General features: G+C 43.8%; 1 protein-coding gene across 2 annotated transcripts; it reads right to left on the bottom strand.

Annotated features, from left to right (window-relative positions):
• Window positions 1-30,366: 30,366 nt before the first annotated feature.
• Window positions 30,367-62,408, bottom strand: LOC119850022 (potassium voltage-gated channel subfamily A member 5-like). Of its 2 annotated transcripts, XR_006281459.1 has the most exons (4): window positions 60,256-62,408; window positions 58,774-59,065; window positions 34,194-34,325; window positions 30,367-31,935 (listed from the first exon to the last, which is right to left on the bottom strand). XR_006281459.1 is itself a non-coding variant. In XM_043514754.1 (2 exons), exons 1-2 carry the CDS (start codon window positions 62,142-62,144, stop codon window positions 59,020-59,022), a joined length of 1,935 nt encoding a protein of 644 aa, XP_043370689.1. In that variant the 5' UTR covers window positions 62,145-62,408; the 3' UTR covers window positions 57,528-59,019. The 2 variants fall into 2 exon arrangements, 1 of the variants encoding a protein (XP_043370689.1); XM_043514754.1 differs by lacking the exons at window positions 30,367-31,935; window positions 34,194-34,325 and having other exon boundaries at window positions 57,528-59,065.
• Window positions 62,409-72,089: the final 9,681 nt, after the last annotated feature.

Here is a 72,089-nt window from a genome sequence, read left to right as displayed (position 1 = left end):
GCCCTCGAAGGCTAACAACTAATTCTCAAAATTTGAAAAAAAGGAACTCTTAATCAGCAATAGACGGGCACCTACGGGATCTCTATCATGCATTCCTACAACTACAATACCCACCTGCTGAAGTGAAGAAACAGATTGACAGAGCCAGAAGAGTACCCAGAAGTCACCTACTACAGGACAGGCCCAACAGAGAGGACGGCAGGGCGCCACTGGCCATCACCTTCAGCCCCCAACTGGAGCCTCTCCGGCGCATCATCGGGGATCTACGGCCTATCCTGAGGGACGAGCCATCGCTCTCTCAGATCTTGGGAGATAGACCAGTCCTTGCTTGCAGACAGCCCCCCAGTCTGAAGCGGGTGCTCACCGGCAACCACGCGCCACACGGCGGAGCCACTGGCCCAGGAACCTATCCTTGCAACGGAGCCCGTTGCCAACTCTGTCCACATGTCTATTCAGGGGATACCATCATAGGGCCTAGTCACGTCAGCCACACTATCAGAGGCTCGTTCACCTGCGCATCTACCAATGTGATATATGCCATCATGTGCCAGCAATGCCCCTCTGCCATGTGCATTGGCCAGGCTGGACAGTCTCTACGTAGAGGAATGAATGGACACAAGTCAGACGTCAAGAATTATAGCATTCGAAGACCAGTTGGAGAACACTTCAATCTCTCTGGTCACTCGATCACAGACCTAGGAGTGGCTATACTTCAACAAAAAAGCTTCAAAAGCAGACTCCAACGAGAGACTGCTGAATTGGAATTAATTTGCAAACTGGATACAATTAACTTAGGCTTGAATAGAGACTGGGAATGGATGAGTCATTACACAAAGTAAAATTATTTCCCCATGGTATTTCTCCCCCCCACCCCCCCCATTGTTCCTCTGATATTTTTGTTAACTGCTGGAATTAGCCTACCTGCTTGTCACCATGGAAGGTTTTCCTCCTTTCCCCCCCCTGCTGTGGGTGATGGCTTATCTTAAGTGATCACTCTCCTTACAGTGTGTATGATAAACCCATTGTTTCATGTTCTCTGTGTGTGTGTATATAAATCTCTCCTCTGTTTTTTCCACCAAATGCATCCGGTGAAGTGAGCTGTAGCTCACGAAAGCTTATGCTCTAATAAATTTGTTAGTCTCTAAGGTGCCACAAGTACTCCTTTTCTTTTTGCGAATACAGACTAACACGGCTGCTACTCTGAAACCAGACAAAAGTCTCTATCCTTTACTCCTTCCACAGCCAACCTTCCTACTGAAATCAATGGGATCAGGCTGTGGTAGTCTGTTTCTGCATAAATCAGATCCAGTATTATATAGATTTATATTATAAATCAGATACAGTATTATATGGGGAGAACAAATATTCAATCACATTAGTAGACAATTGACTGATTTTCAGAAATTGTATATCTGGAGAAATGATTCCAGAGGGCTAAAATGCATGTAATACTAAATTGGGCAGTGGGGAAAGAAAAGGCATAAGAGTAAGTCCCAGACATTAGATAAGAATCTGTCTCCCTCACCCCAAAATGAAGAAAGTTTGGCAGCAAAACACAATAGATCTTGCACATTATTTGGAAGCCAAGAGAAGTTGCTTTGACACATTGTGTCCCATATGAAATCAGCAAAAAGAAAAGGAGTACTTGTGGCACCTTAGAGACTAACAAAGATAGCTTAGTGTCCTTTTTCTTTTGTAGAGAATCAAAGTGTGTTTTGTAAATGGCTTGTCTAGTTTTTGTAAAGTCCAGCCACGAGGAAGTTTGTGTGGAAGGTTGGTTCTTTATGAAAGTATCCAGTTTTGAGAGCTCATTCTTAATCTTTCCCTGTTTGCTGTATAGGATGTTGATCAGGTGGTTCCGCAGTTTCCTTGAGAGTGTGTGGCACAAGCTGTCAGCATAGTCTGTGTGGTATGTAGATTGTAATGGATTTTTTACCTTCAGTCCTTTCGGTATGATGTCCATCTGTTTGCATTTGGAGAGGAAGATGATGTCTGTCTGTATCTGTGCGAGTTTTTTCATGAAGTTGACAGATTTCCACTCTATACGGCTAAATTCAGTGCCTTGCATAATCACAGGTTTCAGAGTAGCAGCCGTGTTAGTCTGTATTCGCAAAAAGAAAAGGAGTGCCACAAGTACTCCTTTTCTTTTTGCGAATACAGACTAACACGGCTGCTACTCTGAAACATATGAAATCAGGAAAAGCATGAGAGGGGAAGGAAGTAAAGGAGCTGCGTTGTGGAGAGCTGTTGAAACAAGCTGTTAATTTTCTGGAAAATTGGGCAACATGCCTGTGGCTTCTAACACATAAAAAGCCAAATCAGTTTTGCTTTACATTGTTTTATGTGATTTTCTTTTGCCTTTGCTCTGTTGAGAGAGAAAAAAAACAAAACAAGAACACATGGACCTTAATTTTCTGGAGCATACAGGAAGATTAGTACATAAGGGAGAGAACATCTGTTTCCCTTCATCACTATACTAAAGATGGTTTTCATTGCAGAGAAGATTGCAACCTTTATGATCTTGAGCTTGAAAATGCTTATTATTTGAATGAAGGCAGGAGTCTAGCAAGAGATTATTTCCCTTTAAAAGCAATGGACATGGACGATCAGCCTTTGAACTTTCTTCCTCCAGAACACATTTTTGCAATGTCTATTGTAAGCCTTGACCAATTTCAAGCTGGGGTTTGCTCTGGACAGAGAGCAGAAATCTCTCTTATATTTTGTCAACCACTTTCAGATTTGGTATTAATGGTTTCTTCTCCTGGAACACACTGAATCTTGGTACACACCACTACCATGATACTTTTCTAGTACATGTCCATAGCAATGCAGGCATCTCTAGGATCGTCCTATTTGCGAGCAGGTGGCACTCCCACCTGCTCCAATAAAAAAGTCTACACACACTGTATATTGTCAGATCGCTCCATTCTTGGAGTTTAGCTTTATTAACAAGGTAATTCATAATACCTGGCTCTTACAAGTAGATGTCAAAGCACTTTACAATCTATAATGTGTTTATCCTCAACATCAGTGGGAGGTAAGGAAGTAGTATTCCTGTTTTACAGATGAGGAACTGAGGCACAGAGAGGCTAAGTGACTTGCTCATGGTCACCAAGGAAGTTTGTGGTAGAGATTGAAATTGAACCTTTGCCCTGGTCTACACTGGGGAGGAGGGCTAGCGAATAGCGTAGTGAATAGCGTAGCTGAAGTCGGCATATCTTAGGTCGACTTACCTTGCCATGAGGACAGTGGCGAGTTGACCGCTGCCACTCCCACGTCGACTATGATTCCGCCTCTCACGAGCTGGAGTTCCGGAGTCGACGGGGAGCATGTTCAGGGTTTGATTTATCATGTCTAGATGAGATATGATAAATCCATCCCTGATAGATCTATCACTACCCCGGTAGTGAAGACCTGCTCTTTGTCTCCCAAGGCCTAGGCTAGTGCCCTAGCTCCTGCCTTCCTTCGATATAAATTCAAGACCAGCTCTGGCCTGCTTTATCTCGCTTTGTTTTTTGGTTCTTGTGTATTTGGGTTCCAGATTCTAAGAAATAAAATAGTGTTACATCACTGCCTTCCAGGAAAAACATTTTATGGCATCTAACTTCTGTGTATGTGCCATAAACATAATTTCCTTCAGGCCTGAATGTTCCTAGGGTTCATAGTATTCAAGCATTCAAAAACCATGACATTAGCTTAAAAATAATACATTTGAGGGTGGGAGGTTACCTTATGTTTGAGGTTTTAGGGTGTACTCTGGTCATATTTTCAAGCTTTCCTCTACAACAATATGGGCTAGAAACCTGCCAGTCCTGACAGATTTCTGACACACTGGCCGCATTGTATCTAGGGTAGCAATCTAGAGCAAAATAGGACTCATGGAAAGGTTCCCTACTCCTCTTGGTAGACTTTCTAGCTATTTGGACAGAGCTCTTTCCTCTCAATTGAGCTTTGTTACCAGACTCATGTGCACTAGCCACAGAGTCAGGGTGATCCACTCTCTGTAACTTTATCACTACTACCTTTTTGCTAGAGGACGTTGGTAACTGAAACTGGGAGATGGCAGCCATGTTTACAGGCTCCAGGGATTGCTCTGAGGTGAGCCCAGGAGTGCTACCTATGCTTTGGACGAGGGGTAGCACAACTGAGGGGCTTGGGGAAGAAGGGACCTTCTGGAAAGGGAGACTTGTGGGAAGAGGAGCAAAGCTGTGGAATTAGAATGAAGTGGGGTAGAGGAAGAGAAAAAAAAGGAATGGAGACAAAATAACTGTTAGCAAAAGAGCTTCAAATAAGGATATACCTATTAGGGCTTGTAGCACTAATAAGGGCTGTCTAGAGGTTCTGTCCCCCACCTCTCAAGTGAGTGTTCTTTTCCTGGGGCTATGGGATATTCTGATGGGTGTTTCTCCATTTCTCTTGTTGAAGCAGTTCCACTCCAATTAATTATTCATTGGGCCAGAAAGAATTACTCTCTAGTTCAGCAGTTAGGGAAATTACATGAGAGGTGAAAGAATTTGAATTTTTCTCATCAGGCAGTGTGTGTGGGGGGCAGGGGAGAAAGAGAGAATTGAACGTTGGTCTCTCAACCCCAGGTGAGTACCCTAACCACTGGGCTAAGGGAGACTAGCACCTCCTCTTGCTGCTTGCCATTGTATGGGGGGTTAAAGAGGCTCAGAGAACACCTACCAGATTGGGCCAAGCAGGCAAGATAGGTGGGGGAACACCTCATTTGAGGATCTCACTAGGGCTTAGGCATGAGATAAGGTGCCCAGACTGAGGTGGCGGTACACATGTTCACTGGCAGAAACTTGACAGAAATTCCTAGGCACCTCCAGCATTAGATGGCAGCTGAGTAAGGGTTTTGAGGATCTCAGTGGTGCCACAATGTTAGGAACCTAAGGCTAAGTTCTTGTCAAGAGTCCCTGCTCTTTCCAACAAAGCTATTCTCTCACATACAGCCCCTCACTCCACTTGTTGGTCTTGTACTCCCTACCCACCAGAGTCCACCAGCGGTCAAGTCAGGGTGATTCACTGGCTAAAGGGTCTACCTTGTGTTGATGAAAGGGCATAGAATTGTACAATTATATTAACAAGCTATTATCATTCATAAAACCAGAGCAATTTTGAAACAACCATCTGGAACTGTGGGTAAGCAAAAATCATAAATTATTATAAGCAAATCTTATCTGAGCTGGGTTTTTCCTCGTAGAGGGGAAAGGAGAGAGTCTCTTTTCCCTTTCAACTTCCGGTAAGCTCCAGAGCTAGAAGGGTATATGCCAATACATTGCAATTAAATGCACATAAATGTTAGCACATGCATCCAGCACCTAGCACATCTGCTACTTCAGCACTGAATATTGTCCAGCTAGAGCCTCCTCAACCCCCCATATCAGACTCAGCAGCACAAAAGAGGGATGAGAAGAACCCATCATTTATTCAAAATAAATATATTTGAAGGAGGGTTCATGACTGTAGGAAAGAAATGGAAGGGGAACAGCTGTGCTAGAGAGTATGAAAACCACTGCTTTATTGACCCCCATCCTGTCTTCCAGGCCTTCCCAATCTTCCCATCTTGATTAAACCCAACTTATGACTTACTCATAACTTCCTTTGCTAAATATTAACAAGAGGCTGAAGTGCTTTTTCCAACCAAGAAGCATCTTCAAACTAAGCTACAACTCTGGTCTTTCTCCTTGACTCAGGCCTACAAGCCCGTGTGAGAGGGAATTACTTTCTCTTGGCCCTTGAAAGTAGTGGGACCAGGATCTAATATTAAGAGCAGGATTTCCTGATTGCCTTCTCTGATGAGATAATGGGCTCTGTGGATATGGGGAAGGCAATGGGCATGATAGATCTTGACTTTAGCAAAGCTTTTGATACTGTCTCCCACCATATTCTTACTAACAAGTTAAAGAAGTATGGATTGGCTGAATGGACTATAAGGTGGATAGAAAGCTGGCTAGATTGTCGGGCTCAGCAAGTAGTGATCAATGGCTCAATGTCTAGTTGGCAGCCGGTATCAAGCGGAGTACCCCAGGAGTCAGTCCTGGGGCCAGTTTTTTGTTCAACATCTTTATTAAAGATCTGGATGATGGAATAGATTGCACACTCTGCAAGTTCACAGATGACACTAAGCTATGGGGAGAGGAAGATATACTGGAGGGTAGGGATAGGGTCCAGAGGGACCTAGACAAATTGGAGGATTGGGCCAAAAGAAATCTGATGAGGTTCAACAAGGACAAGTGCAGAGTCCTGCACTTAGGATGGAAAAATCCCATGCACCGCTACAGGCTGGGGACCAACTGGTTAAGCAGCAGTTCTTCAGAAAAGGAACTGGGGATTACAGTGGATGAGAAGCTGGATATGAGTCAGCAGTGTGCCCTTGTTGCCAAGAAGGCTAACGACATATTGGGCTGCATTTGTAGAGCATTGCCAGCAGATCGAGGGAAGTGATTATTCCCCTCTATTCGACACTGGTGAGGCCACATCTGGAGTACTGCATCGAGTTTTTGGCCCCCCACTACAGAAAGGATGAGGACAAATTGGAGGGAGCTCAGCGGAGGGCAACAAAAATTATCAGGGGGGTGGGGCACGTGATTTATGAGGAGAGGCTGAAGAAACGGATTGTTTAGTCTGCAGAAGAGAAGAGTGAGGGGGGATTTGATAGCAGCCTTCAACTACCTGAAGGGGGGTTCCAAAGGGGATGGAGCTTGGCTTTTCTCAGTAGTAGCAGATGACAGAACAAGGAGCAATGGTCTCAAGTTGCAGTGTGGGAGGTCTAGGTTGGATATTAGGAAATACTATTTCACTAGAAGGGTGGCGAAGCACTAGAATGGGTTGCCTAGGGAGGTGGTGGAATCTCCTTCCTTAGAAGTTTTTAAGGCCTGGCTTGATAAAGCTCTGGCTGATGATTTAGCTGGTGTTGGTCCTGCCTTGAGCAGGGGATTGGACTAGATGACCTCCTGGGGTCTCTACCACGCCTAATCTTCTATGATTCGGTCCTCAAACAGTCACATTTATTCTGCCCTCTTCATATTGGTTTAAAATTGGTTCTCCTTATGTAATAGGTGCTATTGTGCCAGATAAACTTACATGTGCACTGAAGCGGATGATTTTTGATGCTGAAGCTAAGCCTTAACACCGATGCCATGTAGCTGTGAGACTATTTTTGCCCACTTTGTATTTGTTGTACTTTGATACACTCATTTACGTTACAGTTCTTACAACAATGGATATTCAAGAGCATGATCAACAATTCCAAGATGCCTTCAGCTGTGAAATGAAAAAGACAAGATTTCACAACACAAGAATACTTCTGAAAAGAAACCTAGCCTTATCCTAGAACCTACAGGATATTCATAAGATTTTCATCTGAAATGAACCTCCCCACCCTCCTTTTTGTTTATCTCTTTCACACACACCCTTGCTCCCACCATTAGAATTAGTGGTATTGTTCTTTCAATAAAACATATATGTTTAAAAAATAGAAATCTGTGATTAAAGTTCAGGTTTACTAGCTTTTTACAATGACTTTAGCTGCTGCATGCAATTGAGACCCTAATCCACCAGCTGGATCCATTCAGGCAGAACTTTTCCCTAGTGGGCAGAGAGTCTGCTCAAGGAGCTCCCATTCCAGGATCAGCTCCTTGGTCATAACATTAAAAAAAAATTAAAGTGGTTAATGCACTATGTGATGGGGCATGACTCACCACTGCAGTGCCCCCTGCTGAATGTCCTGAGGATCAGTTCTGCTAGCTAGCTATTGCAGCCTCTTCTGGTGGCATCTCGTCACCATAACTTCTTCTTCAGATACCCACGTCACTCCCAGGACTGTGGCTTGCTCTTCAGTGACGCAGCCCTCCAGCTATGCTGCACTCTGTGCTCCCCTCTTCTGGGTGACAGTATCACAGTCTGCTGTCCAGGCACTTTCCTCAGTGGTGACTGCAGTCTACTGTTTAGATACTTCCCCAATGGCAAGTGGGGGCGATCGGGGCTGATACTCCAGGACCCGGCCCAAGGACCCTGTAGAAGGCTGCTGCTTGCAGCATCCCCTCCAACTCCTCTGTAGATCTCCCTGGGCCACTTCCCATGGCTCCAGCACCCTCTTTGCCCTTGCCTTAGGGTCTCAGTCTGAAGATCCCTGCAGCTTACCAAGAGCTGCCTTCAGCTCCCCAGGTCTCTGCCTGCAGCACTGGTTTGTTCAGGGTGCTTGCTGCCTTCAGTCTGCAAGGCAGCCAGTCCCCCATCCCACCTTAAGCTTCAGGAAATGACTGAAGCTTCTCTGCTCTGCAGCCCTTCTTATATGGGCCAGCCCTGATTGGCTGCTCATCAGGTGCTTACCTAAGGCTCCTCCAAATTAACCGCCTCCTGTGTGCCTACCTAAGGCTCTGTTAACCCCTATGGGCCAGTGTGGGGCATACGCTCCATCATGCACTGAAAAATTAAAACTAACACTTTCCATTCTAGCTATTAATACTGTGCACCTATTATACAAAATGCCATAGTCAGACCATTATTTAAAACTAATAAGAACAAAAGACACCCAAGAAATTAAAAACAGATGTAAAAACAGATACAGATTCCGTTTTTCATTACGGATTCCTTTCCCACACTCAGCCTGAGAGTCTGCGGGGCTGATTTGCCTCTCATTTACAGCATAGACCAAGAGTAATAGTCTAATTTATCTATCAGCCCAGTTCTAAATTATCTAATAAGTTTCATATCATGTTCAAATGAATTATTCAAGATTAAAAAAATATTCAGCCTGTTCTAGTTAACAAATGACAATGGGAGAGAGGTAGGAGAGGTCAGTGAATAGGAAATTTCCAATGTACTTTGTACCTGTTGTGTGAAGAAAGAGGACTTCAGTCTCCAGGGCAGTCTGTTTAGCTGGCTTCCGTAGGGAAGTTCTCTGCAACTGTGTGTTAGGATATAGATATTCAGGCCTGTCTGTAAAGGCCTATACTCTAAGAATTTAGGTGTATTCTTATCACTTAGGTAGTTATAGAGGTATAAAAGAAAGAATCAAAATCACTGTCTGCTGGTGTAAAGGCCTTCTCTTACTGTGACTGTCTGAGGCCCTGTTCTTAAGCTAAGGCCTTTGGCTAAGCAGCAGAGGCAGCCATAAACTGGGAAGCGACCGGTCACATCCTCACATTCCAAACTAGTCACATTGAAATAAGGCAATCTGGGGCTGTTGGAAAGGTGATTCAATCTATCACCTCTAGAGAAAGGGAAGAGCCTAGAGGATGTAAAAGGAAGTCTAGTTTGATAGTTTTCTGTTTGGTAAGAACTCACTTATCAATAGACACAGCTGGGAAACCCTTATGTCTCTATAGATGTAGTTCTGAAATCCTCACTTCTGTATTGCTTTGTCATTATAGTTCCCTATTTGCTATTGTTTATTTGCATGGCCTCTGTCAGGTTCTGGGATTGTTTCTGTCTGCTGTATAATTAATTTGTTGGGTGTAAACTAATTAAGATGGTGGGAGATTATTTGTTAAAATAATCATGTTACAATATGTCAGGATTGGTTAGTTAAATTTCAGGAAAATGGTTGCTTAAGGTATAGCTAAGCAGAACTCAAGTTTTACTATATAGTCTGCAGTCAATCAGGAAGTAAAGGGGGGGGTGGAATGGGAACAGGGAATTGGAATCATGTTTTGCTAAGTGTGAAAATGGGAACAGGGACACAGGTAAGGCTCTGTGGTAGCTGGGAAGGGAGACACTAAGGAAGGAAACTGCAATCATGCTTGCTGGAAGTTCACCCCAATAAACATCGAATTGTTTGCACCTTTGGACTTTGGGTATTGTTGCTCTCTGTTTGGGTGCGGGCTGTGGGCTGGGGCAGGGGATTGGGGTACAGGAAGGGTCAGGGGGGCGGTGCTTACCTTGGGTGGCACAGTTCCCAAAGCAATCGGCACACCCCTCTGTTTTTTATTTCTGGAGAACTTGCGGTAACCTTCCCCCATGGAGTAGAACACAATCATACCTAAACTATTACAAAATGTAATACCATGATTTCTAAAGATAATGCATGCTATTCCAATATCTGTCACACCACCCATGGCTGTTCCTGTGGTGGGGGCTCCACCTCCTTCTGTGAGGTCAAAGACTAGTTGGCTTATGTCTTTGTTGTCTCTCCCACTCTGAAGGCTCTTTCTGTTTCTGTGGTGAGGCCCTTTTGGAGGACACAGGATTGCTAGACAGGGACCTTTCAGGAGCTTGTTTACTTGAAAGGCAAAGAGAAAACACAGAGCTGTAAGTACAGCTGAAAAAATGAAGTTTTCCCTGGTGAAACATACAACTCAGAAGTAAAGAAGAAGAAAACCCACATTAAAGTGGGTTTACTATGAGCTACTGCTTGACAAACAAGATACAATTAATATAGAATCATTACTGAAAAGTAACTTTTCCTTGTATATTAGCTACATTTTAGTTCTGAAAGCTTTACTCATTGGATACTATAGAGGAGTAACCAGAATGGCCTGTAGAGGCAAGTCGGGGGCGGGGGCACACGGGGAAGATGCGGGTCACATCTCTGCTTGGATTGTGCTGAGCATGCTTCGTGCCACTGCTGAAGCCATCTGCCCTCACTCTGCCCCCGCACTCTCGGCAGGCACGGGCCTTCTCTGCTCATGTATGTTGAGCAGGGAAATACACTTTAATCCCTAGAACTGCAGCTTTTGCTTTCCTGTTCTTAGTAAGGCAGCAGCTTTTAGAAAAGCTTTCATCCTCAAGCAAGACAAAGAATGGAGGAAGGAGAGCATCAACTGCAAGCAACATTCCCATTGCTGGCAAGGAACACCTAGAGCCCTGTCAAGTGCCTGGCTTCTGGTTGACCTCACTGTGTGGGCGCAATACAGAGAACAGGAAAGGAAGGGGAAAAATTGCAAATGAATGAGGTATTCAGGGATCTAAACATGCCTACTTGTGGCTCTTTTCCCCTAAGACCCTTCATGTTTGAATTTAAGTATATGACAGAACATAGTTAGTTACTCTGCCAGGTCAACTCAGAGTCAGGACTATATACTTCTTCATCTTTTGGTGCTGTGCTTGCTGACAGCCAAACCAGTGCTCATTTGAAGATGGGACAAAGCACTGGTAAGAGGCCACTAGGATCACTGATGGTGCTGTATGCAAGGGCAGATTTCAGCTCTGTTGGATGAAGTTTGCTCTCAGGTACAGCCTGTGCAACCTCAGTGGACTGGATTCTCCTCTCACTTGCTGTAGTGTAAATTGGGGTAGCTCCATTGAAGTCAGAGTCAAAACACATAAGTGAGGATAATCAGGCCTATGGATTCCAGTGGGGTAGCTCAGAATATAACTCAGCACAGATTAACAGGCCTGATTCTGATCTCACTTACACCAATTTCCACACTGGAGTAACTCCATTTACATCAATGGAGTCACTCCTAGTTTACACTGGCATGAGATCCGAATCAGGTCCTATATATCTGAGTGCCAGGGAAATTGGTGGTTAATTTTCAGCTCACACTACAATAAAAATGTGAATTGGGAAAGAAACTGGTTTGGATGACAATTGCAGTTATACTGGTGTAAGTAGAGGCAATGAAATCATTTCAGTTTCACACAATGTATCCATGGTCAGGGTGTGGCTCAGAGTGTTAGCATTTCTCAACCCTTAAGAATACCATAGTAATAGTAAAAAAAAAACCATGCATTATCACTATTGCTTGCCATTGTGTTTTGTACAATTACTATAGAATAGAGTAGTATTTTTTCTTAAGGGAAAAATGTTAGAAATCTGAAAGGAGCTAAATCCTCAGCTGGTGGTAATGGGCATAGCTGCAGTGAAGTTAAAGAAGCTATGCTGGTTTACACCAGATAAGGATCTTGTCCTCAATTTCCAGCACATTGAAATAATCACAGAGAGAGGGCCAGATTTCCAACTGCCCCACACCTTGTGCAATCATTTACATATGTGCAGAATGAGTGCAGAAGTCTGCTGTTGCTACTTTATTTTCACAGTTATGAGTACACAGAGTGCATGGTAGTGAAGAATCTGGCCCACTGAATTTATCTCATGTGGAAAAGTTAACTTTGTAATGTGTGGCTTTAAATGAACTATTTAAATAATGAAAAGAACGTAAGAAGTGATGTTCTAGGGATATTTGGTCTCCTAGAATTTGGGAATTTTCTGTGGAATGGTTTCTTTGATGAAAAAATCAGTATCCAGAATTTTATTCTAGAAGAAAAATCAAAATGAATTTTCTCATTTTTACATTACCATATCTACCAGAGCTACTGCAGAGTCTCATGAGAATTGTAGTTTTGGTTCTTCATGCCCCCATACTTCTGTGAGCCAGGATCCCTGGCTGCACTACAGTCTCCTCTCTGGTTGAGCTGCTGTGGTGCATCACAGGACCACAGTGTATCCCAGAAGATGTAACCCAGCTGCAGAGAGTGGCACAGAGCAGAATGGGGGCATGAGGCACCTGAATTACAATTCCCATGAGGAACTGACAGCTCATGAGGACAGAAATGAATGTTGAACCAAATCAAAACACTGACATTTCTGAAATGATTTTTTTCATATCTTTATTCTGAGATTCATAGATTAATAGATATTAAGGTCAGAAGGGACCATCGTGATCATCTAGTCTGACCCCCTGCACCATGCAGGCCACAGAATCTCACCCACCCACTCCTGTGATAAACCTCTCACCTTTGTCTGAGTTACTGAAGTCCTCAAATCATGGCTTAAAGACTTCAAGGTGCAGAGAATCCTCCAGCAAGTGACCCATGCCCCATGCTACAGAGGAAGGCAAAAAAACCCCAGGGCCTCTTCTAATCTGCCCTAGAGAAAAATTCCTTCCCGACCCCAAATATGGTGATCATCTGAACCCTGAGCATGTGGGCAAGACTCACCAGCCAGATACCCAGGAAAGAATTCTCTGTAGAGATGTCCCACTTAGGATCAATTTTGAAATACTGGAATTTCATGAAGGATGAAAATTTAGACTGCTGACCAACTTTCATTGCAGTGATTGACTTCTTTTCCACAAGTTACATCCTTTAATATCTCACATAAATAAGAGAAATCTAATGAATCATGCCTATTACAACAGAAAGTAATGCACCATTATGTTCACCTATGTGGTTATCCTTCCCCATGGCTCATAAAGCTGTATGGAAAACATCAGCAATGCAACACAGTGGTGTCCCATTAAGTAGCATTGCGAGTCTTCAGGTGTGAAAGTTAATTGATTCTACTTAAAATTTACAGAGCAGCTGAGCCTTTACACTGTTCCCCTCCCAAGTCCATGTTGTTAGACAAACCAAGGGGCTTCAAAGAATGAAACATTAAAAAAGAATTTGGGAGTGGTGCCAAATTATCGGCCATGGAAAGTGTATTATTCTATTATCTCCACAACAGGTAGAGCAGCAGTTTAAGATTTCCCCATCCTCTTTTACACTAGTGTTTTTGCACCTCAGCAAGAGGAAAGATGACATTTTAATTCTGACATGGCTTTCTCTCATGGTTGTAGATCTTCTGCTGGAAGCGTTTTGAGAATCTGAGGACAGGAAGGAAGCCCATAAAAAAATGTGTGCGTTCTTTATAGCTGTGGCTTCCAAACTGTGATTCATGGAGTTTGCTAGTCACATCATGTCAGCTCATCTTCCATGGTAGATTGAATTAAAAGAAGCAAATAATTTTTTTCCACTCTAAGCAACCACTAGAGTTTACCCAAGAATGTTAATATGATTGCAAATGTGAGTCTGTGCAAATACAAAGAGGAGGAGAGGGGTTGACAGGATGAGACCAGGTTGAAAAGTTTTCAGTTTCAACAAAACATCATTATCTGATGGATATGTTTCATATCAATTTTGTCAAAATGGTAGATGGAAAAAATTTGGAACAATTGAAATCTAATTGGAGTGTTGCATGGCAACTCTTTTGTTATAATGATAAAAATATTAAACATACAAAATATTGTATTATGTTAAATATTAAATTGGTCATTTCAGTAAGTTCATTTTAATATTTCCAAAATGGAATAATTTCAGAATTTCTGCTGTGAGAAATTTTGAGATTAAAGTTGATTCAGGACAAAAACATAGCATAGTGTATATGTCCTAAGGCAAATCAGCTGTGATGCAGCCCATCTAATGAAGAAATCTCAGTACCTGAATATTAGTGGGCTGCTGGCTTCATTTCCAATCTCTTACTTATAAGATCTCTACATTAGTAACAAGGCAGCCCCAAACATGCTTGGATCAGACCTTTTTTCGTCATATCTTACAGATGAACCCATGATAAAGCCCTAGATAACATGGTAGCTGATCTACTCCAAGCACTGAAGAAAAGGAAACTACCCTTGTCTGAACACCACTTTTTCCCCTTGAGAGATTATCAACAGACTCTAGTTAAAAGACACAGATACTTGCAGTCTAGGACTAACTGGGGGAAAGAATAAGCTGATAAAATCTGCCCATCTCACATAAAAAAGATAAAACTGCATCAGTCTTAGCCCCTGAATTTAGAGATTAATTCATTGACTGCTACTTTTCTCCTGACAGACTGTTACTACAATCCATTCTAGGATTTATTTTGTTTCTGCTAATGGCTTGCTTGCCTGCCTACCTGTCCCTCCTTCGTTGGAGTCCTCTCCTTTGGGTAAGTCTACAGAAGCCAGGCTGCCACTTTTGCACCTCCACATACATGCACATGCACTCACACTTGTCAGGTGCAAACACCTGAGTATGCTCCACCGCCAGGATGAATCCCTTTAATAGTCAAACAATTGCTCCAGCCCAGGTGTTACTCTTAAAAGCACATGCACTAGGATTAGAATTTTCAGAGTGTGTGAGCAGATACCTATACCTCATAAATGAGGCACATGTGTATTAGCAAACCTGTATGTGCTCATCACACACGTGAAGGCCCAGTAGAGGCCCTTTTGAAAGCATATCCCTTTATGACTGGGAGCACTTAGGCAGTCATGACATCCTAGATAAAGTCCAAGTCTTATTTCCAAGTGAGGTGTTGAGGAGAGGATCTTAGATTTGTTCCCGAGTTCAGTTTTATTTGGGCATGCTGTTCTATGAGTAATAATGGGTCACATTTTCAGATGGTGTAAATCAGTGGGGCTCCATTGAACTCTCTGGAGATGCTCTAATTTACATCATAATTACACCTACATTGAAGCTGGGCGGTGCAATTTCTAGCTCAAATTGACATACATTAGCTCTGCTTGAGCTAACATGGCAAAAATAGCAGTGTGGCCGCAGCAGCATGGGCTAGCTGCCCAAGTACATGCCTAGGATTTTGGCCACGATTGCACTTGGGCAGCTAGCCCATCCCAATGCACATTGCACCTTAGGGAATTCTGCACCACTGTGCATGTGCAGAATTTATGTCCCCTGCAGATTTCTTTGGTTACCTGTAGAAAAATGACTTTCAGATTGGGAAGCAAAGAGAAGCCACAAGAGTGGTCATCCAACCCTCTCCAGCAGTATGTTTTGGGTGCCCAGGGCAGCTGGCAAAGAGGTAAATCACCGTGGAGCAGGGGCCAGTACTGGGGAAGATTGGGATAGTGGCTCTTATTTTGCGCTAGGCTCAGTTGCTAGTCCAGGCTGGGCAGGATGGGACTTCTTCTTCCCTTGCATGGCACCCTGGGCTGGGTCACACCCACCCCCAGATTTCTCCCCCAGCTGTAGAAAGCTCTGCAAACTCTCCCCCCACACACTTCCTGCACCCATTGCTCTTCAGCTGCATGGGGAAAGGGGAAGAGATCAGCTGCTCCCCTATCTGCCCAACCCCCAAGCATCCAGACCCCCCCACCGAGTCCTGAGTCCCACTCCTCCTGCACAGCCCCAATGACCCACCCACACCTGGATCCCCACCCCACTGAGCCCCACTGCCCCAGCATCTGGATGTCCCCAGAGCCTCGCACACCCAGTTCCCACACTTGAGTTCTATCCCCCCGAGCAACATCCAGACCCCGCGTCCCCGCTGAGCCCCAGCCACCTTCATTGGCACCCCTCTGAAGAGTCCCATTATCGTTGCACCCAGACCCCCTACCCCAACAGGCCTCTGTGCACTCACATCCCCCCCCACGCCTGGATCCCCCACTGAGCCTCCCACACCCAAATTGCCCCACAAAGAACCCTCTCAACCCACATCTGGATTCCCTGCAACAGTAAGCCCATCCACACTTGGATTCTGCCTTGCTGAGCCTGCCTCCCACACCTGGTGCACCTGGCCCAGAGGGGCAGGCCCTGTCCTTGTGCTGTGTCAGGGTTGGATGCAGCCTCACCGCTGAGTCCATGTTCCAGGGGGCAGGGGTGGAGGTGCTCACTGATCTCTCACCTTTGTGCAGCCAGTGGCTTGTGCTCCCCAATGCCATGCTGGAGCCTCCACATTTATTTGACAAATAAAATTTGCAGAATTTTAAAATATTGTACACAGAATTTTTTATTTTTGGGGGAAAAAATGCCCTCAGGAGTAGCACTTGCAGCTACACTGCTATTTTTAATGCACTAGCTCTATTCTGTGCTAGCTACCCAAGCTAAAAGTTACACCTCCCAGCTGCAGTGTAGATGTACCCTTAAGGGAGGATCTGACCCAATGTGTCTAAAGGCAAAGATAATTAATGCAGCAATGTGATGAATACAGTAATCTAGATTAAAATAGATATATGTTACAGAATGTGTAATAACACCCCACAGGGTTTGAACTTGCAATCTTCACGCCACAAGCCAGGTGTATGAACCATTAGACTATGCAAAAGATATAACAACAACACTCCTTTTTTTTTTCAAGTAAAAACACCCAACCACCAGAGGGTGCTCATTCCTATGACTGTAAAGGATATTGATGAACTACAGTGGAACAATGAATGTAGAATGAGGAAGTTCGGTGTGTTCTCCAGTTCATACCAAGTTCTGCTTGCATACAAATATAGTGAAAAAACCCAAGATTTTTTTTGCTTCTTTGCTATCACAATTAGAGCTGATTGGGAATGTAATGACTCACCTGTTTTTTGTTGGATGAGTTGATTTGTCAAAACCGGGGGTTTTTTGTGTGGGATTGTACCAGTTTCAGCCAGACTTTCATAGGGAAAAATCCCAGATGGAATTTCTGGTTAAAACTAGAGACAGAGACCCACCCCAGAATACCCAGTGGGCAGGACACTCACCCAGGAAGTGGGACATCCAGGCTCAAGTCCTTGCTCTACCTGATTCAGGGACTTGGAGCGGGGGGATTCACATCTCAGGTGAGTACTCTAACCACTGGGCTATAGATTATTCTCTTGCTCACTTTTAGTGAAAAAGTTTGAAAGGTCACAGTTTTGTCCTGTTCAAACAGTTTTGAAAATCTTGAAAATTTTCACAGGATGAGAAAAACCCAGCTCTAATTACAATGCATACCTATGTGCAGCAGTGCCTCATTTAGCGAGAGTCTTGTGCAAGAAAGTGTTCATAAGAGGAGCATGATTGGAACTAGTCAGTATTTCAGTGGGAGATTGTTTCTCCTCCCCTTAACCTGCCCCCATGCACGTTCAGATATTACAGTGATTAGGGCCATATAATTACATAAGTAGGCATGGATCTCAGGTACTGCAATTGGTTAAGCAGGTGGCCTCTGATTCACTGCAGAGCCAGGGCTTCAGTCTAGTGGTATTTGCGGCAATGTGCTGCCACAACCTTTCAGAGGCACATGTGGTCAGACCATTCCTTGGCTATTAGAATCACACAAGTTACAGATAGAAGAGGTTTCTTCGGTCACCCACTGTAATTTTTCCCCTACAGTGCTGTTCCAGGGTTTTCTCCCTCCCAAGGTACTTTGACCAGCCAACTTTTAAAATGTGAATGATGCGGCTTTCCCCACTCCCTTTGGGAGACTTCCAGAGTGAAATACATCACACCATTCCAAACTGGTTCTTTCTACTGGGCCTAATTTGTCCTTAAAAAAAATATATCCCATTACTTGTATATGTACCCTTCTGTACAGCCCCGAAAAATCCTTTTCTCCCAGGTGTTTATATGCTTCACATTCCTGCAGACACTTTTAATCTCTTCATTTAGTGGTCAATCAAGAGATCAATGAATCTAATCCAGCAATTTGCTGATCTGACTATGCAGATCCTCTGGTACTCATTCCCTTGGGCAGAGGAGTGTGTACATTACAGCTATAAAATGCTACTTCAGCTTGACTGAAGTGGCCGCTACAGCATAGCTCTGCAGTTTCTCCATGGCCTAGAAGGGCATTCCTTCCTCCTTTCCCACTGCACATCCATCCCAACTTCTTAGCCCAGAATCTTCATAACTGCAGAGAGGACCTGTTGTTTTTAATGCCTAATGGCATCTGGGAAACAGACAAGCTATAGCTCATAAGAATAAAGAGGCTCCTGAAGAGGTCTGCACTTATGCCTACCCCATACGTGTTTGGAACTGTAACCGGGAGAGTCATCACCAGACCAGCCAACAAATGAAAGAAAAGACACTTTAGAGACTGAGCTCTGTCTTTTACAGGTGGAGCAGCACCAAGGCTGGTTCCTATGCTTGGAATCTGGACCTAAGGGAATCTCCATGAAGACCAGATGTGTTCTCATTTGTACTGGTGTAAATCCTTAGAAGCTACATGGACTTCACTGGAGTTACTCAGGATTGACCCCCAGTAAAACTGGGGTAAAAACTGGGCTCAGTGTGAGAAGATATTCAATCTCACCAGTTAAACTCCAGAAATTCATTCAGACAGATTTGGAAAACTGTAACATAGATAAGTTGCACTTTTGTGTACATATTTGTGGTTTGGCTACTTTACATCTAGTTTTAAAATGTCATTAACCATTATGCGTCCCTTCTCTTTTTCCATTGTCTCTTATTTGTTTGGATTTGATGCAACAGACTATCAGATATTAGATTAGATAAGGGGGACAAATTACATCTATTAAGGTATTTGGAAAGGCTCTGTGGTGTGTTTCTGTAAAAAAGTCTTTATCTGAATGCAGGACTGCTGCTGATTTCTCCAGCAAGGAGTCAAATCCTGCAGTATTTATTCAATGAAACCCTAATTGAAGTTAGTGAAAGTTTTGCGCAACTATGAACTGAAGGACTTAGCCCACTGTTTTGGAGGACCTGATTTTCAGACACTGGCCTCCGTTTTTATGTAGATCTCTAAGTGACACTAACTAGTATTTCTCCAATGTAGCCACTGTGGCCACATGTGGACACCAGGGGCTTTTCTTGTGGCCACAGCCTCCCAGGATGTGATTGAGGGTGGGGCAAAGTAGCAGTCCCCCCCCGCCTTTGTTCTTGGATGCAAAGCCTTGGTGTTGATTGCTGGGGCTGCCAGCAGGAGTTGGGATGTGTCCCCCCTCTGGAGACATCTGGGGCACCATGCTGTAGGAGCTGGCAGCCAGTGAGTTCCCCACCTTCCCAGGGGCAGTAGGGCTCAGGCTTTGGGCTTCAGCCCTGGAGTGGTGGGGTGGCAGGCTCTGGCCACAGGGCTTCAGGCTCCAGATCCCTGCTGCTTCCCCCAACCCCCCATCCAGGGCTTAATTTATCCCCAATCTTGGCAGGGCTGAGTAAGTCTGCTGTGAAAAGTGACACTTGTATGTTTGTTAATGTTACTTTTCCCTCAACAGACTTACTAGATAGCAATTAAATACATTACAATGATTTGGACATGTATCTGTGTTGGCTAGAGTTGGTAGCCGCACTCTGAGGACACCAAAACATTGGTCTTTAGAACTGCTGCACTAAACAGTGGGCGTCAGATTGCACCCACATTCTAGATGCTAAAGAAATGGAGGCCGTGTCAGAAAATTTGGTCCTCGCTATCTAGATGTATTTACTGGTTACTCTGTATTTACTTAGCAAATTTCAATAAGGAGCAAAGCAGTTTTTACTGTGCTGATGAAATAGTAGCAAAAGTACAGAGAAAACCATGTAAACAATAAGCAACGCAGTAGTTCCCACAGGACTGGGGCTGAGCCTGGGAATACTCTACCTGCCCAGTCAGGCATTTCCAAGAAGGCTCAGGTGTGCCCTGTACGAGATGGAGAACGTGACACTGTGAGGGCTGGTATAGCTGATATGCAGAAATGTTTTTAATGTGAATTAAAAGCTTTGATAGTATAAGTTGTTTGAATCTCTGCCGGAATAGTAGAGAAAGGAAAGAAAGTTGTAAGGGAACTGTGAGCAGACAGAGGAGAATTTGTTCCAGCCAACAATTGAATCAAGAAATTTTACTTGATTTTCTGTGAATTATTATATTTGGATTTTCACCAATTTGTTGCGACGTGTAACATTTGATGAGTGATTTATACAAACATATTTCAGCCTAAAGTTACTGAGTGATACACTATGGGTTACTGTTGTTAAGAATAGCTACTAGTTGTAATTCACTATCCATGTTATGTGACCAGGCACCTAAGTCACATGGTATCATCTCCATTCTGACAGGAGGACTCCTAAATCCTCAAAGACCTTTCAAGATAGTCACACAAACCTTTCCAGTGCAAAGCCTAATGGGGGTCCATTGTCACAACCTTTATGCTTTCCACACAATTTGAGTTACATGAATGTTCACAAAGAGAAAAGAAGAGGAGCTAAAGTGAATTGGTGGGGTCTTTTTTCCTCAGATGCTTTTTGGGGCTGTTTGCCCAGGTTTGGCAGCATTCAGGGAACAAGGATTGTTCAGCACGAGAAGAAGAGGTGAGTATCCTAGACAGGATAGATATCAAATGACTATGTCAACGGAAATTAACTCAGTTCTCTTTCCTCTTATGAGTAGTTGTGTTCATTTCAGCTGCAATGGTAGTGTGAGATTATATCACAATATCAAAAGCAAGCATCTTTATCTGGCCATGTTTTAAACCCATTTAGGTCATTTCAAAACCTTTTAGGTCTCAGAGGCCAGTTCCTCAGGGGGTCATTTCACATCCTTGTTTTCCCAATGTATTCTCTTGTTTAAAATAATCCCATGTGCTAGATATCCTTCCTACATATCCATAACCTCCACACAGAGGAGGAATGATGCCTTTGATACATTTAGTAAATGGATTTTAGCTATAGATATCCCTCTTGTGACTGCTACCCCGCAGGCCCACAAAGTCTGTCAGTCTGATTCTGCTCTCCCTTATGCTAGTTTTCTATTGACCTCACTGGAATTACTCCTCAGTTAAACCAGTGAGGCTAAAAGCAGAACTAAGCCTGATTTTCATGGAACAGGAAGATTTCTGAAACCACTTCTCAGGCTGGAGAGCTATTCTAGAAATGACAAAGCACAAAAACAGTGACCCAGCTGTCCTTTAAAAAGCAACATGGGAAGTAGCGATTCATGTTTTACTAACTGCTGGAGCATAGACTGTTTTTAATGGAGGGAGATAAAGAAAGACCATGCATACTCCAGGTAGGTACCACACTTCACAGTATTCTGTCTCCGCATGGAAATGTTTAGGACAGATTTCAGTGGAGAAGAAAGCGCTTGCACTGGGAAATTCACTTTCCCCGCCCTCAGTTTTAAAAACCCAAATCTATTTACATATTAAAAGGCAGTTCTGAGTTTCACCGGATACAGACAGCCCCAAACAGTCCCTATAAACTCAGCTGAGCTTAGGGAAGTCCCGACAGTGCCTCCTTTCCCTGGCCAGTGAAATGGGGCATGTATGCTAGAAAAGCCACTACACCAACTTTTACCACACAGAAGGATGCCTGCACACTGGATTTACCTTCCCATTGCAAGCTTTGTCAGGTTTAGGTCCAGAATATGCCACTTCTATTGTGAAAAGCACTAACATGGGTCTCTAACTTCAAAACCCATTCATAGTTAACACCTTCTATGCCGTACCTAAACCAGCCTTATATCTGGACCTAGTAAGCATTAAATTAGAGGCCACATGAATAGCGAGTGAGGCACTGCTATCAAGTTGCTCATTCTCAGAAGCAACTCACTGAAAAGATTGTGAAGAGAGGTGGGCCATGGCTGTCTCCTTCGCTTCCATGTGTGGACCAGCAGAGCTGGATGGCCACACAGGACTGGGAAGGGAGTACGCCGAGTGACTTTAAGAGCACTAGTCAGTCACAAGTGAGTGCTACTCAGGCCAAGTGAGGGTTGCAGAATTGGGCCCTCTCTTTTCAGGAATAGGAGGGTAACATTAAAACCCATCACCTTGTCCCCATCTGAGCCAAACATAGATTCTTTTTGCACAGTGCTTGAGGAGGGCAACTTCCTCCACTTTTGTGCATCCACACAGGGCCAAGGAGGACTTGCTGCTGCTATCTATCCATGAACACCTGGAGAAAGGAGATAGACTGTTATGACTGTGCCAGTGCTGTAAAGAGTGTCTCCCAACCCAACCGGATAGTGTGTGCAGGGCTCTGCCTTCTGCTAGCCACCAGGAGGGTGTGGCGCTCACTATAGTTTACATAGCCTAATTCTGCCACCCTTACTCAGAGAGAGTAGTTCCTTACTCTGAAAATAACCTTGTTGATTTCAATGGGACTACTTGGTCTGAGTAAGTGATTACTTGGTCTGAGTAAGGGTGACAGAATCGGGCCCACATAAACAATATTGGCAACATCAAGCACTAAAAACAAACAAACAGAAAATAAACCTTCATGAGCCAGTCTGCCTCCCTACCTCCACCCACACACGCAGGAAGTTGGCTTACTGTCATCATATTTTAAAAAAAAATAATTTGGGGATTCTCTTTATTTGACCTCTGGTTTTGAGCCATTAGGATTTATGCTTTTCTATAGCTTTGAGAGCTGATGTGTTTCTTGTTGTTATCTGGAAGCTGAGATTCTCTCATAATCACAGGATTTCAGGAGCTGCTGGGGCTTTAAGAAAAACAAAAGAAAACCCACACACCAGCTATCGCGAGACTTGCAATAGATCTGAGAGAACTGGCAACACTAATGAGTGTTCTTCTCCTGAGCTCTCTACACCCCAGTGTATTCTGCCTGCATAGGCAGAGTTCCTCCAGGCCTGCCCCAGCTGTACATCCCCTGCAGCGTGGATAATGTGCTTAGCGGCACCATTTGGCCTAGTAATCTTGTTTACTCTTGTCTTTTCTATCGTTTTGTTTTCTACATGCCTGTTCTGTAATCTTGTTTACAGAGGATTTCAACCCAGAATGTAAAACAAATGATGACCTTACAGGAATGTGTTCACCTGTCTCACATGGACAACACCAAGTTGTTTGATTGCTGCCCAACACCCAGATGCTATTAGCATTCCCCTGAGTCCCTCCAGTTTTTCAAAGGGGCAGAAGAGAGTAACAGGATTTGTGGTGTGACTGTGGAAAAATACTCAATTGTCAGGGAAAGAGAGAGGCCTCTGCACTGTTTGGAAAGGCTTCCACATACACTTGCATGCTGTGTGTAATGTACTGTATACCTGCAGCTGCCCTACTCTAGTCGCATCTGTTGGACATTGATGTTCATTTTGCTCATCTTCCCTTCTTAAAAAAAAATGAATTAGTGTTCAATAGATGGAGTTGGCAGTGATTTTAGCCAGGCATATTTCCCTTGTGTGCAAGTTTCCCTTGCCACAAACATACACACGCCTGTGGATTCTAATCCCAAATTGAAACATCCCCTGATATTCAAGCCCTGGCACCACACATAGCTCTGCCAGTGTGCATTATTTCTGACCTACAGCATCCCCTGCTATTCAGACTCTAGGATGCTATACAGCTCTGCCCATATACTCCGTTCCCAGCCTGCATCACCCCCTGATTTTCCAGCCTTTGAGCCCACCCACAGAATAACTGATTACAGCTGATTGGGAATTTACTGACAAAGTATTTTCTCATATGGAAATGACAATATGTCAAAACCAAAACGTATCACAGGAAAGGGTCGATTTCAATGAATTTCCTGTTATTCCCCCCTCCCCTGCCCCTAAAAAAGTTGTCAACAAGTCTCATTCTGACATTTTAAAAACAAATCTTCAGATTTTTTGGTCAAACTGATTTTTTGTTTTAAAAATTAAGTTAATTATAGTAAAAAAGTAGAAGATATTAAAATCAAAAGTAGAACCAATCTGGTTATTGTTGTTTTCAGGGGAGGGTGAAATTTTCATTCATGAAAATCAGATTTCAATTTTTCATCCCAATTTGGGAGGGGGAAGATTTTTGAAATCTCACAAATTCTCCGGGGATAGGAAAAACCATTTCCTACCCAGCCCTGTGAATGATGCTGTTTGATCTTGACTTGCAGTACCCCCATAATTTCAATCTCAACACAGGAGCAGTGAACATAGGAAGACTGACATTTCTATTACTGCAGTCTACAGACCCTACACTGCTCAATTTGCAGCTGCTCAGAAGTAGGTGTTTTTCTTGTTGTCCTCTGAAGTATGCTGGAACCAATCATTGCCAAGGGATTCAAAGTACCTTGGATTCAGCTCTAGTTTGGGATTTATATCCAGCGTGTGCTTTGATTTCTTTATTAAATCTATAAGGGTTAGAAAGGCCTTGGTTTTAATAGAATAATATTATACAGTTGCATGCATTTGTCAGGATTCTACAGAAGTTACAGTAGTAAATTAATTATGAAGAAAAGTGTTCTCTCTTTGGATTGCTCAAGAGGTGGCAGCTGTGCTCAGAGCATGCATCAGAATAAAGGAAATATAAAAGGAATCAAGAGAAGTGAGAATAGCAGTGCCTAATAATAGCAGTTTGTTAAGAGGAAACAGCTCATGGGGAAGCCAGAATGGCTTTCCACCCTCTAATAATTATGATCAGTTAGAAAGGAAAAATGACAATGTAGAAATGAGTTAATCCAAACTAAAGTCTTCATGTAATGGTAATTCTAACTAAACTACACTGCCCCAACTACTTGTTTATGTGGATGCATCATACTACTTATTGGACATTGCTAGAGGTGTATATACTCCATGTCCAAAACTCAGTAGGAGTCAAGCAGTGGCCATACAGGCAGAGACAGATTAAGATATATTGGAGCCCTGGGCACAAAGAACATTTGAGCCGCCCCTGCCATGAGGCTACACCTCTGCTCCTCCCCTTACCCCTCAAGGCCTTGCCCCCTGATCTGGCCATAAGCTGGGTCATGGTAAAAGCTTCCCAGGGAGCCTGTACCACTGTGGGGAGCCCGGGACCCTCCATCTGCCCTGTATAGTGCACCATGGGGGGCAGAGACAAGGGCTGGGGCTCCCTGGGCAGCTCTTACCACAGCCTAGGGCAGTGGTCCCCAAACTGTGGGGCACACCCTCCTAGGGGGGCATGGAGGAATTTTCAGGGGGATACAGCAGGGCCCAGCTCTGGCCCCACCCCAGCCCTGCCCCCACCCCCAGCTGTGGCTCTGCTCCCAGCTGCACCCCCACTCACATCCCCCAACCGCGGGCCCCAGCCCTGCTCCTGGCCCTGGCTCCCGGGATAGGGTTGCCAGGCATCTGGTTTTTGACTGGAACACCTGGTCAAAAATGGACCCTGGTGGTTCCAGTCAGCACCATTGCCAATGGGACCTGTGGGGGCCGCGCCTGTGGATGGGGGCAGCGTGCCGAGCCCCTAACTGCCCCTCCACCTAGGAGACAGAGACACATGCCAGCCACTTCCCAGGAGCCATCTGAGGTAAGCACTGCCTGGAGCCTACACCCCAAACCCCTCATCCCTGGACCCATCCCAGAGCCTGCACCCCAAGCCGGAGCCCTCCCTCCCTCCCTCACCCCAACCCTTTGCCCCAGCCCTGAGCCACCTTCCACACCCAAACTCCTTCCCAGAGCCCACACCCCACACTCCCTCTTACACCCCAAACCCCTCAACCCCAGCCCCACCCCAGAGCTTGCACCCACAGCCAGAGCCATCACCCTCTCCCATACACCAACCCCCTGACCCAGCCCAGAGCCCCTTCCCACACCTCAAACCCCTCAGCCCAACCCTGCAGCGTGGAGCCCCCCCCACCCCCAAACCCCTCATCCCTGGCCCCCCAGAGCTGGCACTCTCCAGCCAGAGCCCTCACCTCCCCCACACACACACTCCCCACTCCAACCCTCTGCTCTAGCCTGGTGAAAATGAGTGGGGGGGGGGAGAACAAGTGACGGAGGAAGGGGGAATGGAGTGAGCGGGGCCAGGGTCTCATAGAAGGGACAAGGCAGGGGCAGGGCCTCAGAATAGGGGTATTCTGTTTTCTGCAGTCAGAAAGCTGGCAGCCCTATCCCGAGGGGGTGAAGACTGGGTAATGGGGGCAGGGAGGCAACACTTACAAAGTTTGGAGATGCCTGGCCTAGGGTGAACATACTTCCCATTTTGGCCCAGATGTCCTGACAATTTTTTCGCAAAATTGGGTATTTGTCCCATTTGCTCTTGCAAATGGGACAAATACCCAATTTTGCCAAAAAGGAGCTGGGGGGGGGGTGAGCAGTGGAGCTCAGGGGTGGGGGTGGGTGAGTGGTGGGGCTCAGGCCAGCCTCATATGGGGGAGGGGAAAGGGCCAGCTCTATGCAAGGGGGAGGGGGAAAGGGAAAAAGGGCTCAGAGGAGCTCCATGCCATGCGGGAGGGTGAGGAGGGGGAAAGGGAGAAGGGCTGAGCAGCTCCATGATGCAGGAGGGAAGGGGGAGAGGGAGAGAGGCTTGTTCCAGCCCTAGAATGCGAGGGGGGGGGCTCTCTCCAGTGCCTTGCAGGGTGGAGGGGGTCTTGGCCCAGAGCCATGCAGCAGCCCTCAATCCAGCACTGCACGGGGTGCAGGGGCTCAGTCCAGTGCTGCACCAGGCAGTGGAACACACTCGGGCCAGCTCAGCCTGGGGTTTGAGCTAGCAGTTCTGAGCCAGATCTGCCTGGGGTTCAGGGGAATTGCTCATCACCCTTCCACAGGCTTCTGGCTGGTCTGGAGGCAGGGCTCGGGGGGAAGAGGAGGAACAGAGGGTGGGGCTAGAGTTCCAACTGCTCCTGCGGGGCCTCCAAATTAGCCGGGACCCTGGACACGGGACCAGTCAGCCCATACAGTAATCAGCCACTGCATACAGTTTACAGCTGGAAACAGAAGACCAACCAAAAGAGTTGTTGGAGCATATGAGACTCCACAGAGACAGGAATGGAGAGAGCAAAGGCTGAGACTGGGTCAAAGTTAGTCATCCATCTGAATGTCACAACCTTAAGTTATACACAATGTCACTCAGAGTATGGCCTTGGACATTGATTGTCAAAAGCTATATTTGGATTGGATATTTGGGATATTTTTTGTGAGGTCACATGGTCCCTTGGGCCTTGTGACTGAAGATATGAAGAGGAATTGGAAATATTTATGCTTTGCTTCTTACAGGACAGAACTCCCATTGCCTTCATGTGTCTTAGAGCTACAGCCTGGAAGGTCACGTTGGAGAGAGAAGAAAGCAGCCTAACATATATGCAATGGACTAAATCCAGCTCTCATTCAACCTCTATAAATCCAGAATGACTCAATTGGAATCAAGAGAATTACTCTAGATTTACAAATATGTTGGGAAAATAAAAATCTGTCCCACTATCTTCCTTAAGAAATGACTTGCAAACCATTTTTCAAAAGCAAAATAAGAAAACTTGAGAGTTCAGTTAGAGCTCCCAACTCCACCTGTTGGTCAATAATTAGGTACAAAAGCAGTTAATCAGGTGACAAAATGCCACTCTGAAACTCAAAGAAGGAACTGTTCACCTCTGATAATTGCACTCATTCACTTCCATTCCAATAAACCACTAGTTAATTTGATGAATACCCAAGCAATTAATTCATTTTTATTAAAATCTATACTACTAGATTAAGGCAGGTACGGTATTACTGGATAATTCAGTCACAGACTATATGCGTAGTCCCCATTACTATAGGGTGGGACTTTGTCTCTCTCTAGTGGCTGCTTTGCCTAGAGAGGCTAGTGATTTTGCTACAGCCGCTGGCTAGGTAACTTAGAATTTCAGTTCCCTCACTCCCAAAGCAGATGCAGATCTACCAAGCATCCCACTGGCTTTCCATAGCAATAAATATCCTACTGAATAGAAAGACGCAGTAGATTCAGAGTCATAGGCCTGGCTTGACATGAGTAATTGGACATGGGTAAGCCCTCATTTTTGGGGGAGACAGGATTAGGGAGACAAATAGTTCAGCAGGCTGGAAACAGAATGTCCACACTAGCTAAAATAAGCGGGGAGGGACACCCGAGGAATAATTTATAATGGACAAGATAATAATGGATAAAATAAGCCTGCAATGTAAGATGAGGTAATGAGTAAATCGTGCATGGGCAGTGCATGCTGTACAGGAATTGGTTCCTATTACAAAGTGACCAAGCCAATCCCTAAATAGGTAATGCAATGTATAGTAAATGCAATGGAATGTGTAAGTGCATATAACGGATGAGGTTTGCTGTGTAACTTTGAATGTTTGGTACGCCCTATACCAACCCCCTATGCTTGAGACTGATCAACTCAGCCCAGCCTTGCAGTATGCCAAATAAAGAAAGCTGAATGACAAGACAGAGTTCGAGAGGAACTGAGTGGAAAAGTTCTCAGGGGAACTCCAACAAGAGTTTTCTTTTTATGGAGACTTTTAAATTGACAGAGTTAGATTATTATAAACAGTCATTGACTTGATACAAAGTCTGACGTGGGCAAGGATGAAAAGCATCTCTAATTTTGAGAATGGTTCATAAATATCCTGGTTTAATGGACTCGTGTGTGGCAGCAAGAGCCTAAACCAAAACCCATTGATGTCAGTGGAAAAATTCCAATGGACTGCCATAGGCTTTGCATCAGGCCCCAAAGGAATATTGCAGCAGTAACAGTGGCCTTGAGTTTCTCCTGCTAGTGATCAACTCCTAATACAGTTAACAAGAGAAGCTGAATCTCCATAAAAGCAGAAGAGACATTGGAGTGTTTCATGTCCTTCCTCTGAAAGTTTTTTTAAAGATTCACACCGAGATCAAACACAATTTGACAATGTTTTTAAAAATGCTAATTAAAAGGCCTCTACCCGCAGACATCTGTGTATGCAAATAAATAGTCTCATTCACATCAGCTGGGATTATTCACATGTATAAAATTAAGCACACTGCATGATCAGGACTTCTGACCCTACACACAAGAAAGAGCAGGGCTGAAAGTCACAGTAGCAGTTTCTCATGGAAAAGAAAGTTAGTGTTATTTGAGGAGCTCTTTGTTTTTCAGACTGTGAGGGTCTAAAGGCTTGTGTCTGATCAATAGCACTTCAGGTCACATCATTCATTTTATTTCAAACAGAGAAAACCCCCTGTTGGAGGCTGGGTTTTATGGCAACATGTTTCAACAACACAATAAATGGGCAGATCCTCAGATAGTGTCAATTAACCGAGCCCCCATAATGTCAAAGGAGCAATGTTAGTTTACATCAGCTTAGGAGAATGGCTCAAAGGGTCTGAAACAGGTGAGCCAGCCCTTTTCCAGTATCACATAAGAGTATATTCAATTCAGAAAGCAACACAGGGTTCACAGAAGAAAAACATTATACTCACCCTATCTTTTAAGAGTCATCCATCCTAGGAAACCTTTCTTGTACCTTTATAGTTCATCTCCTGCTGTGTATCACTTCTTTAAATCGAGAAACAGAACCCACCTGCTCTCCTTGAGCAGCGGTTGGGATGCACACAGCTGCCTTTCTTCATCCCACAGTAACAAGAGAGTTCTCTGCTTCTAATTTAAAGCAGCTGTGTCTGGTTAATACCCTGCTGATGTCCTCTGTGTATCTTAGGTATTTATATGGTTGCCATTACTGTAGCATCTGATCACCTCACAATCTTTAATGTCTTTTTCCTCAAGACATCTCTGTTAGCTAGAGAACTACTATTGTCCCATTTTACAGATGGGAGCTTAGTCACAGAGTGACTTGCCCATGGTCACACAAGAAGCCTACAGCAGAGTCAGAATTGAAGCCAGGTCTTCCAATTTGCAGGCTATAGCCCTAACCACTGGACTATCCTTCTTCTCTTCTCAGGGAGGCTGTGGTGTAATACTACCCCCAAAAGTTTCCTCTTAAGATCCCTAAAAGGCATGTACACCCTCATGAGCAGGACAAAGGATTTATTATAGTCATATATTCACCACTGAGCTAGAATAACACATGATATACACATGAAGCCAAATTAGACGTGGTGTAAATGGGTGAAACTCCATTGATTTGCATCTGCTTATAACAGCTCTGATTCTAACCCATGGTGTGCAATGTTTTAGGAAATAGATGCTTTTGAAAAAAAATCTTCTCAATGTGAACAATATGGTGTAGTTATTGCAGGGATTAATTTACCCCTTCACTGGCATAGTTCCACCCTCTCAAACCCCACATCAGAAGATCTCCTTTGTATGCCAGATATATCCAATGCATACCTACAAAGACTTCATTTCGGTACTATATAAATAACATAGTTTTGAGGAAAACATTTTTTTTATTGAATTAAAAGATGGGGCAAAAGACAGAAAGAATACAGGCAGTGCACATTTCCCAAATAGCAATATTAACAGAAAGAGAAATGGAAAAGTGTTCAAGTCAAAGTCACATAAAAACGAAGACTAACCTTCAGGTGTGTAATAGACCTGTATGCACAGCACTTTGATGCTAAGATTTGAAATATTAACCCCGGAGACTTCACATCTTAAAAATACAAAAGAAATAAAAGAAAATGAATGTCAAAAAAGACAGAAATAAATGGTACTTTAATAATCTCCCTAAACTATGAGAGACTTTGACAAAGAACAGCACTAGTGGAAGGAAAACAAAGAATTAGAATTGATCATTTACGTATTTCCATACAAAATTCAAAACAGCAGAGTCACTGATGTGTTTCGCTGTGTCTGAGAACAAGTTCAAAACTGGGCTCTGAATGGAGAACAGTTTCTCTGTAAGAGAAAACCCCCAAAAGAACAGATTTCTAAACATCCAGATTGAGGAATCCAACCGATGGGAACACATCCATGTGAGGGGGGTGGGGAGACAGTGGAGAAGAAGCTGGGCAACTCCAAATCAAGGGAAAGGCTTTCAATAGAGTTTCATATCCCAAGAAGGTATGGGAACAGGGAGCAAAGGAATCTGGCTACCTGTGTTAGTTCCAATCTCTGAATTTCTTCCCAATGTCCTTTTACTGCAGCGTGACACCAGGAGAAAGGCAGCCAGTCCTCTACCAAGCAACTGCAGGTGCAGTCTTTAGGATACATACCAAACACAGACATATGGCTTAGATCAGAAGTGGCAGACACACAGATTACAATGTTCCATTATTTTCCTTACTTTTTAGAGTAAACCAGTAATGTATGAGTGCCTCCGGAAACCATTCCTGACTTTCCTGTTGGACAATTCTTCTAATTCAGTACAGTTGCATAGACAGATTTCACAGAAGAAAGAAATTACTTTTCTCCGCTACACTCGTAAGTTAGATTTTTAGGGTAACATTTTCAGAAAAGTAGGTAGATCTACTTGCAGGACTGTATGCTCAATTACATGCTTACATTCGTGCATGCAACTAATACATCTATCTCTGCAAATCAGGTATTTGCGTATGCAAATCACCAGTTAGCTTGGCCAAATGACCATTTACAATGGACAGATTTCCATTGACTTCAAGGGCAGTTGTGTATTTTCCTACTTCCAACCTCCCTTTCTGAAAATTTGGACCATAAATGTCCTCTCCCAGGGAGTTACCTTCAGCACCCTATTGGGTTTACAGATATGATTAATGAAATGGTGTTTTAACCAAAACAGTGGCCACTGAGTAGCGAATAAAATTTGTTGCCGAAGATGTCAAACCACAATTACTATGACTTCCTTTTTCTTGCATAAATATAAATTAAAAAATATTTTTTTTACAAATTTTGAAATAAAAATATGTAATATACAAAAAAAATGATGAGCTACATAGGTGTAAGTATAAATTAAAAAAGCAACACAAGATCAGTTAAAAACATTATAAAAAAAGATGCCCTAAATAGCTTCTCAAGCAGCCTCTGAAAGAGAAAATAGAAATATAAAGGATTATTCAAGATGGTTTCATCTTAGTGGAATAACATAATCCATTTGTAACAAGATCTGAAAGGAAGAAAAATATTTTGCTCACAAACCCCGATCCTGCAAATACAAATACACACATGCTTCACTTTAAGCACATGCATCAGTGTTTGCAAGACAAGGGGGATTCTCACCTGGCTAAACTTCAGCATCTCTCAGAGGCAGGGTAAGTGCCCTGCCTCATGAGGCACCTAAGCGGAGGGGAGGAGGAGGAGAATATTTACAAAGACATGTAATTTACATTTTGAATAATGTAGCATTGTGAATGGTAATTACGGCATTCACAGTTAGAGAATGTGATGGATAAGAATACACATAGTCTTGCGTTATAAACTCCTGTTTTCACTAGCCTCTCACTTTTGCAAGTCTTCTATGTTTTGGCTGAAATTTTCCACACTCCCATCAGAGCCCAAAGGTAAATGATGTTAAGAAAGTTGAAGTAAAATACACTTTAGTGGGTTTTGAAATGACTTGAAATGACTAGAATAAAATAGATCCCTTTTCCCACTTAAAAAAATGAAGATACGTTTTTTCCCTGCAATGCTAAGAGCTGTCTATGTGATAGCCTGCAATGATGACTATGGGTGTGAACCTGTGCTCACTGAAGTCAAAGACAAAGCACCCATTGACTTTAATGGTGCTGGAGCAGAGCCTAGATGCCTGACTAAACCATAACAGACCTCCATCAATCCTTCCCATGAGGCTCTGGGGAGGAAATCCCCATGACGTTCCCCTTGCTGAGACCCCATTGTCCTTTCAGGGCAGGGAATGGCATCTACCCTTCCCAACCAAAAATGGCAATACAGCACAAGGACTTGATCCAAATTCCATTCAGGTCTATGGGAGTTTTTCCATTAACTTCAATGAGATTTAGCTCAGTCCCAAGGACCAGATTTACAAAGGTATTTAGGCTCCAAAAGATGTAGATAAGCACCCAGACATCTAACTCCCATTGAAATAAATGGGTGTAAGGCACCTAGGGACAGATTTTTAGGCACGTAACTCCCACTGATTTAATCAAAAGTACAGAATATTTTGAGGAAATTTTCAAGCAAAGGGTTGATTTTCAATGTCACTCAGTGCTGGCCTAACTCCTCTCCCAAAATCCGATCTGGTCTCTAACTCCCAATGATTTCATTGGGAATCAGGCACCTAAACACCTTTTAAAATCTAGGTCTTACTGCCTATATGCAGTGGCCTTTAACTTTCCTACAGGTGTTTATCTTGGACAGAACATAAACATAAATTTGGATGGAAAATTTGAGAATCACCTGGGGTGCCTTTTCAACGTTCAAATATCTGGATAAGCTTCAGTGCAGAAAAGGTCTCAGATGTTTGGTAAAATCTGATTTAATCATTTTTGAATTTCAGAGACTTTGTTTGGGATTTCAGAAATGTTTACCAGTGGCCTAACATTGACCCCAGGAAGAGTTAAGCCAATGGTGAGTGTGAGGGTTGCCAGCCCTCCAGGATTGTCCTGGAATCTCCAGGAATTAAATATTAATCTTTAATTAAAGATTATGCCATGTGAGGAAATCGCCAGGAATTCGTCCAACCAAAGTTGGCCACTCTAGTGAGTACTACTGAAAATTCCACTCTGCATTTGAAATTTTCCCCAAAATATTCTGACGAAACACTTCAAAACAAACACAAAAAAATTTTTAAACTAATCCAGAAGAACACATTTTCATATTGATTCACATTAAATAGAAGCAAAATGAAAATGTTTCAATTTTGAGGCTTTTTCCTCCTCTCTATCTATTTACTCCTGGAAAGGGGATAGAAAAGATGGAGGAAGGAAACAAAAAAAGGGAAAGAAAAAAATTCATTTGATTCTAGTCAGTTCAAATTGAAATGAAAATTTTTCATTTTAAATCGTTTTGTCCAAAATCTGGAAATGCTGAATGATGCAAAAATTTTATATAGAAATGTCCATACTGTTTGAAAAGGCATTTTTCATTGAAAAATGTGATTAATAATTTTCAATCAGTTCTAAAAAGAGGAATTAAAGACATATCCAGCATCCTAAACCATATACTTTCAGAATAGTATACAAGAATCTGTGTTATGCACTGCAGTGCACACTACATGTTATTTTGTTATGGGTAATGCAAGCAAGGATAATGCAATGTAGCAGATTAACATTCAGCATTATACTTTGTTCTGTTATTTTTATCCTGCTGTTTCTTTCACTCACCAACTCATGACTCACACCCTCCCCAGACTGGAATTTCCATCCCAGTACTGTGTCTCATTGGGTGTGCTGTGGACTGCTATGCCCCGGGAAGCCTTCTCAAAAACAGCACCACTGGCTCTGCTCCAGGTCACTCTAGAGAACAAAAAAACGCATCACAATTACTGTGGCTAATGCGGTCTGTTTAGCAAAGTGCTTTTAGCATGCAGTGGGGATATGGCATTGATTTAGCTTATTACATAAGTGTCGACACTTAGGAACCTAGGTGATAGAAACACCGAAGACAGGTAGATAATACAAATACACAGAGACCATCACATGGATAACCTACATTTCAGAAGCCTTTATGAAGGCTCTTGTGAGATGGGCAAATGAAGTTCAGTGTGGATAAATGCAAAATAATGCAAGTTGGAGGGAAAAACTTAAATGACTCCTAAACCTTACAAGGTTCTAAATTTGCTGTATCAACTTAAGACAGTGACCTGGGTGTCAGTGTAGACAGTTCAGTGAAGACCTGTGCTCCATAGGCAGCTGCATTAAAAAAAAAAAAAGCTACCACAATGTTAGGATGCATAAGGAATGAGATGGGGAATCAAACTGAAAATATTATAATGCCTTTATTCAGTGAAACCACCTGGTCGGGAATAGCATGTGAAGTACTGATCATTCCTTCTCAATCCATGACGTCTTACTCTCTTTTCTCTCTTAGGACCAGATTGTGGTCCAACCTTTTGTGGCTACACTGAGGCATAGGACCCTTCCCTCCAACCTCCCTCCAACCCACATCACTGCTTAGGATGTAAATGGGAAAGCAAGCTCCATATGGCCACTACTCCCACTGCAATCAAATGGATGTGGATGGGAGCAAAGAGGGGCAGGAAGAGGGAGAATCCTTGGCTCCACTCCATGTACTGTGTGAGCCTGTGGAACTGAGCTGGTATGGACAGGAAGTAATCTGCCCCTGTTCTGGGGCCATAGCAGATGACTTGCCCATGCAGCAAGGGGGAACAGAGAGGCATTTGGACTTTCTGACTTACAACTCCTTCCCTGCTCTGCTGCTGGGGTTGCACACATATGTACTGACCCTTACACAGGGTTGTGATTAACGGTACAATCTAGCTCTTCATCTCTCCAGTACTCCCAGTCGGATCCCTTGGCCCTCTGTTCTCTCTCAGTCTTTCATGCCTGGTCTTACAGACACCCCTAAAACCTTCCCAAGGAGATGCCGAAGCATGATGCACTCCCATGAAAGTTACATAAAGTTCTCTGCAGATCCATTAGCTTTGTAGCAAGCTTAATCTCCTGTCAGCTCAATTTTTAGCAGGTTCTTCTAGGTGCACTGCTGATGGTGAGCTACACAGTCAGACAGCGGTGTCAAGTGGCCTGCCACTGCCAGAGACATCTTACTGATCTACATGCTGATGCTACCTCAGGTCATCCATTGTGTCCTCTATTCTACTCTCACCCAGCCCAAAGCTAGTGTATGACTAACTGGCTGGAAAGGAGTGGATGTGCAGCAGAGGGAAGGAAGATTGAAGGCTTACTCATACTCCCCAGATTCTAATGTCAGGGCCTTCCCTCAGTCCAAATAGCAGGACATCCTGAATGTGGAAGTATGTCCTTAGCACACCAGTCATGTCATTGCCTCTCACCATCTTTCTCAGCTGTAGAAACCCTGAAGCAGAAGCCTGAAGAGGCTGTGGTTACTGACCTGAAATGAAACCTGTTGCCATTTTAATGATAATTTTTTAGTCGGAAAGCTAAGGGAATCAAAGTGGGCTAAAGAAGAAGCAGTGCTCTCAAAGCAGTGCAGCATCCTGCTGTCAGCACCTGTGAATGTTTGATCCCTGCTGCAGTATCCCAGTATCCTGGTATTACTGAATCAAATCAGTAACAGGTTGTGCTTGTCAAAACCCTGATCAGAGGAACTGTTCAGCAACACCTGTCTTGTGCTTTAGCCTCTTGTCCTGAGCCTACATTTTTCCTGAGCTTGTAGCTCATTTATCTTGAACTAGTACCATCCTATCTAGGTCATTCTGACATCTAACTGTCTGATTTGAGTGGGACTCTGACAATATCTTGCTAGATTCTCCCAAGCATCCCAGCCTCTTCCCACCATCTGAGAGGTGCAAAGGGGCTGGAAATCAGCCAGTTTGGCCACTGCTGTGAATCCACCTGGCAAGGGGGAACTCTCCATAGTCACAGTGCTGTGTACTGAGGCCTTGTGCTAGACCCATCCCATCCACTCAACCCCAGCATAACGAGAGGGAGGCAGGTTGGGTGAAATACACCGTGCTTTATCTGTGACTCAATTGATGTATGGACCATCAGGGAACATAGCCAGTTGGCAACAGTTAGAGCAGCCCCCAGTTTGCTCTCACCTGTGCAAGAGTGTCATCGAGAATCAGGGAGCCATAATCAGCTTCCTATTTCCCCTGACCCTTTTGTTGAATCAAATGGAAGTGCAGTGACATTGAGCCATCAGGGCCTGACAATAAATTATTCTGGGTCTTCAGGGCCTGAAAATAATTTGTTCCTTAAGGACAAGTCCTATTTTAGTGCAAGACCTATAGGTAGCTCCCTCACTCCTAGTTTTGATACCAAAGATATTTCTTAATCTACAAACTGGTTTGTCTTTCTTGTTTGAAAGAGGTTTTAAATAGGCAGCCTAGGAAAGATGTAACTAGGACGACAGTCTCTTAGCCCTGGTCTACACTACGAGTTTAGGTCGAATTTAGCAACATTAGATCAATTTAACCCTGCACCCGTCCACATGACGAAGCCATTTTTGTTGACTTAAAGGGCTCTTAAAATCAATCTCTGTGCTCCTCCCTGACGAGGGGCTTAGCACTGAAATCGACATCACTGGGTCGAATTTGGGGTAGTGTGTATGCAATTCGATGGTATTGGCCTCCGGGAACTATCCCAGAGTGCTCCATTGTGACCGCTCTGGACAGCACTTTGAACTCCGATGCACTAGCCAGGTACACAGGAAAAGCCCCGGGAATGATTGAATTTAATTTCCCATTTGGCCAGCATGGCGAACTCAGCAGCACTCAGCAGCACAGGTGACCATGCAGTCCCCCAAGAATGTTTCTACGCTCCCCCTACCATCTCCATCCCTGAGGTTATCACAGATTAGAAGGCGAAAAAAATGCACTCGCGATGACATGTTTTCCGAGCTCATGCAGTCCTCCCGCACTGATAGGGCACAGCTATGGAGGCCTGCAGTGGCAAAGGCCAGGAAAGAACTAATGTGTTTGCTTAACAGCAATAGTATCATGCCTCGCTAGCGATCCTGCCTGAGCCAGGTCACTGTGTCACATGCGCTCCGTGCTGTGTCAGCCTTGGGCGGGGGCATGACCGCTTTGTGAGCAGGAAGACCATAGATATTGCATGAGGTAGCTTCTGTATCTAGAGAAAACAATCCTGTGCATTCGGCAAAGTCTGGGGCAAAGAAAGAGAGGCCCCGTGACACACCAAACTATTAATAATACACAACCACACGTTACATAAAGTATAATAGGGACCATGCAAGGGATACATTCAAGTTCAGTTTCCTTAGTGTAGTGGTTATCACATTCACCTTTTTCTGACTCCCCTCCTGCATTTTTAGTCTTAGAACAGACCACTCTATGAAATTTTTCTTTGAATTATATCAATTATGAGTTAAATAATATGGCAGCTCTCTCTAAGTTATAGTCCTGGGCTCCTTATCCTTTCAGTTGCTCTGATAAATTAACATTTTTGTTAGGGGCGGGGGAACATTTCAATGAAGCCTTTTATAGGGACTAAATGCTATCTAGGACTCTGAAATAAGCTTAAGGTGGCCCCTAGAGTGCAATCCTTCATTCTGGATTTGTCATTCCACAAGTTGAACTGCTCCTTACTACTGTCCAGGCTTCATGAGCCATGGGAGCAAGGAGGTGCAGGTGCGACCATGCAGTGCTGCAGGCTGGGAGAGCAGCCTGAGGCAGAAGCCTCCAGCTCGCATGATATTCCAGGCAGGACTGAAACTCCATGAGATGAAACTTAAAGAAGAGAATGACCTGGAGTCACTCCTATTCAGTGCTCTAAGAGGAGGATAGCCATGACCGTCCAGGTGCCCCTGATCAACCTCACCAAGGTCTGCCAGGAGCACCCAGGAGACGTACGATGGCTATCAGTCCTACTGCACAGTCTGTTGCAAAGGCAAGGAGCTGCTGCTGCGTAGCAATGCAGTACCTTGTCGGCCAGCAGCACCCAGGAAGCATACGGTGACAGTGAGCTGAGCGGGCTTCATGCTTGCCGTGGTATGGAAAGTATGGCAGCGGGCTGAGCGGGGCTGACGGCCAGGATGCCGGCTGGCAGGAGCCAGTGGACGGAGCCCCAGACCAGCAGCGGGCTGGGCCACAGCCAGTCTGGGGCTCCGTCCACCAGCCCTGCTCAGCCCGCTGTCTGCCTGGGATTCCAATCATCCAGGCAGGCAATGGGCTGAGTGGGACCGGCAGACAGGACCCCGGAAAAAAGGTGCGAAATGATTGTCTGTCGTTGCTTTCATGGGGGGGGGCCTGACGACATGTACCCAAAACCACCCGCGACAATGTTTTTGCCCCATCGGGCAATGGGAGCTTAACCCAGAATTCCAATGGGCAGCAGAGACTGCGGGAACTATGGGATAGCTACCCACAGTGCACCGCTCTGTAAGTCAATGCTAGCCATGGTAGTGAGGATGCACTCCACCAACTTAATGCGCTTAGTGTGGACATACTCAAGTGACTGTATAAAATTGAATTCTGAAAACCGACTTCTATAAAATTGACCTAATTTAGATGTTAAGGCAAAGAAACAGGCACCTAGGGGGTCTGGACTCCTAACCCTCTCAGTTGCTATCTCTCATTGGCTGGCTTTGACCAAGTCACTTGACTTCCATGTACCACACAATGGCAACTTCATGGTACATGAAGGACCACACTAGAATATAAATGTTGGCTTGGCTTGAGATGCACTGAAGAAAAACATTTCAATAAGAAGCATGTAGAGACACTAGTCACTTTGCTGAATGCATCATTGGAAGCTACAGTAATAGGAGCAGGGTTAGAGACTTAATGGAACCGAACAGGCTCTTTAAAGGGGCAGTAATCTTCCCCAATATAAAGAGATACCATTTCGGTATAGTAATTTAGCTGGTGTGACAGTTGAAGGAAAGAAATCCCATAAGAAATTAGCACTGCCATTTTATTCTCATCCTTTATCCGCATCGGGCATGTCCCTTGACTTCTGAGATATTATGTTTTCTCCATGTTGTGTCGAGGTCTCCAAATTAGCAGAGCTCAATTTTCTGGAGCTGGAATTTTCTTTCCAGGAGATATTGTGTGTGTTTTCCCTGACTATCTGCCCTAAATAATCCATGAGCAAATGTGGGATTCTGCATTTTTTGGCTGATTTAGGCCACATTTACATTTAATCTGACCCTGAATTAACTATTTTCAGAATAACAGCCATGTTAGTCTGTATTCGCAAAAAGAAAAGGAGTACTTGTGGCACCTTAGAGACTAACAAATTTATTAGAGCATAAGCTTTCGTGAGCTACAGCTCACTTCATCGGATGCATACATGAACTAGTTGGTTATCTTGCTGGAATTTAAGTAAGAACAGTTACAGAGAGGAAGCCAACAGTCTTTCTTATTACAGATTTCCATTGAAAGAGTAAGTCTTCATATATATCACTGAAACCTGATGCTGATATTTAGGATTATACAGTGCATCCCTAAGAAATGTACAAGAGTCTGATTTCATTCTGTTGCATTCAATATCATAAAGTCACTGACAAGTGTTTTACAGATGTTCTATATAAAATGTAACAGTTTTGAACCTAGTCCTCAACTCCATGAAGTCAATAGCGAAGTCCCAGAGACTTCCATGGAATCAGGACTGGGCCCACTATTTTCCATACAGAGACTCACAACTAACCTGCATGTGTTTGCTGTTCAAATTTGTTAGGGTTTGATTATCCCTTTCTCTTCCAAGCATGGGAGAGAACTAGACTGAGTAGATCTGACCTGGCATACAGGGAAAGATGGGAGTAATAGCTCTGTGACATCATCTGGCTCTCTCCCTGGTCCTGAGGAAACTCCATGGTGAAGGTACTCTCTCTGTGAATCAGGAAGGAGAACTGGAGCATCACCCTCTCAGAACATGCAGGGATTACCCAAGCAAAATAATACCGATCCTGTCAACACAAAGTGTGGTGTCCTTCACCATGAAATTAACAATTGCCCCTCCACAAAGACGGAGTTTGGGACAGTGGGGACTACAGGAAGGTACCTCCACTCTGATGAGCCTCTTAAAGTCTGTCAAAACTAGATTCCTCTTCTGGAGACTTTATAACCAACTTGATTGAAATTATTGGTGCTTGTTCAAAAAACGGTGTCATTCATAAACAAACTGTTATGTTCTCATCATACACATAGGGTATGTCTACACTACAGGGACTATACTAGCATAGCTATGGTACTGTAGCTATGCTGGCATAACCTGGTGGTGTAACACCGCCTACGGGGACAGAAGGTTTTTTTCCAGCAGTGTGGGAACACCACCTCCCCTAGCGACGTTAGCAAGATCAGTGAAAGCATTTTTCTGTTGACCTTGCTGCATTCATCTTGCTGTGGATTTTTCTCACCCCTGAGTGAGGTAATTCTGCCAGCCTACATTTTTCAAGTGTAGGCCAGGCCACAGAAAAGTTAGATAAAAACATAAAAACACTTGCTGGAAGACTGCAATATATCACTACTTTATTTCACAGAATTCAGAACGAGAACTCATAAGAACCCAAAAAGATTGAGAGAGAGAGAGAGAGAGAAAAAAAAGAAAAGCAGGTTGGTCCCTAAGGCAGTGAGGTACAACTGACCCCACCTTGCTTTAAGCTGGCTTTTTCCAGACTGACTATCTGCTGACTGACTAAAATGACCCAAATCACATGGCTTTGGTAAGAGACTTGCAAGGAGAACTAGGAAATGGCTCACATTTAAAATGATAGCTAGTCATTTTTAACCAGTTTCCAATACACCACATAAACAAAATTTGTTAGGTTGAAAGTATGTTTCATTGTAGTCCAGTGAACAGCCAAACTACAACATTACACTTTTGCCATACAACTTCTGCACTTCTTAAAAAATACAAGGCAATGAAAAGTTAACGTGTCCAGTCAGTTCCTCATGGCCTTATAATTCTTCATCACTCACCATCCACCTGATAAGCACCACTTACCAACCTTAATTTTGCCTCCTAAAATTTGAAAACACATGCACAATGGTGAAAATAACACATTGTTAGGAGACTGAAAAATACCATTTTGTATTCAAGGGATTCATTTTCAATAACCTCCCAGTAATTTGTTACTGTGACATCTGGATATATTTTCAGAAGGGTACATTCAGATTGGGGGGTGTTGTAGTTGGGTGGACCAATACCAATAACTTTCACTATTGCAGACTTGAGAATAAATCATCAGTTTTCATCATGGCAAAAGGCTAGTAATGGGGTGCTTTGAGCTTCTGTACTAGGTCTCATGTTGTTTAATACATTTATAATGATCGGGAAAAGGGGGTGAATAGTGATGCAATTAAATTTGCAGATGACCCAAAGTTATTTAGGACCAGAAAGGACTAAAAGGAACTTCAGAGAAACCTAAACAAGTTAGTGGAATGGACAACATGATGGCCAATAGCCAGTGAATATTTCAGGGGGGAAAAATTAAACCACTCTTACACTTTAAGGGTTCTAAATTAACTGTATCTACTCAAGAAAGGGATTTGGGGCATCATTGTAAACAGCTCAATGAAGAGTTCTGCTCTATGTGCAGCTGCACTCAGAAAAGCAACCAAGATGTTAGGATACATAAGGAATGAGATGGAGAATAATTAAAAAAAATATTATGATGCCATTGTACAAATCAATGGTGCAGGGTCATCTGGGTACTGTGTGCAATACCAGTCACTCCATGTCAAAAAGGATACTGCAGACCTAGAGGGGATTCAGAGAAAGACAATGAGAATGATCACAGGCCTAGAAATATTGTTATATGAAAACAGGATGAAAAGACTGGGATTGTTTATTTTAGAAAGGAAATAAATAAGGGAATACATGATAAAAGTCTATAAAATAATGAATAGTATAGATAAGGTAGATTGGAAGCTTCCACTATCTCTGTCTTATAACACAAGAACAAGGGGACATTCAATCAAAATAAGAGGCGGGAAACTTGAAATCAGTAAAAGGAAATATTTTTTCACACAACGGAGAACTAAGCTGTGGAACTCACTGCCACAAGAAGTAGTTAAGGCCAAGAACTTAACCAGATTCAAAAAGGGATTGGCTATTTATATGGATATTACGAATACCCAGAGTTATCATAAATCACAATAAAAATTTGGGAGGGATATTAAACTTTGTGCTTTAGGGCTTATGCCAGTCTATAACTATTAGAGACCAGGATGAGACCTAATGGCTACTGTCAGACAGGATACTGAGTTAGACGGACCACTGCCTGACCCAGTATGGCAAGTCCTATGTTCCTAAATCAGGCCCTGTGCAACCCAATATTTTAAATAGAATGAAATCTAATAGCAATAGAACTTAACCTTTTTTAGTAGTCAGTCATCTCAAGACAAACATGAAAGCACCCCTTGAATTAGACACAGATGAGTTGCTTTTCAATTCTGGTGTCATTTGCAAATTGGATCATGGTTGAATGTACACCAAAGAAATGCATGACAAAGAGAGATATGAGGCATCCATGCTTTGTGAAGAGATGGACATTTATTTATTATTCATTACCATTATTATTCAAAAAGCATCAGGAAACCCTAAGAGTCTTGGAAGTACCTAAAAATAGCAGGGTGCATCACTGCTTGAAGACTGACAGATGGAACTCTACATTGGTGCAACTACATTAAAAGAAAAGCTAAGGAAGAACAAAGAGTGAGAACATCTGAGTCTTGCTATTTTTTTGGAGGAGAACATCAACAAGATAGTATAAAGCCCCCTCATCTCTTCCAGTGGTTTCACTTTTGCTTCACTGCTGTGACAGAGGGAGCTCCAAAGGCCAGAGCTGAAAATAACTGCAAAGCCAAGAAAGAAGAAAATATTTAGGAAGAGATTTTCAAAAGCATTCAGTATTAGCATAATTGCAACCACTGAAATCAATGAACTTCCACTGGCTTCATGGGAGCACAGTTATGCCTTTAAAAATTCCAGGCTTATTTTTTAATGCAGTGAGTTCATTTAGAATGAATGTATCTGAACTGACATGTTTGCTCCAATAGTTATTTCTGGTACCCTTCAAAATACTTCTTAACATCCTCTTATACTGTGGTATTATGATGCACTGCAATATAAAATCATCTGTGATATGCTCTCAGATTGATTTCAGAGGAAAAGTACAAAGCACCACTTGACTTAGAACTCCTTCTGTAATTCTATTTTCCAGGTTAAACATTATGCACTGACAGTGACATCAGGCCTTATATAATGTCATGTGATGTCTTTCTAGACAGTGTAGATGCAGACTGAATCACAGCTTTGCTTTAGAGTTGACAATGAATAATAATTCTATTGCCTCCAGCCTTTTCCAAAATGCTTTCTCATCTCACAGCTAGTTTAGAGCCACACTGAGGCCCTCATAGAGGTCAATGGGAAAATGCCGGTTGAAATCAATGGGAGCAGGATCGTGCCCTTGGGGCTCAATCCTGCTCTTATTGAAGCCAATGGCAAAAGTCTCTTTGATCCATATGGTGCAAAACCAGGCCTTTGGGGTTCAAGTTATAGAACAAACCAAAGAGGTTTCAGCAGGTTTGTGTGTGACCTGAATTCTGTCCCTTGGTGTGCCTTCTGGGCTGGAATAGAACAGAAATTTTCACACCTTAAATTATTGGTTTTACTCTCCAGTCAATGTTTGCCTATAAAGCCCATGAACCTTGATGAGACCTATAGTACATTTGCACATTAAGCACTATAGTGCAACCACAGCAGCCACTGTGCCTTCTTTGGGCCTTGTCCTCCAGGATGCTGAGCACATTCTGGGAACTGCTGATGGCTTTTAACTCCCAATGACTTCAATGGGCATTGAGGGACCTTAGTAACCAACAGGAGGTACTCAACACTTTGCAGAATTGGGCCTTGGTGTAGGTGTATAGATGACTATAGATGATGGGTAACATTTCATTGGTGATTTAGGAATCTAAGGGTTTGTCTACATGGTGGGGTAATGTGTTCTATGGGGGTACGATTTCTAAAGCACACTAAAGTGTTGCACATTAATTGGTCCATGTAGACCCTGCTGGTTTGCTTAAATGTAGAGCTCTTTCAAACAGCACTATGTTAAAGTGCACTAGGGAACCATTAGTGAGCACTAGCAGGGTCTACATGGACCAATTAATGCACAAGACATTAGTGCACTTTAGAAATCAAACCCCTAGTAGAGCACATTACCCCTTATGTAGACAAGCCTTGAGTGCCACTTGCTTTCAGTGACTTTCCTAAGCATCAATGTGACTTTTGAAAATGGGATTTAGTCCCAGATCCTCAAAAGGTATTTAGGTGCCTATTCCTATTGATTTCAAAGGGCGTAAGGCTTGGTCTGCACTTGAAAGTTGTACCAGTATAACTATTTCATAGTGGTCTGGGGTTTTGTACTAGTAGAGTTATACTGGTACAACCCCTATTGCAGGCATAGTTATACTAGAACAAGAATCGGCAACCTTTCGCACGTGGTTCATCAGGGAAAGCCACTGGTGGGCCAGGATGGTTTGTTTACCTGCAGCATCCACAGGTTCGGCCAATCGCAGCTCCCGCTGGCCGTGGTTTCTCGTTCCAAGCCAATGGGGGCTGCGGAAAGAGGTGGCCTGGCCTGCACCACTTCCCACAGCCCCAATTGGCCTGGAACAGTGAACGGTGGCCAGTGGGAGATACTTTGCTCTCTTCTGGGAACACAAAGGGAGAGGAAGCCACTCACAAGCCCTCTGTTGAAGATATCCCCAGAGTGGGGAGTGGACACAAAGAAAGCATAGCTGGCTCCCAGACACAATTTAGAACAGTGCCTGGGTTGCTCTAACCTGCCCTGGGATTCAGAGAGTTGTAATTGGTTGTTGATTCTCATCTTCTCTTTAGTTTTCCCTTCTCCTGAGCTGCCCTTGTTGGCTATTGGGGGAAGCTGGGGAGGAGGAAAAAGGGAGGGAAGCCATCCTTTCCTAGGTACTCCCTTAGGCTTAGCAGAGCCAGTCAAGCTCCTATCCTGCTCTCCCTGGAGGGTCCCCTTGTTCAGCAGGGAAGACCCCATCCCTTCCCCCTAGTTTCAAGACTAATGAAAACACTTCCATTTAATAATCACAGGGTGTGGTTCAAAGAATTCCTTTTCAATGATCATTAAATACATATTTTCTTTTTGAAACAGTCACTTTCGAGGGTCACAATTTACATCCCTGAGGCCTGTACGTGGCTCCCAGTACACACATTAGATATCACAGCTGCATCCAAATGTATTCCGTTATATAGTGCATAAACTGATTGTATAAATGAGGCATGCATTAATGTGTTGTTTTCACAGTAGTTAATCAAGGAAGCAATGTTGTTTTCCCAGAAACAAATAGAGTGTTTATCAAAAGTTCCTAGCCATATTATAACAAGAGGTTTAAGTGGAGCATGAAGGTACAAAGAAAGACCTTGGGCAGATTTTCTGCCAGTTTATGTGGTCAACATCCAGATATGAAACAACCTCTTCTTCATTTAGGCACAGATTACAAAGGTATGTAGGTACCTAAACCCCAAATGTAGATACCTACAATGCACTTTTAGGCTCCATTGAGATCCACAAAACTCATGCCAAACCCTGAAGGCACATAAACTCATTCGGCAGCTAAGTTTTGGCAGTGAAAGTTCCCTGGGGCCTGTGATAAATGAAGGGGGGAGGTAGCTCCCATTTATGGACACCCAACCATCCAGTAGCTATAAAATCCACTTAGTAGCTGTTCTCTAATTGCTCTCCCTACAAAGGATTAAAAGGTTTCGCTGCTGTGCATAGTTAAAAGGAAGTGAGTGGGCACCTGGCCAAAAGAACCAATGGGAAGGCTAGAACTTTTAAAAATTGAAACAAGACACCCCTTTTGTCTGTCTGTGTTGTTCTCCCAGGGAGAAGTGAACAGGACAATGACTGTGTTGTAAGAAGCTTGGGGCCAAGTATGAAAAATCACCAGTATCATACCTATAACCTACTCATTTGAAACCCCAGATATGTAAGTAGATCAGGAAATGTCTAGGAAGATGCGATCAGATTTATCTCTTTTTATTTCTTTATGGCTTGTGGATTCCTCTGTGCTAACCTCAGGTGTTTTTGTTTTGCTTGTAACCTTTAAGCTGGACCTCAAGAAAGCTATTCTTGATGCTAAATCCTTGTAGTTGTTTTTTTTTTTAATCTAGCAAATGCCTAAGTTCTCAGGTGTATTTTCTTTCTTTTTTTAATTAATAAAGTTTACCTTTTTAAAGAACAGAATTGGATTTTTGTGTCTTAAGAGGTTTGTGTATGTTGTTTAATTAGCTGGTGGCAACAGCTGATTTCTTTTTTTTTCTCAGCTCTTCCCCGGAGTTGGGGTGAAAGGGCTTGAGGGAACCCCACAGGAAAGAATTCCCAAGTGCGCCTTCCTGGATTCTCAAAGGGGTTTCTGCACTTGGGTGGTGACAGCATCTACCCATCCAAGGTCAGAGAAAAGCTGTAACCTTGGGAATTTAATATAAGCCTGGAGTGGCCAGTATTAATTGTTAGAATCCTTGCAGGCCCCACCTTTTGCACTCAAAGTGCCAGAGTGGGGAATCAGCCTTGACAGGGCTTAAGTTTCTATCTCTGGGTACATGCAGTGCTGCCTCACTCTAGGTACCTGGGGAACTATCTTCAACCTAAGCTCCAGAGCAATTCACAAATCAGGGAAGACAGATGTTTGGCTACCTTAGTACTGTGCAGGGCCCGATCTGATAGGCGTGCTCAGAGGCCATCTACCAGATAGGGTCCCATTCAAAATCCAATCAGAGGAGGAGGTGGTGGTCATGCCTATGCCCTCTCAGGTGGGTGCCCTAATCACTGGGCTACAGAGTCATTCTCTCTGTCCCAATGACTGTTTAAGCATTTATCCACAGTGGAACAGTCATTGGGAGTGTGAAAGAGAGAGCATGAGGGAGCAGTGGTCCAGTGTTAGGGCACCCATGTGGGAGATCCTGGGTGCTTCGTCCCTGCTCCAATCACTCCGTAATGATCTATCCACAGTGGAACAGCTTCAACAGATACCTACTGGCTCACTAATCTGGGCTTGGTTATTTGAACATTGATCATCACCACTCTTGCCACACGAAAGAAGAACAGAAGAGACTGAGGGAGCCCCCACCTCAGATTACCCCATAGCTCAGTCGTTAGAGGGGTGGATGAGCCCTGTTCAAATCCATTCTCCCACCCTCGCCTCCAGCAAAAGGGAGGAGAAAAGACCGGTGGTGTACCTGCCTCCTCCTCCACCTGCAGTTACTGCCTGTGTAAGCAACTCTTATGAGAAACTCCTGAGGCACCTAAACCACCTGACTCCAGGACAGTGGTTCCTGGTTGTAAATAGCGAGCTGAGATGGTCGCCGCCCTGCAGCCGGGACGTAGGCACCTGTCTCTCTGAGAGGGGTGGGGCTTCGCACACACCCTTCTCATTGACATCACCCATTGGTTAGTTTAGGCGGCTCCCCACCTAGTGCAGGTTTCAGAGTAGCAGCCGTGTTAGTCTGTATTCGCAAAAAAGAAAAGGAGAACTTGTGGCACCTTAGAGACTAACAAATTTATTTGAGCATAAGCTTTCGTGAGCTACAGCTCACCTACTGCACTGGCTCTTGGGACACGGAGCAACCCAATGCCTAAGTTCCGTTGCGAATCTGGGCCCTCGTGCCTGATTCAATGGGAGTGTTTCTAGTGACTCCAAGGGGTGTTGGAAGAGACCCCTAACGAGGGAGCACTTAACCCTTTGCATACAGCTATTGCACCAAAAAAAGAGCAGCACAATGAAGCAGTGTAACATACCAAATGACCAGAGTGACTGCAGGCCAGACTTTTAAATTTTTTGAAGGTATTTAGATGCCTAAAGATGCAGATAAGCACCTAGTGGGATTTTCAAAAGTGTCCTACAAGGCAACTCTGTCTGCACCTGTAGGCTTTAAATACCTTCAAGAATCTGGTCCTAAATCCTTGGAGTTAAGGCATAAGACCCAGGCTCAGGAACTGTGTGTCTTATTCCTGGCCCTGATGTTGGGTGTCCTTGGGCAGGGTGCTTAGGGCTCAGTTGTGCTCTGTAGGCAAAGCCCTGTATTGGGCAAAATGTGGAGCTCCACTACCCAAAGGAAAGTTCGAGGAAAAGTTTTTCCTCCATGGAGGAGCACACCAACTCCTATGCCAATTCTGGAGGTGCAGCATACATAGTTGCTTGGTGCATGGGGTGGGGAGGCATCACCCAACCCCATTTAGGGGGCCTTGTGTCCCTGCAATTAAAATAAAATAAGCAATCCCAGAGGTCCAGAAAGCAAAGGGGCTGCAACTGTGTCCCTACTGCTGTCTGGGGGTGCAAAAAGCAAATGGGGGTAGAGCTAGTTTCCTTGTAACCCAGCCACCCACCCAGCTGTGCAGCTGGACAAAATCTGACTATTGATCTTTCTATGTTTAATTTTCCTAATGTGTAAAAAGGGGGTAATAATATAATTTAGCTCCCTCCTAAGGGTGTTGTGAGGTTTAATAGGCCTGATCTACAGGCCCACTGAAATCAATGGGAGTCTCTCTGTTGATTTCAGTGGGCTGTGGAGCAGGCGGAATGTTAGTAAAAGGCTCTGGAATCACTGGATGGGAGGAATTTCTTAATGCAAGGTTATTATTTTCCAGTGTTATAACAGACCCCTACTTCCCACTGGTGCTTTGTAATTTCCCTCTAATCACTGTTTGTTACATAGCAAAAGAGAGACGAAAAAGAAAAATCAGCACGAGCTAAAGCCAATGTGATGTTTTTTACTGTTACTCAGCAATACTACCTATAGCAGTGACAGCACAAGGTCATTAGCACACAGTGGGCCAAAATCTGTTCTCAGGATGCACCAGTACAAATCACTTGAACTGAACTCTGTGCTGACTTATCCATTAACTTTAATTGGGTTGCACCTCTGTAACTGACAGCAGAATTTGGCCTGCTCAGTGTAAAATACTTCTGTATGCTAACTCTATAGTTGATGTAATAAGGTAATTAAAACAAGCACACTGGGAAGCCTATAAACCTGGTTGACATGCCCAGTACTATTAATCAGCCCCATTCATTCTTATAATTCTAGTGTTTCCATGTACAATAGGGCCTGATTCACCTCTGTGTTAGCCCTGTTTTATGCTGGTTTACTCCAATTACACCAGCATAAAACTGGAGTAATGCAGTGGTAAATTAGACACAAGAACAGTATTAACCAATTTTTTTACTGCCAACAGTGTTAAACCTTGGAAAATCCTCTTTTCACCATTGTCCTTTGCAGCACAGATATTTTTTCCTTCTTCTGGGAAGTAAATGTAAGATTGGCTGCTTATCCTTTGGTAAGAAAAGGGAACTGAATGTATCCTCACTATATCAGATATGCCAGAATTCATTTCTACTCTTTCCCTAAATAAAGAAGGCAAGAACTACACACACCTGAATGAAACAACTTCATTAATTAGGCTCCTTTTCAGGAAATGTACCTGTATCATGTTTCCTATTCATGGGAGACTTAAACTTCACAGAATCTGCTATTGGCAGCTCTCCCAGGATATTTTCCATTCGCACATATTTCTAAAAATGTCAACCTCACTGTAACCATTCTCGTATGGGAAGTCCAACATCAGATGTACATTAGATTGGGGGGAAAAATCACAAAGTACTTTTAAAAAGGAAAACAAATTTCAAGTATATCATATTGCCCATATCTACAACCCTGTTCCAATGATACCGAGAAACCATTTTTTGGACCCTGCGATGACACAGTCATGGTAATACAGTTTGAAAACTAGCAATGAGAACTCTTCAGTTTTAATTTATGAACGATGGATTTTATGTGAGACCTTTATTAAGGCCTGATTCCTGCACGTTAGGGTGTATTATCAAATATAGGAAAAAATCCTACACGAGGCACTAAGACCCAAGCCTACTCCCCAATCCTGGAATTAAAAACAGACAGCTAAGCAACTATGCATCTGGCTGTAGGTGTCCTCCCCAGAAAGGAGAGTGCAATGCCATGGCATGTCAATTTCGCACCAATCATCAACCCTAGATGATTTCATCGCCTGATTTTGGTTCCCACCAGGTATAATCACTTTGGGACTAGTCTCCTTATAACTCCTATTCAGGGTGTGAACTAAATATGGAAATACAAAACATGTGCAATCTAGCTATTTTGCATGTCAAGCATATGGAATAAGCATAGCTGGGTCCCCACACACTCTCCCTCTCCCTGCACCAACACATCCACTCATCCTATTAGCCATATAAGTGAGAGCCCAGCTGAGTAGGTATATTAAGGATGAAGTGAAAACAGAACATTCCCAGGTCTACCTGAACAGGACCCAGGGGAGGGTCAAAGATTCACTTCAGTGGAGTTACTCCAGATTTACACTGGTGGACCTGAGAGCAGAATTTGTCCCCTAAGCTAGTTGAAATTTACACTTCACTGTCCATTGCCATTTTAATTCTATATTTAGCAGCTTCTCACTGCAGAGGAATCAATAAAAAGGCATAAATTCACTCCATAATGGGCACATCTGCTACTAACTCCAATGGGAGTTATGTCCACTTCCACTGGGGATGAGACTGGTCCATGAACTGCAGTTCTGTCCTCTCACAAATCTAACCCTGTTTTCTGAGGCAAGCATGTGTTTCAAACATATCATTCCTCCAAGTGCTTCATAATACTAAGATATGATAATAGACTCTTTGAGGTTACTTCCAATAACAATGGACCTGAATGAACATCCTGAATTGTGAAGGGGTGAAGGCAAACCCCTCCTGCTGTGTTTGGATCTGAGTCAGCTTCCCTGTCTTAGGAGGGGTGTTCTAGTGGACTTTACACGTTTCCCCAGAGTTACAAGAGAGTTCTAGTAATGGTTTATTTCCTATAGACTACAGTATAGCAACTACTGACAAAGAGAATGTCCCCGGGGTTCCAAGAGAATTCTTCTGACACTTGCAAGATTTCCCATCATTTCTAAGTCCAGCGAAGCTTCAGCTAGTATACAATGGCCATTGGCAGCTTAATCGCCAGATGGTTAAAATGCCAATAGACAGTCTACAGTGTTGCTGTGTGGGTGGGATACAAGAAGGTTAGTGTAGAACATAAGCTAAAGCAGCATCTTCCTCCTCTCTTTGTTAAAGTCACAGAAGCCCTTCCCTGGAATTTAACCAGTTTGGGCCTCTGTTGAATGGCATCACTGGGTAGATGGGGGACATCCAGAACCAAACTGGACTCTACAGCAACAACCCTTTCCAATCTATGGAAACTGACAACATATAAAATAAGGTCATGTTGACAGAGTCAATATAATATGGGACCCATAGTCCACTATTCCTAGTGGATTCCAGCTTCTTCTCATGGACACTGAACTCTGCTCCACTGCTGGTCCACAGCAAGTGCATCTACACCCCTCTGTCATCTAAAGCTGAATGTGCACAGGTTTGCTTTTTTGGGAGACACAGGATGGGTAGGAGACTTCAGGTCTCCTCCTTGACAAAACTTCCAGATCCCTCAATAGGAATAGAACCCACATAGGTCCCCACTGGCATTAGTCAGTAAAAACACCACATTGAAATCCATGGAGCTTCCAGGCCTTTCATTATGATTTCTCCCCACACTTCCGACCCAGCCACTTTTGATCCTACACTCTTGCTTTTATCACATTTTCCCTACATATCTCCTAGATACTATTTCTGTCCATTCCCCTCAATACAGTATCTGCTTAACAAAGTATGAATTCAATGGCAAAGCAAGATGGCCAAAATTTAGGTAAAACCAAAATCTGAGACACTTCCAACCATACTAATATTCAATCAAGTTCACTCTGCATTAAATATATATAAAATCAGCAGAATATGCTAAAAAAACCTCATGGCTACTAATAATATTTAATATCTGTGTATTTAATAATAATAGTATTTAGTGCTTTCATGGTGCTTTACCTATTCCAAGCAATGGAGATCTGTTAACTGGTTCCATTTCACAACACTCCAGAGAGGTACATGGGTCAATATCACTTAAAGATGGGGAAACTGAGCAAGAAATTCAAAGTGCCTTGCCCATGGTCACACAATGAGTCAGTGGCTGAGTTAGAATTCAGAACCACCCATGAGCTCATTCCTCCAGACCATGCTATCTTAGACAAAGTTTTGTTGCTGCTGTGTGCCTCAGTTTCCCCATCTGTAAAATGGGGATCATGATATTGGCCTCCTTTGCAAAAGGCTTTGAGATCTACAGATGAAAAGTGCTACACAAAAGCTGGGTGTTTGTTTATTAATTATTAATTATTATTATTATTGGCCTCTTTTCAGACTGATCATGTCTTCCTAATTAATCGTTTGGCAAGCAGTCTGAAACTTACCACCGCACTAATGGTTACTTTATCTAATTAAAACGTTCAACGATTTCACTGTATAACAACAAACTATTTTCACATTAACTTTTCTCATCTTTAAATAACCCTTTTATGCCTTGAACATTATAGTGTTTTCTAAAGCAAAAAAAAATCATAAAGTTCGTTCACGTTAAAAACTTCCCTCAATTACTCCCCCTCAGATTTCCAAAACATTTAACAAGAGAGAGAATTTACAAGGCTACGCTCTTTCAATCACACAAATCTCTTTTCAGCTGTCCACAAAAATCACATGCATTTCAAGCTATGTGAAGGAATATGCAGATTCAGTAGGGGAGAGGGGGAGGAGGGAGAGATTTAAAAGTGCCTTGAGCTTGCCCAAAAGAGTTAAGTAGAGTAGAATTTCACTAATCCCTACTTACTTTAGGGAGGGCAAAGAGAACCTTGGCATGGATTTGTGAGGTCTGAAGATTACCAAGTGCTGGAATGACACCACTGCAGGTAATGAAATTCTACTGTACACACAGCCAGGAATGTCACCACTGCTGACCCTGCTCCTAGCACAGCTGCAGACCCTCAATTGTCTGCACTACTGTCTACCTAGCCATCATATTTCTAATGCCCTCATCAACCCTGTTGTAGCCGAGTGCAAGCAAACTGCAAACCTGATTATGAGGATTTGCCATTGTACTGGTTATTGAAGGCTGGAGCAGCAAGATTATACTATACGTATCATCTATATGGAATATATAATATTGTAGTGGGCTTCCCTGCCTCTCACTGTCTGGGTTGCAGGTGGGTGTGATTTGAGAGAGAGGTGAGGTAAAGGTACATGGTAAAGATGAGGGCTCTCAGGTTGGCACACATTAGGTCTGTAAGTGGGGCGCTCTCAGGATGGTAAGGGAGAGGGCGGTGAGGGGAGGCACAGTCAGGATGCTCAAGGTCTCACTTTTTGAGATGAGCAGCTGTCAATAATTGGGGCTTTAAAGTTTGAGGCGCTCAAAATATGGGAAGGGACAGAAGCATGTGATGCAAATGTCAGTGGAGCCAAATGTACATTAATGCAGCTGGGCATAGGGTGTAAAACATCATGGAATTTGGCCCCTGCTATTCAGCTGCTTTCTGCAAGGTAACGAGTGACATTCTTCATGCCACACTGTAGCCAACACGCAGAGCTGTGATTTGTCTTTCACTTCACCCTCATGAATGTCATCAAATGCTACAACCCTTCTTGCTTTCTTTGGGAACCTAATCTCTTGGTGATACTAAACCTGAGCTGACAGATGATTCAGCAGAGGAGTTACAAGATTTTTGACGTTATTGTGATAATTTGACATTTTTTGGTCAACCGCCTTTAGGGTAATCCATTGTACTGTAATCATTTGGATTATCTGTATTGAGACCCACCAGTCCTTACACTGAAACAGAAACATTCTAGTCTAGATCTAGTCTGCCCTTACACTGCTTAAAATTCAGAGCAACAGCATCCCACTGAAGTCAATGGGCCTGATTTTGATCTCATTTACATTGATATAAATCAGGAGTAAGTTCATGAAACTAATGGTATCATATCTATGCAAAATCAGTGTTAGTCAGATCAGTGGATTTCAGTGGAGATACTTTGGATTTTGGAAGTATAAATGAGAGCAAAGTTTTGCCATTTGTGTTTAACAAGTGCTTAAATAAACCTCAAAGATGGGACTAGCTATCAAATGGTAATGTGTTCTGCAGTGCAGATGAGCAAACTTTTTGCATAGACAGATTTCCAACACTGATAATATAGACTTGATTGTTGTCTCACTTATACTGGTGTAATTTGGGAGCAATTCCACTGAGTAAGTGGAATGCAAAGCTGGTATGAACGGAAGAATCAGGTCCTATGCATTTATGACAGTGGGGAATTGGATAAAGTTATGCATTCCTGTTTCTGTGTGCAAAGATCTGCTGAAAATCAGGAATTGTTATCATGGGGTCAGAGCCTCAGCTGGTGTAAATCAGTGCAGCCCCATTGTCTTCAGTGAAGCTATGCTAATTTATATCAGCTGTGGGTCTGGCCCATTATTTGTGGGAGGGTATTTTTTACTGCATCCATGATAAAAATGAAGAGGTACAATACACATACATAGGAACCAAAGAACACCAAGTAAATCCACTAGAATACAGGAGTAAGAAGGAGATGCATGAATGCCATTTTTTTTATTTTAACCATTTTTAATCTTTGTAACTTAGAATTGTAATGACTTAATTATTTGGCCATAGTATTATTCATATTACTTTTTGTAGTATTCTGTTCCTATAAGAATTGAAATTACCTCTGCTTATTATTGATAATGTTGGGCTAAGGCAAGAACAGTAGTGGATGGAGGAGGAGGACTGAAAGACCAAAGAAAGGCAACAAAGACGGGTACTACTAATCATATTAATACAATTATTATTATATGTGATAGTGTTAAACACTCCTTGCCAGAATGATTTTGCCCAGTGATTTTGGTGATTTGGAGACTATAATACCGTATATTCCTTCTTTTAATTTTAAAAAACATAGCTCTATTAAGTGAGTTGGGGAGGTTGGTGCTTATGAAAATAATGGACAGAAAATGTGGCTAAAGTAACATCCGGGGCAAGCAGATGCTATTAAAGCTTTATATCACATTTTCCCCCAATACACCTCAATTCTCACATGAATCGACCCTATTATTACGATTAGGGGTCTTTCTAGAGCACAAATTACCAAGTATGCCAAACCTATACAAACTCCATCTTTTGGGTGAGCTGTAAAACCAACGTCCTGAATGGCTCCTTATAGATCCATACTCCATAGCCCTTGAACCACACAGCTTGAGAGAGTGGTGTGGGGAGAGAAGCCAAGGAACACCCACTCTAAGTAACATATTCCTTGTACACAGCCCAAAAATCATACAAAAGGAGGATTTGTTAATGCTGCTGGAAGAAGCGTTAACTGTCCCTGTGTGTTTGGCATGCTCAGTGACCCATCCAATGATGGCTAGCTAGGTCACTGAGCACAGATGCTGGCTCAGAGCCAATGGCTGCACTGCCCCCCAGCCAGCCAGGCTGCCACTGCTGGGTGTGAGTGCAGAAAAGTATAAAGGAATATGGAAAGTGAGCTGCTCAGTCTTTGGGGGGGTTGGTCTCAGGATCCCTATTTTATATATCAGGTCAGGCGCTGCCCGGTGGCACTTGTGCAGCACTACTGGCCCAGTGCACAAGAGAAGCTGTATTGAAAACACAGCTCCCTTTCTCCGTGGACATTTTCAGTTGGTGTTTCTGTTTATACCTTTCTCTATGGGAGAGGAATACAGTATCCATTGTTCATAAAGCACTTTGGGGATAAAGGGGGTTCTAGAACTGTTAGTTATGGTATTATCATTTGTAGAATGACAGGCTCTGATGTGCAAGAATGTCCACTAGTGACCAGGCTGAGCAACCAAAACTCATGTCACTGGTGACCCAAGGTATGATTCAAGCCAGCATCCCAGAAATGAAAGGCTAGTGCTTTTCAATACCTTGTATCATCTGCCCCAAATGACAAGTCATTAATAACCATTACATATGTTTCAGTGACTGAAGAAGGTCGATCTTGAGACCTCACATGATGCAGTACGTTGCCCATAAGTCCTGACCAATAACCACTATAATTTTCAAACTTTGATTGATTTCTTTTTTACTAAACTCTTACATTTTGTGCCTTGTATTGGATTAAAGAGGTTTTTAAGTTTGTTGTTAATCTCCAGGTCAGCTAACATAAAATCAATAATGGTCTGGGGCAGATTTTCTTCCTGAAATGGTGGAGAATGGGTGAAAGCAGCATTAACTCTCTCCAAATTTCACTCATAATGTGTGAACTTTCTAATTTTGGTTTTCTCCTCCTTCCCCTCCCCCCCCATTTTCTTTTGCAGCAGTAAATTGGGTAACAATTTGTTCCTCCTCGTTGTTTTACCTCTTCAGCACTGCATATAGGAGTGATCAATGCCAGAGCCTGCTCCCACTGAAATCAATGAGAGCTTTGCCAGTGAAGTCAATGGGAGCAGAACCAGGCCCTTTCTATTGGAAATTTATTTATAGATATTCTTAGTCAGGACACAGACTTGCAACTCTTATTCATGCAAATAGTTCCTGCTAGAGTGGTTAGTGCTGCTCACTTTAATGAGACTGTTTGAGTGAGGAAGGATTACTCTCAGGAGTAAAGGCTGCAGGTACTCATTTATAATAAGAATAGTGGAATACGATAGGAAACGTGGAAAGCTGAGTTCTGATCCTGGTGTACCACACAGCACTTAAGGCCCAGTCTTGCAACCCGTGAAGCACATTCTGAAAAGGACTAAGGCTCCCAATTCCTCCCCTTGAAGTCAATGGGAACTAAGGGCTATAAGTCCCCTTTAGGCACACGCTTAGCTTTAAGCACCTGAATAATTATTGAAGGCAATGGGACTTAAGCAAGTGCTTAAGTGTGTTGATGAACCAGGGCCTAAGCACTTCTTGAATCCCAATCCTCAGCACTTTGCAGGCACTATCTCTTTCTGACTAATAAGCCTCCAGCAATCTCTTGTCCTTGAAAAGCCATGACATCTAAATGTGTGACTGACAGTTTAAAAAGCCAAGCCAAACAAATATTTTCAGTCATATCTGAAGAATAATTGGTTCCCCTTTTATTTGACAGCTCTTTCCTTTTATTGGGGAAAAACACAGCATGTGAGACAGTCAAACACCAAGAGAAAGCATCAGACAGTTCATCTGAGTGTTCAGACTGAAGGATGAGGAATGATCTGATGAACTTGTAAACAGCATTGTGCAGAAGCAGACTCCTTTGCTTTCCTAGGGCCCGATCTTGATGGACGCTGAGCACCCATAACTCATACCGGAGAAATGCTCCCCTCAATTACCCCAGGGACCATCCAGCAAAATTTGGCCAATTGACTTAATTGGACTTTAAGGACACTTTGCACCTTGCAGGACTAAGTTCTATGCTACCTCCCCAAACTCATTGGGTCTGATTCTGCTCTCACCTGAACCAATTTTACACCAGTGCTACTTCATTGACTGCATTTAGTGTGTACTATTTTTATTGCATTAGTGCCCAGAGAACCTAAACAAGATCAGGACCCCATTGGTGTGCCAGGCACTATAGAAACATTCAGGTCCCTCCCCTGAAGAGATTATAGTCTAACCTGAATACAAGACCAAAGTGGGAGAACAAACAATGGAGAACATGAGGGAGGGAGAACTGGGGTAACAGTGACAGGGAGACATAGTCAAGGCCTGATCCTGCAAGCCCCACTCAGGTATCTCAAAAAAGGACTAATCAATGGGACTATTTGCCCATAAAGGCAACTCTGATAAGGCTTTAGAGGATCAAGACCTTAAAGGCTGCAGTAGGCAGACTGTGCAACCTATTTTTGAAAACATTTTTGTTCAACCTGCACTATAAGCTGCATTTCTCATGGAGGCAGAACTCCCACTGGAAAAAAAAGAAAGGTTTGTCTATAACAGGAATGCGTCAGGATCAGGCCCTTTATTTGTAACTTGTGTTGTGAATGATTTCTAAACAGACTACAGCATCACATCCAAACTAAAAGACAAAAGTCTAATGCCAACGAGGAGAATCCTGCACTCCTTTCTCAGGCAAATTGTCTCTGGCTTTGAGTTGGGCCTTATGTGATATTTCTTTACACCACCTTGAAAAGATTCTGCTCACCTGGCATGAATCATATTTTCTGGAACAGGAGGGGAAAATATCACTTTTTTTCCTTAGCATCAATCATGGTAAAGGATGGGTGGGTAGATATTGTGCATAGATAATGGAGCATTAAAGGAAATTTTTGCAAGGTTGATTTCCACTAACCTCAGTGCATACAATACTGTATTGCATACAATAGATTCTTGTCTTAAGTAACTATTAAGTGCATTGAAAATTTGATAAAAACAAACCTTGAGCGTTGACAATCAAGACTTCTCTTCCATGACCTGCTAATCTTGCTATGGTAAAGGCATGAAACATCCTTCAGCAGTGCAACAGGAGTTTGCAAAAAAAAAAAAAAAAATTGTAAGCGCTTTGCAACAGAAATGATAATGTAGCGTTTCGATTTGAAGTAACGAATCAACTTCATTTCACTGTTCACTAAGGTAGCTGCACAGTGCCATGTCATCAAAATGAAGATGATCTCTCATTGTCATTTAGGAAGATTGAAACTGTAAAATCCAGAGCCTTGTGACGGTTTTGCTTTGAAATAACAGAAAAAGAAAACATTTTGATGAAAGATGGTTCTTTCCTCCTCAGGCCGAGACATAAGCCACATGATGGTTATTTAAGTAGCACTCTGTGCCATGTCAGACTCTATGTGCCACCCATTTTGGAAATATTATCATTAAAAACAGCAAGCCATTTATACAAATGGCATGGGTACGCAATGTGCCTGATTCATGTGTTAAAGAAATCTGGAGTGTAAATCAAAAAAGCTTTGCAGATACCGCACACATGATTAGCTTTCAAGTTGTTTTCCCCCGTTACCACTGTTTTTGATCTGTTGTGCACTTGGATAAAAACTAGGAGCAGCAGACAATAGCCTATAAAAAAATCTCCAAATTATACCAGTGGTAGAAAAACAAACAAACAAAAAGCTGCGCCATTTTTATCTGGGATAAAAAGCACAGGGCTGAATTATTAGCAATTCTGAAACAGTAAGGTTGTTAATAAAAGTACTTATAAAGAAATATATCTACAATATTTAATCATTTCAGGCTCATAAAAACCTAACATTTTCTCAACAACAAAACAAAAGTTTTCTGCAGCAAATTCACTTCACATACTAGATAACCAGATCTGTACTGATCACAAGGGAGAAATCTGAAAGTGTTTCTTAGCTAATGTTTCTAGTGCTTTAAGTCATGTTTCACAGGAAAATAAATACCCCATTCATTCTTAAATACAATTACACATATATAAAATATAGTGGAATAATTTCAGTTCGAAACTACAGTACCAAAAAAATCCATTCATTTTCCATACACAACCTCTCTCCCAATCTTTTAATACTAAACTTTGAGCAAGTGAATTAGTTACAAATGACCCATTTAAAATCACAGTTTGCTAAAGTAAGTGTCTACAAATAACACCAGTTTGCACTGTAATAATTTATCAGCTCCTGCATCATGGAGTGTAGCTTATTCTTAGTCTATTTTAAAAATAGGTGACCCTTTATGTGGTGGAAAAAAGAACATAAAAACAGTACTCCTGGAGGTCTGTTCAATTATAAAATATAGGCTGACTTAAAATACTGTCTAAGTGATACAAAAAATTGTGTGTGTGTGTGTGTATATATATATATATACACACACACACATATATATATATATACACAACATTAACAAATCCTGCTGTACCTCAGAACCCAAATTCATTCCCTTCCTTACAGGTCTGTTTCCCTATTGGTGTCCAGACAGAGTGCATAGAGGGATTTTCTAAGATCTAGGTTGCTTTTAGCTTTGATATTGGTTTTCTCTAAGGATCCAGTGCCGTTGTTGATCCCCTCACTGTTTTCCAAGTGCACAACAGATTTGTTCAGAGAGTTTTTACTGCGACTTCTCTTCAGCTCCCCCACAGCTGAGCTGCCCTGAGCGCTGCTGGGTTCCTCCTTGAGAACAGACTGCTGCTCTTCGTTGTCAGTTCCTCGGTGGTAGAAGTAGTTGAAGTTGGACACGATGACAGGTACGGGCAGGGCTATGGTCAGCACGCCAGCGATGGCACACAAGGAGCCCACGATCTTGCCCCCTACGGTGACAGGCCTCATGTCCCCATAGCCCACCGTGGTCATGGTCACCACAGCCCACCAGAAAGCGTCGGGGATGCTGGAGAAATGGGAGTCTGGGTCGTCCGCCTCGGCAAAGTACACGGCGCTGGAGAAGAGGATCACCCCGATGAAAAGGAAGAAGATGAGGAGCCCCAGCTCCCGCATGCTGGCTTTCAAAGTCTGCCCCAGGATCTGCAGCCCCTTGGAGTGTCTGGAGAGCTTGAAGATCCTGAAGACCCTGACCAGGCGGATGACCCTGAGGATGGCCAGGGACATGGCTTGCTGCTGGCCCCCGTTGTTGTTGCTGGCGGTGCTGGGGGCCCCGGGCTCCTGCTGCTCCTGAGCCAGCTCGGTGCCCAGGGTGATGAAGTAGGGGATGATGGCCACGATGTCGATGATGTTCATGATGTTCCTGGAGAACTCGGGCTTGCTGGGGCAGGCGAAGAAGCGCACCAGCAGCTCGAAGGTGAACCAGATCACGCAGGTGGTCTCGATGATGAAGAAGGGGTCGGACAGGCTGCTGGGGGGCTGCATCGGGGGGGCCTCCCCGGCGGTGCCGTTCAGGGCTGCCCCGTGCGGGGGCTGGGGGGCCTGCAGCTCCCGCTCGTCCCGGAACTCGGGCAGGGTCTCCAGGCAGAAGGTGATGATGGAGATGAGGATCACCAGCACCGAGACGATGGCGATGCCCCGGGCGGAGCTGGAGCTCTCCGGGTACTCGAAGATGAGCCACACCTGGCGCTGGAAGTCGTTGCGGGGCAGGGGCTTCTCCTCCTCCTGGATGAAGCCCTCGTCCTCCCGGAACCGCTCCATGGCCTCCTCGCCCAGCTGGTAGAAGCGGATCTCGTCGGCGAAGACGTCGATGGAGACGTTGACCGGCCGGCGCAGCTTGCCCCCGGACTGGTAGAAGTAGAGGATCCCGTCGAAGCTGGGCCGGTTCCGGTCGAAGAAGTACTCGTTGCGCAGCGGGTCGAAGTACCGCATGCGCTTGTCCGGGTCGCCCAGCAGCGTGTCCGGGAACTGGTTGAGGGTGCCCAGCTGCGTCTCGAAGCGCAGCCCGGAGATGTTGATCAGCACCCGCTGGTGGTGCAGGGCGCGCTGGCTCTTCTCCTCCTCCTCCTCCTCCTCGGCCGCCGCGGCCATGCCCATGCCCAAGCGGTGCCCGCCTTCCTCCGGCAGCACCATCGCCTCCTCCTGGCCCCCGCCCGGGTAGGGGCGCGGCGGCTCGGCGGGAGCCGGCGGCGGCGAGGCGCCCCGGGCAGCGGGCACCCTCCGGCTGGCGCTGCCGGCGCGGTCGCTCCTGCTTCGGCAGCCGCCGCTGCCCGCCCGCGGCTGCTCCTGCTCCTGCTCCTGCTCCGGGGCGCCGCGGCAGCCGTTCAGCCAGGCGGGGGCGGCGGAGTTGGGGACGAGGAGCAGGTCCCCCCGCCGCCGCGCCCGGCCGCCTCCCGCATCCTCGCCCGCTCCCGCGATGGCCGTGGCGCCTCCGTTCTCCAAAGTCACCAGCGCGATCTCCATGGGCAGCGGCGGGCGGGGGGCGCAGGGGAGGCGGCGGGCATGCTGCGCTCCCCTCCCTCCGAGCCGGCCAGCTCCGGGCGGCCCCCGGCCGCCGCCTCCTGCGCCGCGAAAGGCAGCCCAGCCGAGCCCCGGGGAACCGCGCGGGGACCCGGATATGAACGAGCGAGCATTAGGCTTGACGTCAAAGAGGATCCCTGCTTCCCCGCGCCCCCCGAGGCAAACAACCGGCAGCCTCCCCGGTTACCAGGCTGCAGCATCCCTCCGGGCGCACACGGCCCGCCCCGGCCAGCCGCCCTGCCCCCTCGCGGCGGCGGCGGCCCCCGGGGGACAAGGGGATGCTCCGGGGCCGTGCACATTCCCCCCGGGGGTGGGAACTGCATGGGAGTCCCGGGGGGGGGGCGCGGGGGCTGCGGCGGGGGAGAAGGGCAGATGACTTCACCGTGGAAATTCTCCCCCTCGGATCTCAGTCACCCCGACGCAGACCCGGGGAAATCAGTGGATCTACTCCGGGTTCACACTGGTTTCATGGGATCTGAATCTGGTCCATGGGGGGGGGGAGGGGAGGGAGGGGTTCTGCGTGGAGAAATGGCAGGGAAGAAGAAGTGCAAATGTGACCAAACCGGGAACCATTCCCGCGCTCCTTCCTCCGCAAAGTTCCCACTAGGATCCGTGGGGCAGCGCTCGCAGTGGGCTTTAGTGAGACTATAACCATGCAGTTCAGACCCAGAGAAAGTCTCCTTTCAGTTACAGGTCCACTGATGCCAGTGCGTTTGCAGCAGTGTAACAGGAGAAATGGGTTGATGTGAGAAAGGTCGGCTAGACAGAATCCAGAACCGCTGTAATAAAGTGATGCAAGAAAGGACATGACACACTGTATCTCGCACCACAAGGGGGTATTTTCCCTTCGTGGGATACAGGAACGATTGAAGCTACACAATTAAGCCTGCCCTACGCTGAATGTATAGACATCGCCCCCACTCCAAAAAGGCTCACACACAGGCTCCCACATGCCTGCACACACAACCAGTTCAGGCTGAAACAAAGGATTATACTGCCTGTCCCCATTCATGGATTATTCGTTAAAGGGATTTTATATAGAGAGGTCTGTCAAGTCTCTCCGGCTATAAAACCCCATTTACACATAGTGGAAATCATAATCACAACACACTTTGGGGATTCTTTTGGCCTTTCGATTTTTTCCCAAGTTCAGACAGAACAAAGAAATGGGGTATTGGCACCTTCTCTGAGTTTGTTTAGCCTGCAGAAGACATGAGCTGATATTTGTTTCAAAGCCTCCCAAAGGAGAAAACAAAATATTTTCATCAGAATAAATTTCTGTTTAAGATTTCAGTATATCAGTACCATTGATCATGTTTTCCATTGACATAATCCAAGCATATACCATTCTTAATCCACATCAAAACTTTGTAAATGTCAATAGATACAAATTTATTCGAGAAAACGGGTTGAATCTGTTTTACCTTATCACACCAAGTAGAATCAATGCTAAGATATTGTTTGTTTGCCATCTTCAGTACATCTCCTCAATTTCTATATGGGAATATAATAAATATATATAAGAATATTGTAATATTCAGAATTTTACAACATGTTGTACCTGTTTTTAACTGCTGTGGATTTCTGGGTTTCTAAAATAATCAGGAGTAAAATATTTAATATTAAAGTGGAAAACCACTTTCCTTCCTCTACTATGCACCACTGCAGGAACATTATTCATTATTGCATCCTTTTGTTATATTCATGTGGCTGTATAATGATTTGCCTAGTTTCACGGGGATTAATTCATTTCCACTTAATGTAAAATGTTATCTCTGTACACAACATATGCCCACACATATTAACCATTCCTGAAATAGAAAAAAACATAATTATATTAAACGGTTGTCATTGGTGATTATTTCCCATTGATACAATCCTGTTCTATAATTTGCCTCCCAGAGCTAACACAATATCAGTGACATATAAGGCTATGCAGCTATAGCCTAGGGTCCAATCCTGCGAACACAAGTGACTTTACTCATGAGCAGTCCCTATTGAATCCAAAGGGACTACCTGCCCAGGAGCAAAATTCTGTGTACATTTGCAACACAGGGCCCTTATTTTGCAACACCAATTATTTAGATAATAATTCAAACCTGCAATATATACACGCATGGCATTTGTGTGGGGAGGTTCATGTGTACATCTATGTGAGTGGGCAAGTGCAGAGGTGTAGTGGGTTTATGTGTTCATTTAAATACAGTACATCCATGGGAGCCCCCCCCCCCACACACACACACACATCCTATCCTCTTTACACAGTTTTCCTACATTGCAACAACAATAATCCATCCATGGCATTAGGTACACCTTGATAAATACCCCCAAAGTCATCCCATACATACCAACCTTCACCCCTTCATACACTCATCACATACAGATCCACATCCAATGCATATTCTTGAAGCATCCACCTATACTCACCCCCAGAAACACCCTCTGCAATTCTCTCTTCCTCCCCCATCCTCCCACCCCACCCCACCCCACTTAACATACACAGTGCAGTATTATGGTGGAGATCACAGCCTTCCCTGCACAGCATCTGAGGGTTGATACTACTGCCTCTTTTGGAGAGCCAGGGGAGGAGAGAGTCGGGGAAGGACAGGCAGATTTCTCTCTCCCAGAATCATAGAATCATAGAATATCAGGGTTGGAAGGGACCTCAGGAGATCATCTAGTCCAACCCCCTGCTCAAGCAGGACCAATCCCCAATTTTTGCCCCAAATGGCCCCCTCAGGGATTGAACTCACAACCCTGGGTTTAGCAAGCTAATGCTCAAACCACTGAGCTATCCCTCCCTCCCTGAGCTATCCCTCCCTCCCATGTTCTGTCCTAGCCCCAAACAGGGGTGAGAGAGAGCCAGCACTCTGTGACACACTATACCAGCATTTCTCTGATGCCTGTAGGAGTTTCTGTAGAATTAAAGCTTTCATTTGAAATAAAATTCTAGCCCTGATAGTTGTGAATATAACCTTCTGAAGGTGAATTGATGCAGTGCTGTTTTCCTGCTTTTGGAGGCAAATGGGAATTATAGCACTAAAAGAGAGATAAGCTGTCTTCATTCAGCTCAGGTAGAGTGTTAACTCTGAAACCTAATGAAGGAAATTAAAATGGCAACATCCTTACCTCTTGCCCTGCTGATCATTTTAGCAGAAACATCCAACTACTTTGGGATTGTGGGCAGTTTTTGAGTAGAATACCACTATTTCTCTCTCTCTCTCTCTCTCTCTCTCTCCCTCCCCCCACCAGCCTCCCAGTTTAACATTCCTTGTAACCCTCACCTCCATGTACGATTGAGTCTGTGTCCCTTTCCTCTATACAGGGCAGGTTGTCAGGTTGTGTGTATGTGGTGTTTTATATGAGGGGGGACATGATGAAAGCAGCTCTTGTTCAGGATCCCCACGTTTCTGAGTGCAGTGAGCAGTGGCTGTGTGGCTGAATGCTTTCTTGAAGGGTGGCAGTGTCTATGGAAACCCCAGGAATGTGGCATTGGATAGGGAGGGAGGCATGGAAATAGGCTGACTTGGAGATAGAGTAGTAATGCTGCCAATACTTTAACAAGTGTCTTTCTCAGAAATGTTCCACTACATTCAGTGATACACGTGATATTCCTTGGGTAACATAACCTCAACCACACTCACGTCCACACCAAAACATTTCGTTTGTTCCAGCACCGTCTTTGCATCAAAGGGATCAACACTTCCACTCTCAGTTTGCCATACTTCCTGCCTCAAGGAGGTGCTTCTACATGGCTCTCTTACCTGTTCCTCACAGAAGGAGTAGGTGGATTGGCTTGTGGCCTGGGTAACAAACCTCCTCTCATGGTTGGTTGGCTGGTAAATGGGATTCCTCTGGTTCTTTAGGTGGGCAGGCCCCTTCTGACTGCTGTTGGTTTCCCCTGGCCAGGGGGATGCACTGGGAAGGACAGCTTCTTCCCCTTTGCTAAGAGCACAGGGAAATGTCTCCCTTTTCCTGGTTTCAAAGAGTGCTACTCCCCTGGAGCATCCCCTCCCACTGTCTTGTGAGATGAGGACTCCCCAGGGAGGAGAATCTTAAGTGTGGACAGGAAGAGGAGCTAGTGCCTGGCTTAGGCTCCCATTCTTTCCCACCAGTGCCTCAGAAAGGCCTTCCCATAGCAACAGTGCCTGAGAAAGAAAAAAAAAAGGTATCCCAGCTGTGATACCTCAATCTCCTCTCTAAAGGCAGACCTGTACCCAACCCATTGTCTCCCTATACTCACGCACACATCCCTCTGCCAGCTCCCTCCCAGGCACAGATAAATGATATAATCATACATAGATTTACCATCAAACCTCTATTTTGAAAGATTAATACTATTCCTAAAATGCAGAGAATTGCACAATGTTCCATGGAAGGATCCCTCCCACCCCCAAGCATCCATTTTTACTTGTTTTTCAGTCAGTCCAAAGCCTCCACCCTGGCCACATTCTCCATCGTGGTAGAAATGGGGATGGGAAGCATGTACTAGCTTCACAGGCTGTGCCACCTAGAGCTGGGCAAAAATCTTTCAGCTAAAGCCTTTTTCAGTGAAAAAAGCATAGTTGACCATACCAAAACATTGAGCGACTTGTCAGTTTCACCAATGTGCTTGTGTCTAAAATTGTGGGTTTTTTTAGATCAGTACATTTTGTTTTGACATTTTCTAATCAAAAGATGTCAACATTTTGATGCAAAACAACTTTTTGTTTAGAAATTCCCTTCCATTTTATTTTTTTAATTAAAAACCCTTAAAACATTCTCAACTTCTAAATGAAATGTTTGTTAACCGAAATAATTTTTTAAAACTTTTATTTACTGATAGTTTTGGGGAAAAAAAAATTCTGACCAACCTAAAACTTTTTTTAATTTTTTTTTAGAATTGCCAGTGAACCAACCGCCTTTCCCCCTCCCCAGCCCCAAACCCTAGCATTTTGCACAGCTCAAATGCCCCCTGCCCAGCTCCACACTCTGGTCACGTGCACAAATAATTTTGTTTTCTTGGCTATGAATCATCTTGGGGAGACTAGCTGCTTCCAGTTTCATTTACTTGTGTGCCCACGTGCTCTGCCCCTTGATGCATCCCATCCTCACTAGTGCTGCAAAGGTGCATCACCCTAGAAATACATGACACTGAGCTGTAACTAGCCCTGCTGAGCTCTCCCTTGATGTTGATCAGCTTTTACCATTGACCTCAGCTGATGTAGGGCTTAGAATGGGCCTCCACTAATTGGTGGAATGGGGGGCCAGGCCACCTGTGGAAGTGAAGATCTGCTATTTCTTCCCCCTTGTTTCCTCTCCATTCATGCCAAAGCTGACCTATAAATAACATGTCCCTCCTAGGTAAAAGGAAAAGGAGGACTTGTGGCACCTTAGAGACTAAACAAATTTATTTGAGCATAAGCTTTCATGAGCTACAGCTCATTTCATCGGATGCAGGAAGCCATTTGAAGCAGAGAAGCTGCTGAAGGGGTTAAAGGCAAATCCATGCCCTCCCTTTGCTAATCCTCCAGCAGCTTGATCCTGTGTTGTGATGATTCAGGCCACAGAGAGATAGAGAGAGAGGGAGTTTCTGCAAACTGCCATCATCCCTAAGGGAGTCCCCGGGGCAGACTCTTATTTCCTGTTCAAGAGGATTAAGTACCAGGCCATTGACAAATCAGAGTAAACATCTGTATGTGAGCACTCTCTCCATCAAGGCCTAATCCACAAAAAAATTCATTAATGAATTCAAGACATTCACACTGTTCTATCCATAGTGTCTGGCTGATCCATTTTAATATAAGTTGTGCAGATGTGTATTTCTGCACCACTGATTTTTATTTATTTCATGTGACAATCTCCTACGTTACCCGCTTTGTCCATTGAGGTGCAGAAAACTGCTTGTAGATTCATCCCTTTGCTTTTGGACTGCACGCTGCATCACATACATTGATAATAGCTGAAAAGCTCTGAGAATTATAACAAAGCCAACAAGTGTTCCTAACCTTTATATTTCCCTAGAATTAATACACATGTTCTTTAGCACCTTACCGGCATCTGTTATAGTATATGGAAAAGATTTAAAATTGAGATTTCTTTTATTTTCTGAATTTTGCTTTGATTAAGATTATAATCCCTCAGGGATATTTTCTTTCTTAAACTGAACATTAGGCTAATTTTCTGGTTAATTTGATGCATTATGGCCAAAATGTCTAAACTTGGACATTTTTTAGGCACACAATAAAAGCAGCCTGATTTTTCAGAAGTGCTAAGACCCACATCTCCCATTGATTTGAAGAGCAGCAGGGAGTGCTCAGAACTTCTGGAAATCAGGCCACTTACATTCACTTATATAGTGATTTGCATCCAGAGAGCTCAAGGTGCTATATGAAGGAAGACCTAATGAGCCCCATTTTACAAAGGGGAAAACGGAAGTACACAGATATGAAGTGATTTGTCCGATATCACACAAGAATTCAGCAGCAGAGCTGACAATAGAATACAGATTTCCTGATCCAGTGTCTTATGCACTGGCCCACCCTGCCTCTCAAAAAAAAAAAAAAAAAAAAGAAATAGGAAACATTTAAAATCAGGCCATCTATTAGACTAGAGTGGTGCTTCTAGGTACTATCTTGTGTATAGGCCATATTTCAATATCATCCTGCTCCCACTGAAGTCTGTGGGAGCTTTATCACTGATTTTAGAACAAGCAGGATTGGGCCCAGGGACTATTACAAATCCAGCAGTTACACAGTATTTTCCAATCCACTCTCAAAGCTTTGTCCTCCACCAGAGAGCATGAATCATTCCGACTTGCAAACACATGCCTGATATTTTTAATCTCCATCCTTTTGCTACTTACAATATATTACTGTGATGTAATCTTAAACTCTAGGGACATGACATTAAAGGGAAATTCACATTTTTTGCCTTTTTTTTTTAAAGAAAAAATGCCAGAAGAATATACCTCTACTGTCAAGTTTCAGCTGTTGACACCTGACAGGATGCTTAAGTCTGATAATAACAACTTTGATCACCCAGTTTAAATGAAAAAAAGTTGAGTACTGCAAATAAGGAGTTCATGATCACTAATTTAGTCCTAAGTGAGCACAGGATCTGGTTTGCTTGGTAATAGTGACCATAATATAATTAAATTGAACATCCCTGTTGCGAAGAAAACACCACAACATCCCAACATGGTAGCATTTAATTTCAGAAAGGAGAACTACATAAAAATGAGGAAGTTAGTTAAACAGAAATAGAAAGGTACAGCACCAAAAGTGAAATCCCTGCAAGCTGCATGGAAACTTTTTAAAGACACCATAATAGATGTGCAACTTAAATGTATACCCCAAATTAAAAATTTGAATGCAGTAAATACAGGTTTGTCATTTATGGGCTATGGATGGGATTTCCAAAGGTGTCTAAGTTCCATTTAAATGACTTTCAGTTAAGTATCTAGATGCTTTGAAAATCCCACTAGACACTAGCTGCATCTTTAAGTGCTTAAATATCTTTGGAAATAAAACTGACGCTAAGTGACTTAGGAGCACTAAAGAGTCATTCAGTCTTTTTTAGAAAACCCCACCCACATGTCACAGCTGATGTATAGCAGCATTGACTTTCAATGGATCTGTGCCAATTTATACAAACTGAGGATGGTACCTTATATGGGATTTTAGGTAAAAGTACAATTTAATAGTGTAGGCGGTTATCAATGTTAATCTAAATCTCTTCCACTTCTGAGTGGAAAAATAATTAATGGTAATAATAATCAGTAACAAAAATTATAAATGGGGAAAGTAAAGATTTTCTGCTTGCTCTAAGAACTGACAGGAGCAATGCCTAATGGGGCTAAAAGTAGGGCTGTCGATTAATTGCAGTTAACTCACACTATTAACTCAAAAAAATTAATTGTGATTAATTACAGTTTTAATCACACAGTTAAACAATAGAATACCAAGGGAAATTTATTAAATATTTTGGATAGTTCTCTACATTTTCATATATATTGTATTCTGTGTTGTAATTGAGATCAAAGTGTATATTATTTTTATTACAAATATTTGCACAGTAAAACAAAAAATAATATTTTTCAATTCATCTCATACAAATATTGTAGTAAGAAGAAAAGGAGTACTTGTGGCACCTTAGAGACTAACAAATTTATTAGAGCATAAGCTTTCGTGAGCTACAGCTCACTTCATTGGATGCATTTGCATTTGTATGGAGGGCCGGTTAGGGGAGGCTGTGCCCCCGCTCCCTATCTGCCCCTGCTTGCTTCTCGCCCCCTGACAGCTCCACCCCCCAGGACTCCTGCCACATCCAATCCCTCCTGTTCCCTGACCTCTGCCCCATCCACACACACACACACACCGCTCCCCATCCCCTGACTGCCCCTGGAACCCCTGCCCCCGACTGCCCTATCCAACTCCCCCTTCTTCCTGACTGCCCCCCAGGGACCTCTGCCCCCATTCAACCCCCCCTTCCTTGCCTTCTGACCACCCCAACCCAATCCACACCCCCACCCCCTGACAACCACCCCAAACTCTCCTGCCCTCTATCCAACCCCCCTGCTCCCTGGCCCCTTACCATGCAGCACAGAGCACTGGTGGCTGGTGGTGCTACAGCCACACCACCCAAAGCATTGCCTGGCTGCCCAGAGTGTTGCACTGGTGTAGTGTAGTAAACTGCTCTCCGTAACTGCGACTGGTAGCACATTCCTACACGGAGCAGTTTAACACACTACACCAGCAGCATGGCGCGCTGAGGCTGCGGGGGAGGGGGAACAATGGGGGAGGGGCCGGGGCAAGCTTCTCGGGCCAGGAGCTCAGGGATCGGGCAGGAGGGTTCTTCAGGCAGGTTGTGGCCTGTGGGCCATAGTTTGCCAACCTCTGACCTAGAGCATTCCTGACAGGTGTTTGTTTAACCTGCTCTTAAAAATCTCCAGTGATGGAGATTCCACAACATCCCTAGGCAATTTATTCCAGTGCTTAACCACCCTGACAGTTAAGAAGTTTTTCCAAATGTCCAACCTAAACCTCCCTTGCTGCAATTAAGCCCATTGCTTCTTGTCCTATCCTCAGAGGTTAAGAACAATTTTTCTCCCTCCTCCTTGTAACAACCTTTTATGTTCTTGAAAACTGTTATCATGTCTCCCCTCAGTCTTCTCTTTTCCAGACTAAACAAACCCATTTTTTTCAATCTTCCCTTTTAGGTCATGTTTTTTAGACCTTTAATCATTTTTGTAGCTCTTCTCTGGACTTTCTCCAATTTGTCCACATCCTTCTTGCAATGTGATGCCCAGAACTGGACTCAATACTCCCGTTGAGGTCTAATCAGCACAGAGTAGAGTGGAAGAATTACTTGTATCTTGCTTACAACACTCCTGCTAATATATCCCAGAATAATGTTCACTTTTTTGGCAACAGCATTACACTGTTGACTCATATTTAGCTTGTGGTCCACTATGACTCCTAAATCCCTTTCCACAGTACTCCTTCCTAGGCAGTCATTTCCCATTTTGTATGTGTGCAGCTGATTGTTCCTTCCTAAGTGGAGTACTTTGCATATGTCCTTATTGACTTTTATCCTATTTTCTTCAGACCATTTCTACCGTTTGTCCAGACTACTTTCCATTTTAATCCTAACTTCCAAAGCACTTGCAACCCTTCCCAGCATGCTTTCAGAAGTCTTAAAAGAGCAACTCTGATGTGGAAATTACAGAACCTGAACCACCAAAAAAGAAAATCAATTTTCTGCTGGTGGCATCTGACTCAGATGATGAAAATGAAGATGCATCTGTCCGCACTGCTTTGGATTGTTATCGAGCAGAACCCATCATCACCATGGATGCATGTCCCTTGGAATGGTGGTTGAATCATGAAAGGACAAATGAATTTTTAG

This window comes from Dermochelys coriacea, chromosome 1, assembly GCF_009764565.3.
Source record: "Dermochelys coriacea isolate rDerCor1 chromosome 1, rDerCor1.pri.v4, whole genome shotgun sequence".
Lineage (NCBI taxonomy): Eukaryota > Metazoa > Chordata > Testudines > Dermochelyidae > Dermochelys > Dermochelys coriacea.
The sequence above is the reverse complement of the archived record's forward strand: the minus strand, read 5'-3'. Positions and strand labels throughout refer to the sequence as shown.

What these genes read in the sequence shown, in the direction of transcription:
- LOC119850022 (XM_043514754.1), bottom strand. Translation starts at nt 62,144, where the DNA reads ATGGAGATCGCGCTGGTGACTTTGGAGAACGGAGGCGCCACGGCCATC. An exon ending in ACCAATAGGGAAACAGACCT is followed by an intron (nt 59,066 to 60,255) that starts GTAAGGAAGGGA and finishes GTTATTTCAAAG; the next exon opens with CAAAACCGTCACAAGGCTCT.